The following is a 72,089-nucleotide window of genomic DNA, read 5'->3' as shown; positions in this document are numbered from 1 at the left end:
GTTTATGAATTTCTAGTTGACATCTTTATATAGATGTTATGTTGTTGATAATGCTAGATGGATATGAAATGAAACATGTTGAAACTCATGTTGTGATCTTAGTATTGTCTTGATTCTACTTAGACTTGATATAGCATATTTGAAAGGACTTCAAGGCTTAGAAAAAGAGTTGCAAAATAAAAGCCAGATTCTGCCCAGGGCATCGCCCGAGCTGCAGAAAAGAGCAGCCCGAGCGCAGCCCCGAGCTGCGCGTACTATTTTGAGAAAAACATGACGCGCTCGAGCGGTTCTTTTTAGCCGCTCGAGCGCGGCCCAATTTTATTAAAAAAAAAATTTAGGCTTTGGTTGTTTGATTAATTGCTTGGTTTTAATTCATGATCTTGGATTCTTATTTTGATTTTAGAGATTAAAGCCCGGGTTGTCACATACATGTTTAGCTAAACTTTCAAAAGTATAGTATGTACCGTATTTTGAGTATGACTGCCTGTATTTTTTAACCCTTGTTATTATACTGCTTATTCTTGCTGAGTCATTAGACTCACTACGCTTGCTTGTTTGCCAGGTGAGGATGAGATCGTTAGGACCGAGGGGCAGGACCTTTGAGACGAGGCACTCCGGTGGTGCAAGGCCCTACAACCGTTGCTATTTTCATGTTTCCGCACTAAGTTATGATTGTAATAAAGAGGTTTAAACATGTGTACTTTTGGTGATAGCCAGGATGTGTTTTCCCTGTGCTTGGAGTTTTTTTTTTTTTTTTATGATTCGAAGTTTGTTATCGCCATTATCATTACAACCGTGTGGGGTTGTTTTACTTCGGAGTTATGGTTATCTTTTATCGCGTTTATGGCGTTTTTGTTTTTACTTGTTGCTTGAGACAGGGTGGCTTGTCTATTTACAAACAAGTCATGGCAAAATTTTTTAAAAAAATTCGTACTTTCTTTTATTATTTAATTAAGTTTAGAGGTTAGGGTCGTCTCACCTTACAACCATTCTACTTGAAGGAAACCATCCCAAGCCCTTTTTCCTTGCCTCTACCACCTTCCAAACCATCAAACACACCTATAGACATGTCTTAGAACTTTCCACAAACACTTAGGCAGCCCTCAACCACACTCCAACTCCACATTTCGAAAATCACATGATCATGTGAATCAAACTCATGAACAATCAATCAAGCCCAATGAAAATCATTAAAATGCTTCAAACTCACTTCAATTTCAGCCCTTACACATGCAAACTTTTGAATTTAAGAGGCATACAACTTCTGGATTTTCGAAAATGTCAATATGCATTCAAAACAACACATGCCTCCTATCACAACTCATCATGCAACACTTTAGACTCCATGCTCAATCAAATTTCGAAAATCACCAAATACCATACTGAAATTCCAGCAAAAACCAAACCCTAAAATGTAGAAATTCATGTGCATTTCGAAATTAAAGAAAAGATTAGGTGCAAAAACATAATAGCTAGTTTGAATGCCCAAGAAAAGCCTACACTTGCCTAAACCCAAAATGCACAAGAGATGGGCTGAAAAGGAGCTGAAACCTTCGACCTACAGCTGCTAGGACCTCCAAGAGACGACCTCCGGCCGGAGTGGTGGTGGAGTGGTGTCGGCGGCGGCCGGAAATTGCACAAGAGTAGAGGCCGACGGCTTGCAAGAAATGGGGGAGAAAGAGAAATGAGAAGAGGCGGCTAATTGTTGAAATGTGTTAGGGTTTGAGTTTATTTTGTGTTATAAATTAAGTGTTAGGTGTATATGTATGTGTATGTATAGGTGTAAGTAATTAAAAGTAGGTGTGAGTGTTTCTTTAAAAGTACAACTTTGCCTACTAACTTACACTAATAAAATTCCTAAGTTTAAAAACCCCAAATTAAAATATTAAATTGGGTTTTACTAATCCGGATTAATGAAAATTCTAACTTTTGAAAAAGTTAAAGAATAAGCCCAATATTGCAATAATAAGAAAAATGATTTCTGATACCCGGAAACTTCTAACTTCTGAACTCTCATCTAATTTATTCCTACCTCCCTACTAAACTTTTAAAATAACAATCTTGGAATTTACCGCCGAAATCCACCATCGCCAAGCACCGGAACCGAAAGTCACTGTCTCAAAAATTTCAATAATAATAACTTAAAATATTTGAGCACTTAAACTTTAAAGGGAACTTAAGAAATTAAAAAAATCCAAGCAATTAAAATCATAAATATTGAAAATGAATTTATGCACAATCTTAGGAAATTAAAATCAACACTTTAAATATTTTGATGTCACTGCAATAAATGGAATATTAAAAAAAAAAGCAGAGCGATTAAAATAATTTAAACAACTAGACAAACGTTTAAAATTAATTTAAATAAATACACAAGCAGTATAAAAACCTTTAAAATGATTTGGATAGATAAAAAAATTTAACTAAATAAGCTAGGCATTTAAAATCATTTAAATGAATAAACTAAATAATTAATTAAAATCATTTAAATAAGCAAGCTTATACCTTTAAAATATTTAAAATAAATAAGTTGCACAACAAAATCATTTGAATAAATAAATGATATTCTATTAACACATAATTCAAATAAAGAATTTAAATCAATTAAACTTAAAAATAATAACCATAATATTTATTTAATTTAATATATGCGAATTAGTAGATTTGGATTTTAGGTACTACAGTTAATGCTTGAGCTTTTTGCTTGCTGATAATACTAATTTTATCCACTCTTTTTTGACTGACGGGAAATAGATAGCCGGATAAACTCTTCGTCAAACGTTCACCAGCAGGCTCCAACACAAATTACACAGCCTCAACAGATTCTACCTATGGGCAGTATCTCAGCAACCGTAGCACCATCTCAATTCCACTAATCCTATGCTCTCTTTGACGTAAACTTTCTGGCTGCTTCAGGTTTTGGGACAATTGTATTATTCAAGGTAATGTTCTCGATGAAAAACACCTTGTCCTCAGACAAGCTGCCCGGATGGTGATTGTTTGTGCTTAAAATGGAAATATTGTGATGGCTTCATTTCGTAATTTCACAATAATAGTGATTTAATTTTATTAAGTAACATCCAATTTTTGGTGTGCCTGCATGACTCAGAAGGCAGTAAGTATCCTTGTTCTTGAGAAGCCTAGAATCTCCTTCACTATTATTTTCCTTGGGTTTTTTTTTTCCTCATCTCTGACGGCACAAGACCACGACGAAGAAGAAATTGATAATCCCATATCTGGCACAACCAAAAGAACTCGCCATCGATCGGTGTTCTTCTTCACGATTTCTCGATATTTGTTTGTTTATATATTATTCATGCTTTGTTTAATGTAAGTGTATTTACTTGCATTTGATATGTGGCTTTAGATGCTGACTAGTCAGATTCATTAAGATTTTATCTTCTTGGTAATAAAACAAGGGTCTTTATTATGCTTTTAGTTGTTTGTAGAACATGGGTGCCTTTAGTCAATTTCTTTTTAGTGGGATTATGTGAACTTATTAGCGTCATTGAAGCTGTCAATTATATGTTTATTCTTGAAGCAATTATGTTAAATGATACTTGTAGTTGATGTCATTTGGCTTAGTAAAATGATATCAGAAAGATATGTTTACTGATGTGGCTGAGAAATAAATGAGGTAATTTTGAGGCAAGGAAATTGGCTGTAAGATGTTTTTCCATTTTCTCATTTTTTGTTTGTCCGTTTGTTTGCTGTGGAGAACATATGGATTCTAGTGGAAAGTTGAAGTGCTCTTGCTTTATATTTTTGTTTTAAGGTAAGGATATTATTGTTTTTCCTCTTAATATGAGTTCATAGAGGGATTTTTTTATTATTATTAATTTTTTTTGAAAATTCAATTTTGATTTCTCCCAAATTTTGGGTCATTTTACTTGGACCAAATTAAAACTAAAGGCCAGTGAATAACAACAAAGGAGCTGTGAAATAATGCAAGGATAAAAATCCGTTGTTCAGCAGACATAAAAGTTATTATTGGTCAATTTTTTAGAGGGATATCTCCAGTCATAATTTAAACTAAAAATGAAGAGAAGCTGTCACCTTTACTCATAATTTTGGATTTTCAGAGCAGTAGAGGTTTAAGTGCTGGAGAAATTGACTTGTCTTCGTGCACTATCGGATTCTTACTGTTTCAGTGTATTACTTGCTTGTGATAAGATCGTGTTTACTTTTGTAGTTTCCCTTACGGATATATTTTTTATTTTTATTATTTTTAAAAAAATCATTTTATATAAGGTATGCTTGTAACAGTGATGCATTGACCTTGAGTGTCATTCATGGCAATCAATTGCATATTTTGTTGTGCTTGTGTAGTAACTGTGTGGGGACCTCGGGTTGCTAATCTCATCTTAGGGCAACTAATGATTAATTAAACAATTAATCAAACAATTAAAGAATAATAAATCAAGAGCAGAATTTTTTTTTTTTTTTAAATCGGAGCCTCGCTCGATCGGGCAAAATCAGTCGATCGAGCGAGCAAGAAAATCATGATCTCGGGTCTGAACACAATTTGGTCTCGCTCGATCGGTGAATTCTTACCAATCGAGCGAGCAAGAAAATTTAAGTTTTCTGCCCAAGTAAAACAGGCCTCGCTCGATCGGTGAAATTCACCCGATCGAGCGAGCACCAATTCCAAAAAAATTCAGAGCATTCTTTGCTGTCAAAAACTGAAACCAAGTCATGTTTCATCAAAAAAATTTGAGTCTAAACATGTTATAAAATCTAAGAACATGCATACATTCATATATCAAGTTCCTAACATCAAATCATGCATTTATTACATCAAATGAATAGCTCAAAAGACATGAAACTACAAGCTATTCAACATAGCATAAACAAACTTCAAGTCTCAAGTTCTTTACTAAGTTTGATGCTATCTCAGCTTAAAACTCGAGTCCTCACGTACTAATCTTCTCTCGTGAGCTATCACGTCATCTCCGACAAGCTCTTGCCCCACTTGATGTCATGCACACATACAAAACAAGGCAACAGCCGGATAAACTCTGGTGAGAATATAATTCTCAGTATAATCGACATATAAAGCGTTAAATAAATCATATCAACTCAACAAGTAGAGTAAATAACGCATATATCGATTCAAGATATAAAAATCAAATCTCTCCATCCATTCTTCGAATTTCTATAGCGCGCTATCTCAAGAATTGATTCTTATCACTTCGTTTCCATCAAAATTCGTATACGATCTTGATATGGATATCCATCTATCGTCGTCTCATCAGACTAGAAAATAAGGTCCTATCCGACCTTGTCAAAGAATCAATTCATATCTTATCTCATTTCATAATCAAATAATGATCCACTACCTGTGATGGATCAACAAGAACAATAACAAGTTCTCAATCAAAAATAAAACATAATCAGTATGTGATTTGGCGGACTACTCAAGATTCATCAATCTTGAGTATCATAGTCCTGAATCTCAATGTCGTCTTATACCTGTCATTCTCGAGTTTGCGATGCTCCACGCCTGGATACATCTTCAAAAACCTCAATCACATCTTCTCAAGCTCATCATCTAATCTTCAATGAAAGGTATATTAAAAATCTGCTCAAGACTCAATTCAACATTCAAGGTAAAACAACTTCAACCTTGATCCATCTTTTCTTGTTTCGATTAGCTGATTTCTCGAGTCGTCTAACTTCACTATAAATCTGTAAATATGTGATCACAAACAAGAATAATCAGCCATGAACTCATAATGTTTTCCACTCAATCCACAAGACTCGAAATCAAATCAGTTCTTGAATTGATAATTTAACGGTATCAAACTTGGTAATTTCAATATATCAATCTTGCACCACCTAACCTTACACATATCAGCTTGCATAAATCATGTACTAGCATAATCAAATGTGTAGTAGGTTGAACACAAGTTGGAAATTCACAGAACCATACTCAAACATTATCAAATCATCAACACAATTCAATTCAAACTTCCTCAATTCATTCTTCAGTACAAAGTCAATTCATACTTCTCATATCAGCAGCTATAATCGCATGCTAACAAGTCCAATACATGCCGAAATACTCATAAGTTCATATAACAATAAATCATCTATCCGGTCTCGACAACGAAACACATAAAAGATTAATAACATGAAGCTATGCAAAAGTACTGATTACTGCCAAATTTCGTTCTTCAAAACATGCCGAGATAATAAAATCCTAACATAAAATCGAAGGCCTCTTTTCAAGGATTCCAAAACACTTTTTGGAATCAAAATCGGACGAGCGGATCAAAAGTTACGGCGATTTGAACAAATCAAATTCAGAAGGAAAAGAGGTTTCGGCTTCCTCTGCTCTCACTTTTCTGAATTCCATATGCCATCCACGTAACATGCTGATAATACATGTAATAATCGGGTATGTATTGTAGTATTTTCAATTTAATCCCTCAAGTATTCATTAATTGCAATTCAGTCCTCGTCCTTCTTTTGAATTCAATTTCAATCCAAAATAATTTAAGAATATTAGAATTAAAATAGAAACTCTAAATATTCCCAAATTAAATATACTCGGATTAAAATTAAATAAATTCGAATTAATCAAATAATCCCGGCCTTTTGCATTTCAGCCCTTCAAATCGAATATTTATTCTTTTAATTTAAGAATTCTCGGAATTTAATTCTCAAACTCCGTATATTCTCAAATTAAATATTTTCGGCTCGAAAATTAAATCTATAATTTCTTTCGCTTCTCAAATCAATATTAGCCCATAATATGGAATTTAATTCTCAAATCCCATAATTAATAATTTAATATTTTTGGGCCTTACAATTCCTCCCTTCTAAGAAATGATTTCGTCCTCGAAATCACATTCAATCGAACTATTCAATCTGATAGACTGAATAATTATCTGAAGTTATTAGCACTTCAATCATATAGCTCTGAACTTCGTATCTCATCCTTCATCTCTTTTCAGATTCTTTCTTCGAATCTGCATTCTATTCTCTTGTATTTGGTATCTATTCAGTTGTACTTTCAGTCATTGAAAAGAATAAATCTTTCAATCTAATCATCAATTCTGTCAAACACCTCATTCAATGAATTTCAGCTTTTTGTGTTGACTTGTTTCTTTCTCTATATTATTCCATGCTCTGCATAGAACATATATCAAGTCTACACTGTCATTCTATTCATTGCTTCAAGATCAGTATTCAACTTCATATTATGAATCTGTAAATTCAACTCTTCTCTTTCTCTATTCTGAATTGAATGATGTTTCAAGAATAACTAATTTTCCGCTTAACTAATCAGTTTCAGCTTCAAAAGTTATATCTATCATTCAATTACTAATTCTGTTTCTTCTTCTCTGCTTTCATTTCGTACAGATTCATCTTCAAAATCTTTGTGTGTCTCAAATCAAATCTAATCTGATGTCATATACTTCGGTAGTATCATTTCAACACAAAGAAATCGGATTTCTTTTCATCATATCATCATAGCATTATCTCAAAATCGACTCAATAGCTGTTACAGGAATTATAATCATCAAGTGGCAACACATCAAGTCAAGTAATATCGAATCAGGTATTAATGTTCTGAGAATATTCTCAACATCTGGAAAATCAACTCAGATAATCCATCAATCGAAGAATGGTATAATGCAATCACATATAACCAACTCTCAGAACATCAGTCAATCAATCGATGCCACATTCTGTCGAATAAATCTAAAGTTTTAATCCTGACAATAGATTTTAATCATTCCTGTACTTTCATCATATCTCTATCTTCTTCACAGATCTGAATAGATAGTTGTTATTCATATCTCATACAGTGTATTCTGCAAAATCGGATTAGTCTATTCGGACTATTCATTAATCAGAGTATAATATGTTGTATTCACATATTTCAAAGTACTCAGAGCTGTTGATAATCGATATCATGTCAGGTAAAATTCATTCTCGAAACTCGATTCATCTTCTCTGATTATTCTTCAATTCAAGAATAACATCTTGTACTTTCACATCCAAAAACAAATACTCAGAGCCTTCTGATCGTCTGTATTTCAATTCACTAGTAAACCTAATGTCTCAATTTGCAACAATAATTCTTGGCTTACTGTGACATCTCACACAATTCTGATCACGGTTCAGTGATTCATTCGTACATACAGATCATCTTATTCAGTAACTTCAATCAATATGATCATAAATACCACCTGTTTACCTCATATATACTGCTTCATCATGGTAGTTTCGCAAAATATTCTTTCAAATCATAATCTCGTAACAATTCTGAAGTTTCTAAACTTTCACTGAACTAATCTAGTCAATGATTTTCAATTTCATCAAAAACTCTCTATACGTTTAACTTCGAAAACGTACTAATTTTGTTACATCTGTTTGCTTTATCTTCTGATAAAACAATTATTGAACGAATATTGAATTCATTGTTGTGCAATTCGTCAAATTCTGATATTTATTTTCGAAAATATCAGGCACAATCATATAATCAGTCACAAACAAATTCATCCATTCTGATCTGAGACTTCAATTCATATCTCAATCTGGAATTCTTTACTGAATTCTCATCACTTCAGTTTATTTTCTGTGTTTCTTTCATCTTCTGAACAGTGCTGGCTTATTTCCAATCAAAAATCATTCTGATTGGGATATATTCGTCTGAATATGTAAATCAGAATACACAGAAATCTAATATCAATTTATCGAATGCCTATTTCAATCCTCATTTCTATCTCCAAATACCGACAATTCATATTATCTAACTCAAAAATCATGGATCATATTCAAATTCTTCTATCAGTTACGAGCCAACAATCTTAAAATACGCTGAAATATCATCAAAGGATCAATAATTCTCAAAATCAAAAGAAATAAATCAAGATTGAGAAAATCTCTCAATCAAGGTCATCCAAAAATCAAATCTTCTGGATAACAAACTCTGCAAAGTGAAAACAACTCACTTGCATTACATATCTCAGAATGAGTGAATCACTCAGGCTCTATGAACAAAACAAGGAGAGCCACTCGAAATAAAACATTTCAAGAATTATATGTCCAATTGATGTATTCGATTCAGCATAATCAAAGAAAAGACTCATCTGTAATTGATTTTCATATCATCATCTCAGAAGCAGCATTTATTTCATCAATTCATAAAGTCGCTATAAAATTCCAATTCACAACTTAAACTAAAGTCAAAAATCTTACTGAAACATATTTGTAATCTCTATTCATTGACATATCTATCAATGCTGATTTAGATCTTGAACATATCTAGTGCATCGAATATACTGATTTCGGAATATTTCTGTAATCAAACATCATATATCAAACCGAAATCACAGAATCTTAATTCGAGATTCTACATCATATCATCATATTCATATGCACATTATGTTCTGGCTGATCAAATTCAATCATTTCTTATCATCAATTTTCTAACAATCTGAAATAGGTTATTGCATCATCATCTATCATGCAACCTAACAGATATCTCAAATACGAACACAATCATATTCAGTGTCATTTCTTCGAAGCAAAATCATGTTCAGTCTCATTTCATCAATTCAGTAGGTCCAGTCTTCAGTTCAATTCACAAAATCTCTTTTCTGATACAAAGATCATCATATAATAAGCTTTCCGCTATCATATATCTCTTACACCAATAAAATAACAGGTTAACACAAAATAAATCTGTTACCTGCAATTTCATTCTCAGGTGCATTTTCATTCTAATACTCTGTATATTTCTGGAACCGTTCATCATTCAAATCATCTCAGAATCTGATTTACTTAGGAAATCGCCTAATACATCTGCCTGAACTATTTTTACATTGATCGTTAGGATATCTCCTCCCACAATGAGTGTAATAATCTCTAACATCCTCTGTATTCCGAACTAGACTAATCTGTCTCGGTTCGCTAGAGTTAGAGAATTAATTTCGTATCATTGACTTCATATCTGCTCTAGAATAGAAATTGTAGCTAAAGTTGTGATTATCTCACATACTCTTGCATGTCTACAATTTCATTCTCCTAACTCGTCATTCAACTTCAATTCTCTTAGACAGGGCTATGTCTTTCATAAAATATGTCAATCGTCAACAGTTAATCAAACATATTCTTCGAATTCCAGCCATTAAATAATTCACTCAATCTTGAGCTTTTCATTATTTACAATTCAAGGAATCGTAATAGGCTTGAAAAGTCTAATAAGGCATTCCTCAAAATTCAAAATATTCAGCTTCTAGAGGGTATATTTTTCTTTCATTTCTATCTGTTGTGGCAAAGAACTATAAACAAAATTCTGTTCTATGCACTTACCAACAATCAATATACCTCTATTCTGTCAGAATTTCTTCATCAAAATCTATCAATTGGTTGCTAGGTCTTGAAGTTGGTAGACATCAATCTGATATGTCGTTCATCTGTATCTTTCAGGTATCTGAACGACTGATCAAGTTCTTCAGGCCAACTTCTACCTGCAATAACATCTATTCATTCGCTGATATTTTGTTCTTGTTCAATCAGAGATACATCTTTCAGCTGAGCAATACTGTTCTGTTCAGTCTGACCATACCATTCTGTTTAGTCTGGGGTGCTTACATCACCCCAAAGAACACTGTTCTCTTTGATTCTGGGTGCTTACATCACCCAGGGAAAATCTTATAATAAATCAATAAGAAATTCAAAAATTTACAAATCAGTAAATAATCAGGCAGTTGAATTTCAAAAGTAGATCATGCTCCCATGCAATTCATCAAATCATCAAATCAAGTAATTCATAATCATGCAATACTATAAATGCATGTGACTCCATCTACACCGCCCAGCTTCTATCTCAGTCCAAGAAACTTAATCTCTGATACCACCTGTTGTGGAGAACTCGGGTTGCTAATCTCATCTTAGGGCAAGTAATGATTAATTAAACAATTAATCAAACAATTAAAGAATAATAAATCAAGAGCAGAATTTTTTTTTTTAAATCGGAGCCTCGCTCGATCGGGCAAAATCAGCCGATCGAGCGAGCAAGAAAATCATGCTCTCGGGTCTGAACACAATTTGGTCTCGATCGATCGGTGAATTCTTACCGATCGAGTGAGCAAGAAAATTTAATTTTTTTGCCCAAGTAAAACAGGCCTCGCTCGATCGGTGAAATTCACCCGATCGAGCGGGCACCAATTCCAGAAAAATTCAGAACATTCTTTGCTGTCAAAAACTGAAACCAAGTCATGTTTCATCAACAAAATTCGAGTCTAAACATGTTATAAAATCTAAGAACATGCATACATTCATATATCAAGTTCCTAACATCAAATCATGCATGTATTACATCAAATGAATAGCTCAAAAGACATGAAACTACAAGCTATTCAACATAGCATAAACAAACTTCAAGTCTCAAGTTCTTTACTAAGTTTGATGCTATCTCAGCTTAAAACCCGAGTCTTCACGTACTAATCTTCTCTCGTGAGCTATCACGTCATCTCCGACAAGCTCTTGCCCCACCTCATGTCATGCACACATACAAAACAAGACAACAGCCGGATAAACTCCGGTGAGAATATAATTCTCAGTATAATCGACATATAAAGCGTTAAATAAATCATATGAACTCAACAAGTAGAGTAAATAACGCATATATCGATTCAAGATATAAAAATCAAATCTCTCCATCCATTCTTCGAATTTCTATAGCGCGCTATCTCAAGAATTGATTCTTATCACTTCATTTCCATCAAGATTCGTATACGATCTTGATATGGATATCCATCTATCGTCGTCTCATCAGACTAGAAAATAAGGTCCTATCTGACCTTGGCAAAGAATCAATTCATATCTTATCTCATTTCATAATCAAATAATGATCCACTACCTGTGATGGATCAACAAGAACAATAACAAGTTCTCAATCAAAAATAAAACATAATCAGTATGTGATTTGGCGGACTACTCAAGATTCATCAATCTTGAGTATCATAGTCCTGAATCTCAATGTCATCTTATACCTGCCATTCTCGAGTTTGCGATGCTCCACACCTGGATACATCTTCAAGAACCTTAATCACATCTTCTCAAGCTCATCATCTAATCTTCAATGAAAGGTATATTAAAAATATGCTTAAGACTCAATTCAACATTCAAGGTAAAGCAACTTCAACCTTGATCCATCTTTTCTTGTTTCGATTAGCTGATTTCTCGAGTCGTCTAACTTCACTATAAATCTGTAAATACGTGATCACAAACAAGAATAATCAGCCATGAACTCATAATGTTTTCCACTCAATCCACAAGACTCGAAATCAAATCAGTTCTTGAATTGATAATTTAACGGTATCAAACTCGGTAATTTCAATATATCAATCTTGCACCACCTAACCTTACACATATCAGCTTGCATAAATCATGTACTAGCATAATCAAATGTGTAGTAGGTTGAACACAAGTTGGAAATTCACAGAACCATACTCAAACATTATCAAATCATCAACACAATTCACTTCAAACTTCCTCAATTCATTCTTCAGTTCAAAGTCGTAAATCTCGAATCGTCGCCTCTTATCAATACTGAAAATGAAGTATCCAGATGATACAACATCAGTAACATCTCAACTAACATCTCAGCATAAAAATCGGCTATCTAAACAGCTTAAAAACATCAATCGACGGCGTAGCGATTGAAAATCGATAAACGACGAAATATCAAATTCGAATCTAACTTCATTTCAACTTCCAATCATTTCATATCATTCATACTTCTCATATCAGCAGCTATAATCGTATGCTAACAAGTCCAATACATGCTGAAATACTCATAAGTTCATATAACAATAAATCATCTATCCGGTCTCGACAACGAAACACATAAAAGATTAATAACATGAAGCTATGCAAAAGTACTGATTACTGCCAAATTTCGTTCTTCAAAACATGCCGAGATAATAAAATCCTTACATCAAATCGAATAACTTTTTTATAGTGTTAATTGAGTTAGAATTCGATTATTTTATTTTGAATTGTGTTTTGGGTAGTATGATAAAGAAACTCGTGTATTAACTCTGCGAGTAGATTAGACTTGAAATTGTGTTTAGTTTGTTGTAAAGACATGGTTCTTCGTTTTCATGAATGAAATTGAAAGTTTTTGTTTAGTTATTCATTTTCAATTATTCGTTTAGTTTATTGAAGTTTTTGTTACATTTGCATCATATGAAGCTATTTATAATCAAATAATGTTGTAATGTCGGTAGTTTTTGATACCGTGCATTATGAGCTGTTGATATCTCTTTCCGCAGCGGGCATCAAGCGCTGTTGATGGTACTTTCCGTAGCGCCCATCTGAGCGTTGCAGATGGTACTTTCGGCAGCGTGCAGGTACGCGTTGCGGATGTTACGTTCTGCAGCGCGCAGGTGCCTGCTGCGGATGGTTCTTTCCACAGCGCGCATTGAGCGCCGTCAAAAACTTCTACTATCAACAGATTTGAAATGTGCAGCATGCGCTGCGCGCTGCGGAAAGCATTTTTGTTGTAGTGATAACACTATAGTATAACTAAAATAACACTAGCATTACACTATAAATATAACTAAAATTACACTAGGTTTAAACTATAGTATAACAAAATTTACACTACAATAACACTATATTATAACTAAAATAACACTAGAATTACACTATAGTATAACTAAAATTACACTATGTTTACACTATAGTGTAACTAAATTTACACTACAATAACACTATAGTATAACTAAAATAACACTAGAATTACACTATAGTATAACTAAAATTACACTAGGATTACACTATAGTATAACTAAATTTACACTACAATAACACTATAGTATAACTAAAATAACACTAGCATTACACTATAGTATAACTAAATTTACACTACAATAACACTATAGTATAACTAAAATAACACTAGCATTACACTAGATTATAACTAAAATTACACTAGGTTTACACTATAGTGTAACTAAATTTACACTACAATAACACTATAGTATAACTAAAATAACACTAGAATTACACTATAGTATAACTAAAATTACACTAGGTTTACACTATAGTATAACTAAATTTACACTACAATAACACTATAGTACAACTAAACTAACACTATCATTACACTATAGTATAACTAAAATTACACTAGGATTAACTATAGTTTAACTAAATTTACACTACAATAACACTATAGTATAACTAAAATAACACTAGCATTACACTATAGTATAACTAAAATTACACTAGGATTACACTATAGTATAACTAAATTTACACTACAATAACACTATAGTATAACTAAAAAAACACTAGCATTACACTACAGTATAACTAAAATTAAAATAGGATTACACTATATTATAACTAAATTTACACTACAATAACACTATATTATAACTAAAATAACACTAGCAATACACTATTGTATAACTAAAATTACACTAGGTTTACACTATAGTGTAACTAAATTTATACTACAATAACACTATAGTATAACTAAAATAACACTAGAATTACACAATAGTATAACTAAAATTGCACTAGCATTACACTATATTATAACTAAAATAACACTAGCATTACACTAGAGTATAACTAAAATTATAATAGGTTTACACTATAGTATAACTAAATTTACACTACAATAACACTATAGTATAACTAAAATAACAATAGAATTACACTATAGTATAACTAAAATTAAACTAGGTTTACACTATAGTGTAACTAAATTTACACTACAATAACATTATAGTATAACTAAAATAACACTAGCATTACAGTATAGTATAACTAAAATTATATTAGGTTTACACTATAGTATAACAAAATTTACACTACAATAACACTATAGTATAACTAAAATAACACTAGCATTACACTATAGTATACCTAAAATTACACTAGGTTTACACTATAGTATAACTAAATTTACACTACAATAACACTATAGTATAACTAAAATAACACTAGAATTACATTATAGTATAACTAAAATTACACTAGGTTTACACTATAGTGTAACTAAATTTACACTACAATAACACTATAGTGTAACTAAAATAACACTAGAATTAAACTATAGTATAACTAAAAATACACTAGGTTTACACTATAGTGTAACTAAATTTACACTATAATAACACTATAGTATAACTAAAATAACACTATAATTACACTATAGTGTAACTAAAATTACACTAGAATTACACTATAGTATAACTAAAATTACATTAGCATTACACTATAGTATAACAAAAATTACACTAGGTTTACCATATAGTATAACTAAATTTACACTAAAATAACACTATAGTATAAGTAAAATAACACTAGCATTACACTATAGTATAACTAAAATTACACTAGGTTTAAACTATAGTATAACAAAATTTACACTACAATAACACTGTAGTATAACTAAAATAATATTAGAATTACATTATAGTATAACTAAAATTACACTAGGTTTACACTATAGTGTAACTAAATTTACACTACAATAACACTATAGTATAACTAAAATAACACTAAAATTACACTATAGTATAACTAAAAGTACACTAGGATTATACTATAGTATAACTAAATTTACACTACAATAACACTATAGTATAACTAAAATAACACTAGCATTACACTATAGTATAACTAAAATTACACTAGGTTTACACTATAGTGTAACTAAATTTACACTACAATAACACTATAGTATAACTAAAATAACACTAGCATTACACTATAGTATAACTAAAATTACACTAGCTTTACACTATAGTGTAACTAAATTTACACTATAATAACACTATAGTTTAACTAAAATAACAGTAGAATTACACTATAGTATTACTAAAATTACACTAGGTTTACATTATAGTATAACTAATTTTACACTACAATAACACTATAGTATAACTAAAATAACACTAGCATTACACTATAGTATAACTAAAATTACACTAGGATTAACTATAGTATAACTAAATTTACACTACAATAACACTATAGTATAACTAAAATAACACTAGCATTACACTATAGTATAACTAAAATTACACTAGGATTACATTATAGTATAACTAAATTTACACTACAATAATACTATAGTATAACTAAAATAACAATAGCATTACACTAGAGTATAACTAAAATTACACTAGGATTACTATAGTATAACTAAAATAACACTAGCATTACACTATAGTATAACTAAAATTACACTAGGATTACCCTATAGTATAACTAAATTTACACTACAACAACAATATAGTATAACTAAAATAACACTAGTATTACACTATAGTATAACTAAAATTACACTAGGTTTACACTATAGTGTAACTAAATTTACACTACAATAACACTATATTATAACTAAAATAACACTAGAATTACAATATAGTATAACTAAAATTACACTAGGATTACACTATATTATAACTAAAATAACACTAGCCTTACACTATAGTATAACTAAAATTACACTAGGTTTACTGTAGTACCCCGTAACCGAAATTGGTAATTAAGAGATTAATTATGTTAATTAAACCAATTTGGTATCTGAAGGATCGGAAGCTCCGAAGGTGAGATCGGAAGCTCCGATCAGGATCGAAAACTCCGATCGATATTACGTCATGCATGACGTGTGGCAGGATCGGAAACTCTGATCGGGATCGGAAGCTCCGATCGCCCTATCCGAAGTCAACCAGTGAGATTTTGACATGTGGCAGATAAGGATGTTCGGAAGCTCCGATGGCAGGATCGGACGTTCCGAAAAAGGATCGAAAGTTCCGATCGAGGTTCGGAGGTTCCGATCGATGCCTATAAATATAAGGTCCGAGGCATTCATTTCTTGCCAATTCCGAGTTCCTTTCCTTCGCCCTCATGGCTCTATTTTAGGGCTTTGGGTACTCTTATTTTAGAGTTGGAGTAGGGAACATATTTTAGTATAGTCAGACAGTGTCTGACATAGTAGCGGAGCAGCGCTCATGTTGTAGAGCCGTGTTCGAGGCTGTGAATTCGCGGCAGGGGAGTGCCCTTGTTGCGGGATAGTCGCCATCAGTGGGCTGACGACGGACGCAGGTATAGCTATGGTCTCCTTTAATTATTTAGGAGTATGCAATAGCTTAGTTAAGGCTTTTAGCGCATATTGAATGATGCATGGGTATTTGCATTGTAGACTTGATGATAGGCTTGGAACCTAGAGTGGAACTACTAGGACTGCCTTAGAAAGGTACGTAAGTACTGACTGAGATTGCCAGCGGATATGCATGCTTATATGTTGCATTTATGTGTTTGCATGTTATTATTGTTATGCGGCATGTGCATATCATCTTGTGCCTGTACATCTGTATATCTTTCGAGATGAGCCAGTTAGGGTTGCTCAGCCCTGTTAGGACGTTTGATATCGAGTACCCTTAGGTACTGATACCTCAAGGACTCCTATTCGATGGGGCAGGTATAGGTGCAGGATTGAGCACTAGGAGCCTGGAGTAGCTAGCGACCTTGAAGACAGCAGGATTAGCTGTAGGTTTTATTTAAAGTAATTCGATTGGGTTGTATAAATCAAGTTTGATTAGCCGGTTGTATTCTGCCGGTCTACTTGTATTTAGTCTTCCGCAGCAATTTGATTTAATGCATGCTTAATTATGCTCTTAACTCTGATTAGGTAGTGGATCCGGGTCGGGTCGCTACATTTATGGTATCAGAGCACTGCATGCAAGGGACTTAGAAAATTGATAATAAGACTTCTTGATTATCTTTGTAGGTTTGATTGAGGCTAGCGAAAGAAGATTTGGTTCTTCATTTCCAAGGTTTGCGGCAGAAGTTTTTACTATAAGGAATGCAACAGTGATGAGAACACCAGTAGTAGCATATCGATAGATAGACTGACTACTGTGGACGGTTCATCATTTGATGCATTGGGATGTTGATCGAAGAACATATGGATTCCAGCCAGGGAAGACTGGAAGAGAAGATCGGTTATATCGCGTCAGATACCTCTGATGGCTTTTTGGAACGAATGGTGTTTAGTAATCCATTTGGTTCCAGTCCTTGAAGATTCTCCACTCGTAGTTGGAGAGATTTTCAGATAGACCTTCACCAGAGAATGCCTCGAGTGCCTAAAATATGACAGGTTTCGAGAGTGAGGTCTTTAACCTCGTGTAGAACATGGTTTTGCCGGTATGCTTGTATCGATGCTTTTGGTAGGCATACAGAATACTTCATGTTCAAAAGCATGATTTAGATACAAGAAGAACGTTGATGGTAGATCGTGAGCAGAAGAAGTCGACTGACATGCACTGACGCAGAGCATAGCTGGTTAGCTATCACGTGCCATTTCTTCGGAGTTCTTCGCTGGAGGACATGTAGAGAGACTTGGACGAAAGTATGCTTGTATCGATGCGTGTGTCGATTGGAAGCTTCATGCTCAAGGAGTGAAGACAAGTTCGATGATTTTAAATACTGTATTGATGTATTTGTAAACAGTATTTCAGTTGTAATGAATCATCAGAAATTGGTTGTATCAGTTCAAGTTATTGGATGTACATTTTGTTGTATTTTGAATATTGTATGTATTACATGGGATTGTAATAAAGGAAATTGTACATAACTTGAAGTAATGATACATGTTTTACTTATTCAAAGATTCGTGTTTGATTACAAGTAATGTTACTGAGTTTGGCTTGGAATTAGTTGACTAATCAACTAGGATAGCTCATGGATTTTGAGTAAGTCAACGGTAACGGATAGACATGGGGTTAGTCTAGGTGTCTTCCTAAGGCTGACCTAATTAGTCGTTTGACTGAGTTAGTTTCATTGATGAGGTAATTCATCTGGGAGCATGGAAATATCGATCTTTGTTTGGAATTTTGAGTTTTTGTTCTAAGTTGTTTCCTTAGGACAGTAGTCTGATTGACCTGCATAGGTTGAGACTTCGTGATGATGGGATTTCATTGGGATACCAAGTCGGGTATATGCCGAGAGTTGTGGACTAGGACCATGACTAGACATGATGGAGCGCGACCCTGTGCCAATGTTACTCTGGGAGTCTTTCGTACTTCGGAGAATGCCTGGAAGCCTTCGTGCTTCAGGATTTGACGGTGGGAAGGCTACTTAGTCTAGAGTTTTGGTAACAGTCATGACGGGGTATGACATTGGATTAGATGCCTAGTTAGGTGTCAGCGGTTTAGATATCGTCTGACTGTCGTCAGAGATATTGGTTTGCAGTTTTGTCACAAGGACCAGTCTTGGAGGGATTTTCCTTGACGAGTACGTACTCTGAACAGATAGTTTTAGTCTATTGGATACTGCTAGACTAGTGGATCTAGTCGGGGTTTGGATGCTCTTGTGATAGGGGCTATCCAGGAGTTTTGGTTTGTGAAATTCCTGAAACATTTGACTCGGAGATGAGTAAGTTTTCAGCATTAATGGTTTCCTTCAGTGATAGATTATATCCGACGCTAAGGATTGTACATGACTATTTGAGGCGTGAGGATAGCATGATTTATGCCAGTGTGTTTCAGGTGGGACACCGCAGCAAGTAACCTCAGTCTCGATTTGTTGCAGTCTTAGCAAAAGATATAGTTATCAGGAGCAAGTTTCGCGACAGTTGGTAGTGAGTCAGTATCGATGCAAGATTGGTACTGGAGACTACTAATAGCTATTGTCTAACTTTGTCAGAGATAGGTGAGTTGAATCAGCTGTGATTCTTTTGATTCCAAGTATTTGGGGATATGCGGACGTATGGCCGTGAGATCATGATTATTGATCGAGCCATGTGAGATTTCAAATGACCAAGACCTGGCGGATGGTTGCCATGATTTGGTTGGTACTGACAAGTTGTGTGATAGTCACAACTTATCGACGAGGTCGATTGGTTGAGCAGATCAGTAATTAAGATATCATGAACCGAGAGATACTTGAGACGATACTATAAGCCGTCGTGCTTATGAGTTTGGATCCTTTAAGTAAATGTCTCGGAACAGTAAGAAAATTATTTGCATTCAGGATTCTCGGGTGGTTGAGATTTTCGGAGTGCAGTCGTTTGGACTTTCAAGTTCGATAAATCACGGGAGGTGATTGCATGTTTTGACTTTGGTAAGTCATGGCTAGTTCGATAACTCGGGTAAAGTTATCAATGGTAAGAGAAGACGTAATTGATCTAAACATTGCTTGGTATTAGCAATGGTTGACCCAGTTTTGGAAATAGAATTGTTCCATGCTATTGGATTACAGTTTTGGGAACTATTAGCCGAATTCTTGTTTAGGCATTTCCAGCAGTTTTCTCGGAGGATTTTCGTTAAATTGTGATTTGACGAGTGTTGCGGAATTCAATGAGAATTAGCAGGCCGATATCAGTTGTTTGTTCGTGGGATGATACGACAGCTGAGACTGTGTTCAGAGTCTAGTGAGATTGTTGTCGGTGATTTCCCACTACGTTCTGATGTGCTATGCCATTGAGGTGTTGGGATCGACCGAGATCTATCGGGTAAATTCGTTGGTTTACCACATGTGTCATGGATTTTTGGTTCAGTTTAGCCAGATTAGTTGTCATTGATTAAGTTCGCGTACAACAATAGGTACCATCGTAGCATTGGGAGGACACCTGTTGAGGCGTTGTACGGGCGACTTGTCATACTCCATTCTTCTAGAAAGAAGTGGGGGAGACAGTATTTCTGAGAATGTCACTTTTTCGTAAGATTCTCAGATTTAGTCTTAAAGGCAAGTTGTCTTCCAGGTTTATCGGTCCGTTTGAGATCTTGGAGAACATTGGCGATTTTGCTTATCGACTAGCTTTGCCACCGCATCTTTCCAGTATTCACGACGTGTTCCACGTATCACTGTTGCGACGGTATGTGGCGGATGAGTCTCATATTCTGCAGCGGTCTGAGGTTCAAGTGAGCAAGGATTTGACCTATGCTGAGAAACCTATTCGTATCCTGGATTATAAGGATAAGGTTTTACGGAACAAAGTCATTCCTTTGGTTTTAGTTCAGTGGCAGCGCCGAGGCACTGAGGAAGCTACTTGGGAGCTTGAAGAAAGGATGCGTGAGGACCATCCTGAGTTGTTTTGATTTCAGTTTTGAGTTGTATTCGGTGGTAACGTTTGATTTGAATAAGTAATGTTTCTGTACCTCGTATTGCATTCGGTACTTAAGATCTATTTTCGAAGACGAAATATCTTAAGTGGGGGAGAATGTAGTACCCCGTAACCGAAATTAGTAATTAAGAGATTAATTATGTTAATTAAACCAATTTTGTATCTGAAGGATTGGAAGCTCCGAAGGTGAGATCGGAAGCTCCGATCAGGATCGGAAACTCCGATCGATATTACGTCATGCATGACGTGTGGCAGGATCGGAAACTCCGATCGGGATCGGAAGCTCCGATCGCCCTATCCGAAGTCAACCAGTGAGATTTTGACATGTGGCAGATAAGGATGTTCGGAAGCTCCGGACGTTCCGAACAAGGATCGGAAGTTCCGATCGAGGTTCGGAGGTTCCGATCTATGCCTATAAATATAAGGTCCGAGACATTCATTTCTTGCCAATTCCGAGTTCCTTTCCTTCGCCCTCGTGACTCTATTTTAGGGCTTTGGGTACTCTTATTTTAGAGTTGGAGTAGGGAACATATTTTAGTATAGTCAGACAGTGTCTGACATAGTAGCGGAGCAGCGCTCGTGTTGTAGAGCCGTGTTCGAGGCTGTGAATTCGCGGCAGGGGAGTGCCCTAGTTGCGGGATAGTCGCCATCAGTGGGCTGACGACAGACGCATGTATAGCTATGGTCTCCTTTAATTATTTAGGAGTATGCAATAGCTTAGTTAAGGCTTTTAGCGCTTATTGAATGATGCATGGGTATTTGCATTGTAGACTTGATGATAGGCTTGGAACCTAGAGTGGAACTACTAGGACTGCCTTAGAAAGGTACGTAAGTACTGACTGAGATTGCCAGCGGATATGCATGCTTATATGTTGCATTTATGTGTTTGCATGTTATTATTGTTATGCGGCATGTGCATATCATCTTGTGCCTGTACATCTGTATATCTTTCGAGATGAGCCAGTTAGGGTTGCTCAACCCTGTTAGGACATTTGATATCGAGTACCCTTAGGTACTGATACCTCGAGGACTCCGCGGTCCGCATCCGGGATTCAGGAATGAGTGGTCGCACACAGTGGTTAGCTACCCCGATGTGATGAGCTTATATCCCAGGCGCCAGTTTGAGCAGTTTGTATATAGTTATCCCAGATATGGATACCCGGTCATTTGCATGCATCATATTTGTATGTTTATCCGTGCTTTCGTATTGATCTTAGAGCTCACGTCCAGTATTTTCTGTGTATCTGGATACCCTATTCGATGGGGCAGGTATAGGTGCAGGATTGAGCACTAGGAGCCTGGAGTAGCCAGTGACCTTGAACACAGCAGGATTAGCTGTAGGTTTTATTTAAAGTAATTCGATTGGGTTGTATAAATCAAGTTTGATTAGTCGGTTGTATTCTGCCGGTCTACTTGTATTTAGTCTTCCGCAGCAATTTGATTTAATGCATGCTTAATTATGCTCTTAACTCTAATTAGGTAGTGGATCCGGGTCGGGTCGCTACATTTACACTATAGTATAACTAAATTTACACTACAATAACACTATAGTATAATTAAAATAACACTAGAATTACACTATAGTATAACTAAAATTACACTAGGTTTACTGTGAAGACCCGGTTCTTAATCACTCAAATCAAAATATTAACTCAATGCTCAAGAATTAAAGATAAAGGATCAAGCTCAAAAAAAAATTTTAATTTTTTTTAACAATATGGGCGCGGGTGCGCCCTAGACCGGCGCCCCCGCTCTCAAACTGGCAGAACTTTTGATCTGCCAGGGCGCGGGTGCGCTCGGGCCAGCGCGGGTGCGCTCAAACGGGCATAGAAAAATAATAGTTTTGCCCAGCTGCTGTCCAAGCTTCTTTGTTCCATCTCACTAGCTCTACCAAGTCCAACAATCATCATACAAGGTATAAGAGCCATCAACAAAACAATAACATAAACTCCAACATGTCATTGTAAAAAAAAACATAACAAGATCAAGTGTGATTACATGTTCAAGTAGCAAACACTCTAGACCAAAGATCAAGTCTATCAACTACAAGATCGTTGTTCTTGAACTAACAAAATTTGACAACAACTATACATCTACAACGGATAATCACTCTAATCTCTTAAGTCTCGATTCGTCAAGCTCGTCTTTGCCATGTTCCTGAACCACCTATTGTCATGCACACATACAAACACGACAACAGCCGGATAACTCCGGTGAGAAACAAAATTCCCAGTAAAAGCAACAAACATGCAAATCATGTTATATATCAAAATCATGATATAAATAAAATAAAATGCATGATTGAAAAATAGGTTTCTCTCAAGGAATTTCTCATTTCATTGGTTGGGATCCCAAGAAGAAGATATCATAACTGAACTACCGACACTCCCGATCGAGGTGGGGTTACTTATCTTGCTTCTATGGACTTTGAAGCCACCATACATGTAAATCAGACACTAGGCTATCTCAACCACCCAGGCCATACATATATAGTTCCTCAAATCGTTTAATCGAACACTTCAGTTCATTTCAAAATCAAGGAATAAGTCTCACAAGATGAATGCAACATATAACATCAATATAACATTTATTAACGTTATAGACTCATTCAACAATTCACATAAGAGCAAATAATCAAACACGTATGTGATTTAGGAAACTCGATACAAACCATCTCGAGTTTTAATCTCATTCAAGTAAAAGTCCACTTTTACCTTTAAAGTATGATGTTTTTAAAGTGTCTTCAAGATATCCAAATCTGAAAAAATAACATCACCTAGTTTAAAATTCTTCTCAAGCTTCAACCCAACTTCAAGGCAAAAAGGCTACAAACCTTGTTCTTTCTTCTACCGGTTTCGAAATCGGGATTCTCGAGTTGACGTCCCCTGTTTGTGAACTGAAATCACAGCATGTTTACCAAGGAAACATCAGCTCTATCTCATGTCAATACCAGCTCACATATAGGAGATCAAAACAGTTTCAAATCCAAAACCAACGGAGTAACGGTACAAATTCGGCAATCCAAAACTCAACTATATCAAGTCTAACAATCATATACATCATATATCAGCTGTATATCAATCAAAACCTAGCATATCAGTTGCTAAGAATTTCAAATTAAAGCTGTCAAATCATCACAATTGCATACAATCACCGTTTCTTAATCCGTCTTCGAATATGCGATATATATAACATCAATAACACAAACCATGATCCATTCTGAATTCTCCTAACATGATTTCGAAAATAGATGAAAAAAAAAAGATTCTTACATCAAATCAAAGCCCTTCTTGCAAGGATTCCAGAACACTTTTCGGAATCAAAATCGGATAACCGGAACTCAAAATATCGGAATTTGAATATGAAAAATAGACTTGAGGCTTCTTTGATCTTTCACTCTCGGTTCTTCTTCTGATTTTTCTGATGAAAATGGTAGCATACACGTGAGTAACTAAAATAATAACAAGTGTCCAACCAAATTTCAAGTATTTGCATTTTGGCCCCTCAATTCTTCAATAATTGCAATTTGGTCCTCAGCCTTTAATTTCATTCAATTTCAATCATAAATAATTTAAGAATATTATAATTTAAATCAAAACTCCAAATATTCCCAAATTAAATATTTTCGGATTAAAATTAAATATTTTCGGGCGTTACAATTCTCCCCCGCTAAGACACGATTTCTTCCTCGAAATCTCAAGTACTATCAGCACATAATATAAAACAGATAACAGAAAGACCAAAGAAGATACTCACATCATTGAAACATCTCTGGAAATCTTTGTCTCATGTCCGCTTCCGTCTCCCAGGTTGCTTCTTCAATACCATGATGACTCCACTGAAATTTCACAAGAGGAATAGTCTTCGTTCGAAGTTGCTTATCCTTATGATCAATAATCTGAATTGGCTTTTCAAAATAACTCAAGTTTTTGTCGAGTTCAGCCTCATCAGATTGAAGCATATGAGATTCATCAGCAATATATTTCCAAAGCATCGATACATGAAAGACATCATGTATTTTAGATAAAGACGGAGGAAGAGCTACTCGATAGGCAAGATTGCCTATTTTCTCAAGGATTTCATAAGGACCAATATAGCGTGGAGACAACTTCCCTCGTTTGCCAAATCGTACAGTGCCTCTGAACGGAAAAATCTTTAGAAATACCCGATCCCCCTGTTCAAAAGACAAAGGTCGACGTCGCACATTGACATACTTGGCTTGTCTGTCCTGAGCTGTCTTCATCCTTTTCTGAATAATCTTCACCTTTTCCGTTATATCTCGAATCATGTCAGGCCCAATATCAGGTACCTCTGAAATATCATCCCAGTAAATAGGAGATCGACACTTTTTACCGTATAAAGATTCAAACGGAGCCATTTCAATACTCGATTGATAACTGTTGTTGTACGAGAATTCACAAAGTAACAGTGAATCTTGCCAACTAGTGCCAAAATCAAGCACTACAGCTCTCAGCATATCCTCTAAAGTCTGAATGGTACGCTCAGACTGTCCGTCTGTCTGTGGATGATACGCTATGCTCAAGTGTAGCTGAGTACCTAAAGCATTCTGTAAGCTATGCCAGAAGTGTGATGTAAATCGAGGATCACGATCTGATACAATAGACTTCAGCACTCCATGCAATCTGACAACTTCTCGAACATAAATCTCTGCCATCTGGTCATGCCTATACGTCATGCGATAAGGAATGAAACATGCTGATTTCGTCAATCTATCAATAACCACCCAGATAGCATCGCAACCTCTAGAATATCGAGGCAACTTCGTCACGAAGTCCATGGAAATATGATCAAATTTCCATTCAGGGACTAATAAGCTATGCAACAAATCAGGCGGTTTCTTTATTTCAGCTTTCACCTGCTGGCAATTAAGTCATCGAGAAACAAAATCAGTGATATCTGACTTCATTTGTTTCCACCAGTATTGAGTCTTTAAATCGTTGTACATCTTCCTACCACCAGGATGAATGCTATAACGACTACAATGCGCCTCTTTCAGGAGTTGTTGTCGCACATCAGAAATATCAGGCACTACAAGGCGGTTGTTTACATATAAAAGCTCATCTCGAACCTGGTATTCGGATACATGGCCTGACAGGACTTTCTCAATTGAATTCTGCACATTCTGATCAAGTTTCTGAGCTTCTTTAATTCTCAAAAGTAACTTTGGTTCAACCTGAATTTGATAAAGTCGAAGAGGCTGACAATTCGTTTCAAATACTAATCTAGAAAGACAACATTTTTCAATTAAATTTGATACACAAATTGTCGATAGAGACAAAGAACATACCTTTCGACTCAGTGCATCAGCAGCTGCATTGGATTTTCCCGGGTAGTATTTAATCTCACAATCAAAATCTTTAAGCAAATCAAGCCATATGCGCTGCCTCATATTCAATTCTGACTGTGAAAACAAATATCTCAGACTTTTGTGATCAGAATAAATCTCAAACTGTTCCCCATACAGATAGTGTCGCCAAATCTTCAAAGCAAATACAATGGCGGCCAATTCAAGATCATGAATCGGGTATCTGGTCTCATGAGGCTTCAACTGTCTCGAGGCATAAGCAATCACATGCCCTCGCTGCATCAATACACATCCTAAGCCTCGATGAGATGCATCACAATAAACAGTGAAACCACCAGTACCTGAAGGAATTGTCAAGACTGGTGCACTGGTCAATCGTTCCTTTAACTCAAGAAAACTGGATTCACAAGCGTCAGACCAGATAAATGGAGCATTCGTCAGACCAAACGGCATAACTATAAACTCATAGTGGCCATACCTGGTTCTGAAAGCAGTTTTTGAAATTTCAAAATCTCTAACTCTCAGGTGATGGTAGCCAGATCTCAGATCGATCTTGGAATAAATATAAGAACCCTGCAACTGATCAAACAAATCATCAATACGAGGCAAAGGGTATTTATTCTTTACCGTTGCCTAGTTCAGTTGCCGGTAGTTGATACAAAGTCTCATGGAACCGTCTTTCTTTCTAAAAAATAATACTGGAGCTCCCCAAGGAGAAACACTAGGTCGAATGTATCCCTTGGCCAGTAAATCTTCCAATTGTTCTTTCAATTCTTTCAATTCTATTGGTGCCATTCGATAAGGTGCTTTAGAAATTGGTACAGTACCTGGCATCAGTTCTATGCTGAAATCTATCTCATGATACGGAGGTAATCCCGAAATTTCATCAGGGAAAACGTCAGCAAATTCACTAACCACTGGCAAATCAACCAAGTTAGGGCTAGTTTTCAGTACATTAATTGTATATACAAGATATCCCTCTGCTCCTTTCTGTAAAAGCCAAGTCATAGATAATACTGAAATCAAAGGAATCTTAGCACGAGAACCCTCACCATAGAATTTCCATTCTTCAACCATTTCAGGTCGGAACCTCACCACCTTCTGGAAACAGTCTACGGTAGCTCTGTACTTGGTTAGCATATCAATCCCGATAATGCAGTCAAAATCAGACAAACCAAGCACAATACAGTCTATCTCTATCCCATTACCATCATACTGTAGCAAACAATTTTTAACCATCTGCATAGATATAAAACCTCTCCCCAAAGGTGAAGAGACAGATACTACAACAGTTAATGATTCAACAGGCAAAGCATGTAATAATGCAAATCGTTCAGAGATAAATGTATGGGATGCACCTGTATCGATCAATACATATGCAGGATACCACAGAGAGAACAGTTACCTGCAATCACATCATCTGGTGCTCCCTGTGCCTGTTCCTCCATCAGTGCAAAGAAATGAGCCTATTGTCTCGAGGGTTGACTACCTGTCTGACTCCCTCCTAGCCTTGTCTGTTGCTGTGGATGTGATGGTTGAAAGGAATGAACAGAAGAGGCTTGCCTCTCAGGCTGAGTCACTGATTGTGATGACTCTGTACTTCGTGATCTTCCAGAACCTCTCTGAGGACACACCCTCGCAAAATGTCCAGGCTGATGGCATATGTGGCAACTCCCAGATACACCTCGGCACTGATCAGTCGGATGACTTCCACCACAACTGCTACAATACACTCCTGACTTTGGTTTTGAGCCACTGGAACTTGATGAACTGCTCCCTGACTTTTTAAACTGTTTCCCTCGAGCTTACAAATATCCCTTCTTACCACTGCTACTACCACCACTTTCAAATCGAGAAGGTTGTTGCGGAACCTGAGCCGGAGGTTGTGGCTGTCTCTGGGGCTAAGCGGCATACGAAGCTCCTTGATGCTTTATCAAACCAGCTTCCGCTCCTTTGGCACTATTCAAAGCATCAACAAAAGTATTCGGTTGCCCTATGTTCACCAAATTAAATATGTCTGGATTCAGTCCATTAATGAACTGATCAGCCAATGCCTCGTCACTATCAGCAACATGTGGATCAAAGCGTAGCAAGGTAGAAAACTTTGCAACATATTCTTCAATGTTTAAATTTCCCAGCTTCAGATTGGCAAATTCAGCACCCTTGTCTTTGCGGTAAGACACTGGGAAGAAGCGTTGGTAAAACTCAGTTTTGAAGACTTTCCAGGTGAGTACAGTTCCTCTACGCTCCAAAGCTCTCTTGGTTGTGACCCACCAACTCTTTGCAACCTCATGAAACTGGTGCCCTATCAGTCTGACTCTCCGTTCATCACCATAATCAAGGGAATCAAATAACATTTCTGAAAGAGTGGGTGCCCGGTGAGCCAACTTGTGGCTAAGGGCTTTGATGACTCTTTGTATAAACAATCTTTTGTTTAATATAATTTACACTTTTATTAATGGCAATGACTTTGTCTTTCTTCATATTGTGATATTGTGATATACTATTGTTGTTTTGATAAAGACCTTGAATATACTATAGTGTATGTAAGATGTGGTAGAACATGGAGATGTCTATCATGAAACACATCTTATAGTCACTGTATATTCTAAACTGTTCCTAGTCGATTGAGCCGTCTGATAATAAGGATAAGGATCGCTCGAGCTTGAGACTAGCATTTGCGATGCAGAGTACCACGTTTCATTGGTAGGGAACATAGAGATGTTCAAAGCATGCAAATGGATATTCATATGATGAATGATCGAACTACTCTATCCGGACTTTCCAAGTGGTTATCACTTATCGAGTGGATATAGTCCGCGGTTTTGGTTGTACACCATTAGTCCTTACTACTTGAGACATCATTGAGACTCTATATGCTAGTACTGTGCTTTGACTCGTTTACCGACTCTATTGGGGTCATCAGGTGTCGGGATTGGGTACAGTTACAACACATATAGGAGTCGATGCTTTGTTGTCAAGGATTCACCACATACTTGCGAGTGTGGATATCCTATGCGATCTGAGGAGATATTAGTGTGACGAATCTCTGGCCAGAGTACATGATGTGATTTAAGAAATGGTTTCTTAGTAGCACATGCGATGTCACTATTTGATCTTCAAGATGTATTGCATAGTTATCGAATCTCGAGCGACTCTCGATATACCAATGGTTGTTGATTCGATCGGGATATATGGATGAAGGGACCGTACTGTACGCTAACCAAAATCTACTGGTTCTTGTAGGCACTATCAATGATACCTAGGGAATCATGGGGCGATGTTGCTAGGTGCTCATACCATGATTCGATGGGCAAGTCGGAAATTGTTGTTCCGAGTCACAAGGAGTTGTGAGCCCACGGCTAGCTGTATCCCTGAACCATTGAGGGTCACACAGTGTAATGGATTTTTAATCCCCGTTGAGATAGTTAAATTTAAAGAGTTAAATTTAATGAACGAAGAAGTTGGACTTCTTATTTAAGAGTAGAGGAGTAAGATTTCCTAAAATAACATAGGGATGGCCATTTTTGGAAATCACTGAATTCGGATTCAGAAAAATTTATCTTGACTTTAGAAGGTGCAGAAATGGTTTCTGTGCACATTGGTGAAATCGGTTTATCAATCGGAGTCACGATGAATTTTATATTAATTTCTGAACATGCGGGCTTTGCTTGTCGGGCTTGAACTTATGACTAATGGGCCCTAAGTTGTTAGTGGCCTACATTATAAATAAGTTATTGCAGTACAGAAATTACACACAACAAGGTCACAATTTTCGAAAACCTAAGTATTTTTCTAACAAGAGTGGCCGCCCCCCTCCCTGTCTACTCGAGAAAAATCCAGCCTGTGATTTTGAATTACAGTCTGGTTTAACTGATCAAATTCGTTAATCTCTTCGTAGAAACTTCTGATAGATTTTCTAGTGCAATCTATCAGACGGATTAAATATCTATTCGTGGACCTGATTGAAGAACAGTTCGTCCATCAGTTCCAGGGATATACAACAAGAGCAGAGAAATCTGTTGGTGTCCAAAATCTCGATTCGAGATTAAAGGTAAAAATTTATAATCGTTATTTAATTTTTACACACACACAATTTAATCGTAAGGTTGATACCTATTATGGAATCGTTCCATACAAAAATTTTAAACTTCCGCTGCACCGGGTATCAATCATAATTGATCTGAACGTCGCGTTCTCCAACAGTGGTATCAGAGCCAGGTTGCTCAGATCAAGCGATTAAATTAATCGATTGTACAAAAATTTTTTAGGCCTCGGTTTTTGAAACAAAATAAATATTTTTAAAAATAAAAATATTTTTCGGGCAAAAACCCGGGCAGCGATTGGATCGCTGCCCGGGGAAGGGCAGCGATCGTCGCTGCACAGGGCGGCGCACGGCGCTGCCCAGGGCGGCGCTCGGCGCTGCCCTAGGGGCAGCCGGGCTGCCCGGCCCGAGCCCTACGGGGCGCGGGCAGCCCAGGAATGTCCCGGGCGGCCCGCGGAAAAATTAATTTTTAATTTTTAAATTAAATTTTAATAGGTTAAAATTCTATTTTTGGTCCGATCGAAAATCGTTTTTGATTGGTCCACGAGGCGTCGGATCGAATTGTTCGAGTCCGAAAATTTTAAAATTGATTTTTGGATAAATTTGAATTTTTGGAAAATTTTAATATTTTATCCTTTAATTGAATTTTGAAATTAATTATTTTTGGTACAATTGATGATAAGATATGATCTTATGGATATATTGAGTAAAATATGATTTTATGTATAAAATTGGATTTTATAGATAAAATATGATTTTATTTGATAAAAAGATAAAATATGATTTTGTATGTAAAATAAGATTTTATGTATGAAATATGATTTTATCCTTTTAAATTTAAATTGTCATTGCATGTTATCCAATAAATTAATTTTGAATTAAATGTTATTGGATAAGGATGATCGATTGCCATGACCAATTTTGTAGGTGTATGTTAGGAATTTACATTTGTTTTTATTGTTGTTGGTTTTATTAATGGGCCTGGTTTATGGCCCAATATGAATTTTCATATGTAATAAAAGTGGGCTTGGTTTATGGCCCGTTCCCACCCCTTAAAAATGTATCCCCTACTTGTCATTGTTATTTATTATAAATACATTAGATTTAGTGGGAGATCAAGATTTGAAGATGGAGGTGGGCCCAGCAGACAATAAAGATAGAAGAAATGTAAATTGGAAGCAAATGTAATAGGATTGCATTGCATACTGCATATTACCTAGGATTGGACTAAGACTCGTGATTGGCAACCACGGGTCGATTAGAAATGGAATCGATCATCCTATATAATATGTGATATTATAGTTGTATGCATATTTTAGACATAATTGTGTGAATCCGACAAGCATACAAAATTTTAAAAATGATGAGACAAATTTTTATAATTAAAAATCCCTCATTTTAAATATGATTTAAAATTGATATCAAGATAAATAAAGGAAATTTAAATTTGTTTAAATGTTCCTACCTTCCATCAACGATCAATGTATGAGATGCTACCCGCAGATACGGTTCGGCTCATATTATTGGGGGGGCCCGTTCGTCGAAAAGCTGTACATTGGATCGACACATGTTGTAAGTTGGGTGGAACTCCCATGGGATCGGCTCATATTATTGGGTGATCCACATGGCGACCGTCCATCACAACTTAATATTGATGGGTCATCTTGACATGTCACAATAATCGGCGTCATATTATTGGGCCTTTATTGGACATGAGGTAAAAACGTGGAGGTTGCTTTGGAAGCAATTGGGCTCTACCTTTTGAAAATTATGGTTGGCTGATATTATTCGGGACTATAAGTTTGTCAATTGGACTCCATGTTCTCACTAAGGAAAACAGTTTCCAGTTTTCACTAGAGGGTAGTGAAATCGTTAAAATAGTGGGAGTGAGATTCATAAAATAAATTTCGCCTATTTTATGTCTTAGTAAATTGCTTAAACAATCACTGATATTTGTCTGTTTCTTTTCAGTATTTCATACGATGAATTCGCGTAATCCACTTTTCTCGATCCTCGAACAAAATAAGTTGACTGGCGCAAACTATACAGAATGGTTCCGTAAGTTGAAGATTGTCTTGACTTCGGAGAAGATGCTCTACGTGTTAGAAAAATCTCCTCCGAAAGAAGCACCAGCTGACGTAAGTCTGGAGGAGTTAGCCAAGTTTGATACATGGTGGGACCATGATATCAAGACCAAATGCTATATGCAAGCCTCGATGTCTGATGAACTCCAGAGGCGATTTGAGGACACCGTGAATGCTGCTGACATTCACGTTCAACTCAAGGAACTTTTTGAGGCTCAATCGAGGGCTGAAAGGTTTGCTACTGTAAAGGAGCTAATGACGTGTCGCATGCGTGAAGGGACTTCGGTCCGTGATCATGGGGTACGAGTGATTTGGCTCATACAGAAGTTGGTAACCCTTGATTTGGTGTTGGAACATGAACTCAACGTGGACTTACTACTTCTGTCTCTTCCTTCTTCGTTTGACGGATTTGTGGTAAATTTCAATATGAACAAGATAGAGGCCTCCCTTGAAGAGATGGTCAATATGCTTGTGACATATGAATCCACATTAAAGAAGGATAAACCGGCTTTCTTGGTGGGCTCCTCTTCTTCTGCTAAGAAGGGGCCAAGTACAAAGGGTAAGAAACGTTCTGCCCCACCCAAGAAAATCGAACCCGAGAAGAAGTACAAGACAAAGGCTTCAAACATGGAAAAATCCAAGGATGTTTGCCATTACTGCAAGAAGCCCGGTCATTGGAAGCGTAACTGCAAGGAATATCTAGAGCAGTTGCGAACTGCAAAGGGTATGTTCTATATTGAAATAAATGTTTCACTTAATATTACTTCTTGGGTATTGGATACCGGATGTGGATCTCACATTTGCAATGATTTGCAGGTGATGACAAGAAGTCGCAGGCTTAGGATGGGTGAGACCCAGCTAAGGCTCGGAAATGGTTCCAGAGTTGAAGCAAAAGCCGTAGGAGATGTTTATTTAATTTTGCAGAATGGTTTTAAGTTACTTTTAAGAGATTTTTTATTTGTTCCGGATTTGATTAAAAACATTATTTCTGTTTCTATGCTTGATAGAGATGGTTATTCTTGCAATTTTGTGAATGAGATTTGCAATATTTACAAGAATGAATGTTTAATTGGAAATGGACAACTTGAAAACGATCTATACAACTTAAAACTAAAAGACGTTCCAATAAATTATGTTGATAAACCGGCAACAACAAACAAAAGGAAAATCGATAGCCAAAACCCGGCAAACCTTTGGCATGCTAGGCTAGGTCATATTTTCTCAAGGAGGATGAACAAGCTAGTGGGAGAGGGCATGTTTGATATGTCTGATATTAACTCTCTACCTACTTGTGAATCCTGCCTAAAAGGAAAAATGACTAAATCTCCTTTTAAGGGGAAACCTGAACGTAGTCAAAATCTGTTGGATTTGATCCATACAGATGTTTGTGGTCCATTTAGAGTTGGGACTCAATATGGCCACACCTACTTCATTACCTTTACTGATGATTATTCAAGGTATGGGTATTTATATTTAATGAAATATAAGTCTGAAGCATTTGAAAAGTTCAAAGAATTCAAGGCTGAAGTAGAAAACAAGCTAGGTAAAAGTATTAAAGCACTTCGATCGGATCGAGGTGGAGAATACTTGAGTACCGAGTTTTTGGACTATCTAAAAGAGAATGGGATTCTCTCTCAGTGGACTCCTCCTATGACACCACAGCTTAATGGTGTATCGGAGCGTCGTAATCGAACTTTGTTGGACGTGGTTTGATCCATGATGAGCTTCACTGAGCTTCCACCTTCGTTTTGGGGCTATGCGCTTGAAACGGCGGTATTGTTGTTGAACAACGTCCACACTAAAGCAGTGGACAAAACACCATACGAGTTATGGAATGGCAAAGCTCCTAAGTATTCGTACTTGAGGATTTGGGGATGTCCTGCTTACGTGAAGCGGACAGTGGGAGATAAGTTGGATAGTCGATCCAGCTTATGTTATTTTGTAGGGTATTCGAAGAATTCAATCGGATATTATTTCTATTATCCTGCTGAAACAAAGGTTTGTTTCAAGGAATGCCACCTTCTTGGAGAAGGAGTTCTTATTGGATAAGAAAGGCGAGATGATGGAACTCGAAGAAATTCGAGAAGAACCCGAAATACAAAATAACGATCCTACACCTCAGGAACCATTGCTAGACACGCCTGTACCTAGAAGATCCGAGAGGACTTCTAGACCTCCTATTCGATATGGTCTTCTTCTTGAAGGGGATCAAGATGAACCCGATGTTGGATGTGATCCAAGAAACTTCAAGGAAGCAATTTCTGATGCGGATTCAAATTTATGGCTTGAAGCTATGCAGTCGGAAATAGATTCGATGCATACAAACCAAGTTTGGTCTTTAGTAGATCCTCCCGATGGAATTGTTCCAATAGGGTGTAAATGGATCTACAAGAGAAAGCTTGGGCCTGATGGTAAGGTATTGACCTACAAGGCGCGATTGGTGGCAAAAGGTTATACTCAAAGACAAGGATTTGACTATGATGAAACCTTTTCACCAGTTGCAATGTTCAAGTCCATAAGAATCCTTATTGCCATAGCTGCATGGTATGACTATGAGATATGGCAAATGGATGTGAAGACTGCTTTTCTTAATGGAGACATTAAGGAAGAAATCTATATGAAGCAGCCTGAGGGGTTTATATCCATGGGAAGCGAGCATAAGGTATGCAAGCTTCAGAGATCAATTTATGGTCTAAAACAAGCATCAAGAAGTTGGAACCAGAAATTTGATGAAACAATAAAGGAATTTGGTTTCATCAAGAACCCGGAGGAACCATGCGTGTACAAGAAAGTAGTTAAGGATGTTGTGACATTCTTAGTACTTTATGTTGATGACATCTTACTCATTGGGAATGATGTAGGGATGTTGCAGTCAACAAAGATATGGTTATCAGGTAGATTCTCGATGAAGGATTTGGGTGAGGCATCCTATATTCTTGGGATACAGATCTATAGAGATAGATCTAAGAGAATGATAGGACTCACTCAATCAACCTACATCGACACCATATTGAAACGGTTTTCAATGGATGGGTCCAAGAGAGGACATCTACCCATGTGTCATGGAGTTTCTCTATCCAAGTCTATGTGTCCCAAGACTGATGAAGAGATAGAGAAAATGACACATGTACCATATGCGTCAGCCATAGGTAGTATCATGTATGGGATGATATCTACCAGACCGGATGTAGCATTTGCTCTGAGTGTCACGAGCAGATATCAAGCTAATCCCGGTCAAATGCATTGGAAAGCCGTGAAGGACATTCTTAAGTACTTACGAAGGACTAAGAATATGTTCATGGTATATGGAGGAAGAGAACTAAAATTGGAAGGCTATACCGACTCTAGCTTCCAAAGTGACGTGGATGACTCGAAGTCAACCTCTGGATTTGTGTTCATGCTCAATGGCGGTGCTGTCTCTTGGAAGAGTTCCAAGCAGGACACCACAGCGGATTCCACCACTGAAGCAGAATACATTGCAGCATCAGCTGCTGCTAAAGAGGCTGTTTGGATGAGGAATTTCGTCCAAGAGTTGGGCGTCATTCCTGAAGTTGTTGGTCCAGTCCCGGTGTACTGTGACAACACGGGTGCCGTTGCTCAGGCAAAGGAACAAGGTCTCATCAAAGATCCAAACACGTACTGAGGAAATACCACATCATCCGGGAGATTGTGGAAAGAGGAGACATCACTGTCGAAAGAGTGGCCTCTGCAGACAATATCGTTGATCCACTTACTAAGCCCTTGCCAGGACCATTATTTGACAAACATCGCGAAGCAATGGGTCTACGTAGTATGACTAGTTGGCTTTAGGGCAAGTGGGAGATTGAAAGAGTGGGTGCCCGGTGAGCCAACTTGTGGCTAAGGGCTTTGATGACTCTTTGTATAAACAATCTTTTGTTTAATATAATTTACACTTTTATTAATGGCAATGACTTTGTCTTTCTTCATATTGTGATATACTATTGTTGTTTTGATAAAGACCTTGAATATACTATAGTGTATGTAAGATGTGGTAGAACATGGAGATGTCTATCATGAAACACATCTTATAGTCACTGTATATTCTAAACTGTTCCTAGTCGATTGAGCCGTTCGATAATAAGGATAAGGATCGCTCGAGCTTGAGACTAGCATTTGCGATGCAGAGTACCACGTTTCATTGGTAGGGAACATAGAGATGTTCAAAGCATGCAAATGGATATTCATATGATGAATGATCGAACTACCCTATCCGGACTTTCCAAGTGGTTATCACTTATCGAGTGGATATAGTCCGCGGTTTTGGTTGTACACCATTAGTCCTTAATACTTGAGACATCATTGAGACTCTATATGCTAGTACTGTGCTTTGACTCGTTTACCGACTCTATTGGGGTCATCAGGTGTCGGGATTGGGTACAGTTACAACACATATAGGAGTCGATGCTTTGTTGTCAAGGATTCACCACATACTTGCGAGTGTGGATATCCTATGCGATCTGAGGAGATATTAGTGTGACGAATCTCTGGCCAGAGTACATGATGTGATTTAAGAAATGGTTTCTTAGTAGCACATGCGATGTCACTATTTGATCTTCAAGATGTATTGCATAGTTATCGAATCTCGAGCGACTCTCGATATACCAATGGTTGTTGATTCGATCGGGATATATGGATGAAGGGACCGTACTGTACGCTAACCAAAATCTACTGGTTCTTGTAGGCACTATCAGTGATACCTAGGGAATCATGGGGCGATGTTGCTAGGCGCTCATACCATGATTCGATCGGCAAGTCGGAAATTGTTGTTTCGAGTCACAAGGAGTTGTGAGCCCACGGCTAGCTGTATCCCTGAACCATTGAGGGTCACACAGTGTAATGGATTTTTAATCCCCGTTGAGATAGTTAAATTTAAAGAGTTAAATTTAATGAACGAAGAAGTTGGACTTCTTATTTAAGAGTAGAGGAGTAAGATTTCCTAAAATGACATAGGGATGGCCATTTTTGGAAATCACTGAATTCGGATTCAGAAAAATTTATCTTGACTTTAAAAGGTGCAGAAATGGTTTCTGTGCACATTGATGAAATCGGTTTATCAATCGGAGTCACGATGAATTTTATATTAATTTCTGAACATGCGGGCTTTGCTTGTCGGGCTTGAACTTATGACTAATGGGCCCTAAGTTGTTAGTGGCCTACATTATAAATAAGTTATTGCAGTACAGAAATTACACACAACAAGGTCACAATTTTCGAAAACCTAAGTATTTTTCTAACAAGAGTGGCCGCCCCCCTCCCTGTCTACTCGAGAAAAATCCAGCCTGTGATTTTGAATTACAGTCTGGTTTAACGGATCAAATTCGTTAATCTCTTCGTAGAAACTTCTGATAGATTTTCTAGTGCAATCTATCAGAGGGATTAAATATCTATTCGTGGACCTAATTGAAGAACAGTTCGTCCATCAGTTCCAGGGATATACAACAAGAGCAGAGAAATCTGTTGGTGTCCAAAATCTCGATTCGAGATTAAAGGTAAAAATTTATAATCGTTATTTAATTTTTACACACACACAATTTAATCGTAAGGTTGATACCTATTATGGAATCATTCCATACAAAAATTTTAAACTTCCGCTGCACCGGGTATCAATCATAATTGATCTGAACGCCGCGTTCTCCAACAATTTCCATATCATCTAGCCAACTTTCACACTCCACAGCATTCTCAGTACCCTTTAGTGTTGGCGGCTTGTAGGATTGAAATTTTTTAAGCAATGTTTCCATTGGAGTGGCAGTCATATCTGTCATGTCCCTAGAGGTACTTCCTTGTTCAGTGCTAGGAATTTCTGTAGCTTGTGGCACTGTCGGTGCTACAACTGTCTGTTCTGGCAGAGGAGTAGGAACTGGTGGTCTAAGAGGTGGTCTTCCTGGTCATCGAGACATATCTGATTATCAAAATGGTTAGGATACCATAATAATCAAATCTATCTCAGTCCTCCTCTGATCATCTTACCTCTGATCAAGACTCGGTTCTGATTCAATCTTAAATAAATAATCAAAGTACAAATACAAAACATGCTTCCAATCAATTCAGATAGTCAGGTAAGCATGTCATAATGCAACAAAACACATGCTTCTAATCATTTCAGATATTCTATTAAGCATGCATCTTCAATAATCGTACACATACTTTCAAATAAAAAAACATATTCATGTAATCAAATACTTGAAAGTAATATATGCGAGCACTTAAAACATGTAAGTCAAGAATATAAATAAATCATATCATGATAACATAACCAAGAAAGGAAGAAGACTCAATCTACCCCACTCGGTATCTATCTCAGTCCAGAATTTTTTCGCTCTGATACCACCTGTTGTGACAACCCGGTTTTTAATCTCTAAAATCAAAATATTAACTCAATGCTCAAGAATTAAAGATAAAGGATCAAGCTCAAAAAAAAATTATTTTTTTAACAATATGGGCGCGGGAGCGCCCTAGACCGGCGCCCCCACGCTCAAACTGGCGCGGGTGCGCTCAAACGGGCAGAGAAAAATAATAGTTTTGCCCAGCTGCTGTCCAAGCTTCTTTATTCCATCTCACCAGATCTACCAAGTCCAACAATCATCATACAAGGTATAAGAGCCATCAACAAAACAATAACATAAACTTCAAAATGTCATTGAAAAAGAAAACACAGCAAGATCAAGTGTGATTACATGTTCAAGTAGCAAACACTCTAGACCAAAGATCAAGTCTATCAACTACAAGATCGTTGTTCTTGAACTAACAAAAGTTGATAGCAACTATACATCTACACCGGATCATCACTCTAATCTCTTAAGTCTCGATTCATCTAGCCCGTCTTTGCCTTGTTCCTGAACCACCTATTGTCATGCACACATACAAACACGACAACAGCCGGATAACTCCGGTGAGAAACATAATTCCCAGTAAAAGCAACAAACATGCAAATCAAGTTATATATCAAACTCATGATATAAATAAAATAAAATGCATGATTTAGAAACATGTTTCTCTCAAGGAATTTCTCATTTCATCGATTGGGATCCCGAGAAGAAGATATCGTAACTGAACTACCGACACTCTCGATCGAGGTGGGGTTACTTATCTTGCTTCTCTAGACTTTGAAGCCACCATACATGTAAATCAGATGCTAGGCTATCTCAACCACCCAGGCCATACATATATAGTTCCTCAAATCGTCAAATCGAACACTTCAGTTCATTTCAAAATCAAGAAATAAGTCTCACAAGATGAATGCAACATATAACATCAATATAGCATTCATTAACATTATAGACTCATTCAACAATTCACATAAGAGAAAATAATCAAACATGTATGTGATTTAGGGAACTCGATACAAACCATCTCGAGTTTTAATCCCATTCAAGTAAAAGTCCACTTTTACCTTTCAAGTATGATGTTTTTAAAGTGTCTTCAAGCTATCCAAATCTGAACAAATAACAACATCACCTAGTTTAAAATTCTGCTCAAGCTTCAACCCAACTTCAAGGCAAAAAGGCTACAAACCTTGTTCTTTCTTCTACCGGTTTCGAAATCGGGATTCTCGAGTTGACGTCCCCTATTTGTGAACTGAAATCACAGCATTTTTACCAAGGAAACATCAGCTCTAACTCATGTCAATAGCAGCTCACATATAAGAGATCAAAACAGTTTCAAATCCAAAACCAACGGAGTAACGGTACAAATTCGGCAATCCGAAACTCAACTATATCAAGTCTAACAATAATTTACATCATATATCAAATGTATATCAATCAAAACCAAGCATATCAGGTGCTAAGCATTTCGAATTAAAGCTGTCAAATCATCACAATTGCATACCTATAATGTAATGCTAGTGTTATTTTACTTATATTATAGTGTTATTGTAGTGTAAATTTAGTTATACTATAGTGTAAACCTAGTGTAATCTTAGTTATACTATAGTGTAATGCTAGTGTTATTTTAGTTATACTATAGTGTTATTGTAGTGTAAATTTAGTTATACTATAGTGTAAACCTAGTGTAATTTTAGTTATACTATAGTTTATATCAAACTTCGTTCAAATCTATCATTTCAAAATCAATTCAAAATCATCAATAGATCTTCAATCAAAATCACTTTAGCCTCAACTTTTTCTTCTTTGGTTCGAATTCAAGTTCTTGAGTCGTTAGCCTTCAAACTAGTCTGAAATTGAAGAATAAAAATACTAAAACGTCAACAACATCTCAAAGAACGTCTCAGCTCAATCATCGGCTATCAAAACGGTCTCAAAACATGAATCGATAGCGTAGCGACTGAAAATTGATAACCGACAAAATATCGAAATCAATATCAATCTCATATACTTCAAATTAACACGTGGCAGCAATCTAACATCATATATCCTCATATCAGCAGCTATAATCATCAACTATAATATGGAATTCATGATTATATACAAATAAGATAAACTCTTTAATCCGGTTTCGAATATATCGCGCATATAAACCTCAAGAACATACATAGAGCATAAAATTTGATCTCTGCAACATTTCAATCTTCAAACCATGCCAAAATAAATAAAAATTTACACTAGATCTAAGCCCTTGTCGCAAGGATTCCAAAACAATTTTCGGAATCAAAATCGGACAATCAGATCAAAAGTTACGGGGTTTTGAAATCGGAAATTCAAAAGAAATAGGAAGGTTTCGGCTTCTCTGCTTCAAACTTTCTGAAAACATTTACATATCACACGTATAAAGTGATGACTAAGCAAGTAATTTAGATAGCTTCAAGCCAAATTTCATTTTAGTCCCTCAATTCTTCAATATTTGCGATTCGGTCCTCGGCCCTTATTTTAATTCAATTTCAATCCTAAATAATTTAAGAATATTAGAATTTAAATCGAAACTCTAAATATTCCCAAATTAAATATACTCGGATTAAAATTAAATAAGTTCGAATTAATTCAAATAATCCCGGGCCTTAGAAGAATACTCCCTATTTACTATAAGGAGTCAAAGCTATACCTGCGTCCGTCGTCATCGCGCTAATGACGACTGCCCCAGAACTTGGGCACCTCTCCGCAGCAACCTCGGAGTGCCTTGCCAACCTTCGAACCAAGCCTAGGAAGGCTGGAAACACCCCAAAACCCCTAGAATGCACTAAATACTGAGAGAGAAGACTTGATTTTGGTCTGAAAATGTGGCTCTCGGAACCCCTATTTATAGACGAAGAACGTTGCATCCGTTCTTGGAATGTTGCGTCTGTTCTCCACCTGTCTTGCCACACATTGATCTAATTTCATGCAAACCGCACATCTATCTCTGACATGGAACGTTGCATCCATTGGTAGTTTGTTGCCTCCATTCTGCATTGGACGCAACGTTCTGCTTCGGATGCAACGTTCTCATTTGGCTGATTTTGGACTGTCTGAGACCCCCGGGACCTTTTTTACCATTTTTGGATGTTCCGGATCTGATTTTACACTTATTTTTACCAAATAATGAATCCTTAAACATTTTTTGCCACTTTTAAAATTATATGAAATTTTTTTAACATGTTTAAATCACTTAATCTTGTAAAATGGAACCGGGCTACTACACTCCCCATGGCGAAACACTCGCCCAAATGTAGCATTTATCAAGAAGATCTTGAAGTTGCTTCTAAAGCTCTCTCATCTCAGTAGGTGCTAAACGATACAGAGCTCTGGAAATCGGTGATGTCCCTGGCATTAACTCAATGCCAAACTCGATCTCTCTCACTGGTGGTAAGCCTGGAATCTCCTCCGGAAACACATCAAGAAATTCACGGACTACGAGTATCTCCTGGATGTCTGGTTCCTCCAAGGATGCATCGATGGCATAGATAAGGTAGCCTTCCCCGCCAGACTCCAAAGCACGCCGGGATTTCAGAGCAGAAACCACTGACATTGGAGGTCACGCTCCCTCACCATAGAAATACCATGCCTCGCCATCCTCAGGACAAAACTGAACAAACCGCTGATAGCAATCCACTATAGCTCTATAGGTAGTCAGAAGATCAATCCCAATAATACAGTCGAAATCTTCCATGGCTAAAACCATCAGGTTAGAACTAAGCTGATGCCCCTCAAAATCCAAAGAGCAACCAGCCACTAGACGCTTAGCTAAAACCTCGCTACCCATCGGAGTAGAAACCACTAACAACGCGTCTAAGGAATAAACGGCAATCTATACTTATTATCAAAACGTGCTGAGATGAATGAGTGTGACGCACCCGTATCAGTCAAAATATACGCAGGAAAACCACATAAACTACATGTTCCTGCAATCATTCGGTCACTGTCTGCCTCCGCCTGCTCCAGGTTTAGTGCAAAGACCTGCCCCTGAACACGTGGCCGAAAGGAAGAATGACCTCAAGAAGAAGTCTATCGCGGCAATGGCTGCGACTGCTGGCACTGCTGATGAGAAGGTTGCTACTGATACTACTGCTGCGGCTGCTGTACAGATGCCTGGGAAACTCTGGAACCACTAGCCGCTCCGATCAACATATGGCAGTCCCTCTTCATGTGTCCCTCCTGACCACACTGGAAACATGCGCTGGCTGAATAGGGCATGGTCCTACAGGATGTCTCCGCTTGCACTGACGACACCGGCTCATCCTTTGGCTACTGAAATGTTGCACTCCGTCAGATCTGGAAGAAGAAGAAGAAGTACCACCTTTCTTCTTGAAAGACTGGGATCTCGGACCCAAAGAACTAGTCAGTCTAGATGAAAAGGAAGGAATCATAGGCCGGTTCCTCCGAAGACTGTCCTCTGCCTGGTGACAACGGTCCACCAAACCCTCATAGGTCATGTCACTCCCGACATCTACCATATGATGAATCTCAGGGTACAGACCCTCGATAGACATCGTCCCCTGTCGCAGTCCAAGCAACTCACTAGCTTTCGCTTGAAAAAGGGCTGGAGGAAAATACAATCTCTGGAAAGCGGTACGAAACTCAGCCCAAGTAGTTGCTCCCCTCGCTGCTATACAAGGTGCGGAAGTAGATCTCCACCACTTCCTCTCTCGTCCCTCTAGCAAGAAACCAAGAGTCTCCATCTTTTCCGCATCTGTGAAACGGAACTCTCTGAAGCAATGCTCCATCCTCTCTAGCCACTCCTCGGTAGCCTCTGGGTCTTGCCTCCTACTAATGTCTTAGGGCTCACTTGCATAAATCTATGCATGTTGACTCTCCTCCGATCCTCACGGTGCCCACGACGATGTCGACGACCGTCTCCTCCATCCCAACGACCATCACCTCCACCATCGTGTCTCTCGTCGTAATCTGCCATATGTCAATTAATTAATAGATAATGTATTAATCCGCTTTGCTAATTCCCAGTTGCAATGCGCTCTGATATCAATAAATGTAGCGACCCTACCCGGATCCACTACCTAATCAGAGTTAATTAGGGCAAGCAATAAATACTTAAAGCGTAAAAATCGAATAATTTAAAATACAACAAATCTAATCGGAAGAATACAACCGACGATAACAAAAGTGTATAAATACTCTTATACAACCAAATCGAAAGTCTTAGGGTCACAAGCCCTACCGCTAAACTCTCACTATAGTGACCCTGCATTGAATCACCTACTAACTGGCAAATAATAGCATGCATTAAGCTTAATTAAAGCAATAATACTAATCAGAGAAAAACGTGCAGAAACATAACCCATAATTTACATATCAGCTTTGTAAAAAAAATTTCAATATTTTTTATCAGTAGTGATACAAACAAATTGAAACAAATAGTAAGTAAACATTATACAGCTAAATCGAATCTTGTTGTATAAATAACTCTTCAAGGCTCCTGCTCCCTAGTCCTGCATCGAACTACCGGCTCCGTCCATCCCGCGACCTGCCCCATGGAATAGGGTGTTCAAGATAACAACTAGGACGTGAGCTCTAACGCCCAGTACATAAACATGAGTAAACATATGTATATAATGCATGCAGCCGTGATGACTGGTAAAGGGTCATTTGATAAGTCATGCTCAGTACATGCGCCACATGAGTGCTGCCACCGCACGGATCAACCTCTGTGTGCAACCACACTCGTCTAGTACACTAGAGTATTCAGACATACATGTCCCCTCCATCGCAGTAATCTCAGTGATAGACTAACAAGTATAGAGCTGAGAGGCACTATAATCAGGTATAAAAAGGTATAGGCTCAACGTGCATATGCACATGACATATGAATATGAAAAGTGGTAAATCATATATCATGCCATATAGTAATGCCAAACAAATGCAACACATAAACATGTATACTCGCTGGCAATCTCAGTCAATGTGTACGTACCTCTAGGCTAGTTCAAGTCTAGTAGGATCCTAGGTTCCAAGCCTATATTCAAAAGTTCACCGTATCACTACACAAGTTTTATAAGCCTTAACTAAGCTAATAAGTACTCCCAAAACTTAAATAGATTCCCGGACCATACCTTTGTCCGTAGTAAGCCCTTTGAAGTTGCTAGTCCCAGATTACTATAACCACACTTTGGTTATTCCATAACTTCTATTATAACCGATAGGGCTCTCAAGTGTATAACTCACACTATATAACTGAAGAAGAAAACTCGGAATTTGTAATTCAAAATGAATCCGAATGAGCCCTATTTATAGGAAAATTTCCGGTCAGGTTCGGACCCTCCGAACTCGGGTTCAGATCGTTCGATCCAGCTCAACGCCTGCATGCAGAACACGTCGAGTTCGGACCGTTCGATCACCACTTCGGGCCGTCCGAAGTGTTCTAATTCCGACACTTGTCAAAATCCATGGCTGAGTAATCCTGCTTGCATGGAATAAGGGAGTTCGGGCCGTCCGATCTTGGTTCGGACCGTCTGAACATGCCTTAACTCCGAAGTCAACTTGCCCTTCTTCGGAGCCCCCGACTTGCTAAGTTCGGATCGTCCGAAGTTCTTTTCGGACCGTCCGAACTGGCCAAAACTATTGAAGCCCAATTCTTAATTCTGAAGTTTGATTAAACCCCGAATTTGGTTAATTACGAACCCTTAATCATGTTTATCATATTATTATCTTAAAATGGATTCTAGGTTACTACATTCTCCTCACCTTTAGATATTTCGTCCGCAAAATAAAATTTAAAAACAAATCAAGATAACAATATGAAACATCAAACCATGTTTTATTACAACAACTATAATTACATCTATACATGGTAATCAAAAGTACAAAGCAAATAACTCAGGATATTCTGCTCGCATACGGCTCTCGGTTTCCCAAGTTGCTTCCTCTATGCCTCGGCGCTGCCACTGTACCATCACAAGTGGTATAGTCTTGTTTCGAAGAACTTTCTCCTTCCTGTCTAGGATACGGAGTGGTCGTTCAACATACGATAGATCTGACTCTAGCTGAACATCAGTAGGCTGGAGAATATAAGATTCATCAGCTATGTACTGTTGAATTAATGACACATAAAAAACATCATGTATACTGGAAAGATAAGGCGGTAAAGCTAAACGATATGCAACATCTCCGATCTTTTTCAGTACCTGGAAAGACCCAATATATTGAGGTGATAACTTGCCTTTCAGACCAAACCTCATCACCTTCCTGAAAGGTGACACTCGTAAGAACACATTTTCACCAGGCTCGAATTGAAGTAGCCTGCGGTGAATATTAGCATAACTGGCTTGCCGATCAAGAGCAGCTTTAATTCTCCTTTTGATCAAATCTACCTTATCAACAATCTGCTGTACCAACTCGGGACCTTCAACTTGTCGCTCTCCTACTTCATCCCAGAATAATGGAGTATGACATCGGCGACCATACAGTGCCTCAAAAGGTGCCATAACAATACTGCGATGATAATATGTGAGGAATTATCCCCATTGAATAAAACACTGTCGATAAAGTTAGTAACACGAGCTTGAAATGCAAGTTATGAACATATAATATCATGCAATAACTATAAAATAAATTACAATGAAATGAAATAAATATTAACAATTTTTAAACAATGAAACCGTGGAGCATGCTAATTTACATATTGTTATTATTTGTTTATTTGTTACATACAAAGAACACTTTTATGAAAACAAAATTCATCGTTTTTTTTCTTTCTTTGACTCTAATGCATTCAGAATCTATTGATGATTTTTTTCAATCTGCAGCTTTAAATAGTTTGAAACCGAATTGTTGGCTTCTGGGGTAATTCCTACATATTCTCCTAAACATTATATAGTTAAGAGAAGATTGACTAAGAATCAAGAAGCAACTAATTACTATACAACATATGAGATCCATCATAACCTGCAAAAAAAAATATACCTGGGGATGGAGAATTTTCGGGAAAATATATATTGCTTCTGGGTTACTTCCTACCATTAATGCTCAATTAATATAATTTAGAATATTAAATAAAAAACAAGAAACAATTTATTATTCTAAAATATATGGCATATATCCTTATTTGTACAAATAGACCTTGAGATGGAGAATTTTTGTGCATAATGAAAACAAAATTCACCGTTTTTTTTTCTTCTTTGACTCTAATGCATTCTGAATCCGTTGACGACGTTTTTCAATCTGCAGCTTTAAATAGTTTCAAACCGAATTGCTGGCTTCTGGGGTAATTCCTGCATATGCTCCTAAAAATTATATAGTTGAGAAGATTGACTAAAAAGCAAGAAGCAGCTAATTATTATACAACATATGAGATCCATCATAACCTGCAAAAAAAATACCTGGGGATGGAGAACTTTCGGGAAAATATATATTGCTTATGAGTTACTTCCGACCAATGCTCAATTAATATAATTTAGATAATTGAATAAAAAACAAGAAACAATTTATTGTTCTAAAATATATGACATACATCCTAACTTGTACAAATAGACCTTGAGATAAAGAATTTATGTGCATATCATTGAGAGGCATAGCACTACTGCCATTGAAAAACATTATGCATGTGTGAAAAAATGTACAAACTTATTGTATCAGATAACAACATGAGAAATAAAGACAAATCATATTAACTTCGTCAATCATTTGTGTGATTGACAGTTATATTTTTTGCAAGTTATTAGTATATTAACTTCGTCTATCGAGCTGATGTGTCTTCTAAAAAATACGGAGACTGCTTTACATTCAAAAGTTACAGAATTATCTAAATTGATGCTCAATAAATTAAATAGATGTGTTCCCACAATATGCCTTTGTTTTCGCTGTTTTTGGATGTTTCAAGTCTATGACTTTTCTTCCAGAAGATGCAACTTATATTCATTGAACATCTGCTTCTTCTTCTTCTCTTTTTTTTTTAACATTTGCAAACACATTAATTAGTTTTCAATTTTATTTGTATTTTTCCTCTAGCTTATGTTATAAGCTTTATGTTTTCTGTGACAATTATCCAACTAAAACACATTGTGGCAGCTCAGGGATTTCATAGTACCGTTCAAATTTTGGCCACCCTGCTAATACACATATGCCAAGGCATCACAAACATGTCTCATTGCTAGATTCAAATAATTTTGAAATCATATTAATTTGGATTAATGAGACTGATTCAAATAATTTTTTAAAGTGTATTCGTTAGGATTAGGAATCATTATTCTATTCTATAACATAACATTACTGTCGTTGAACAACATTTTTGTGTAAAAAAATATAAAAACATAAGAATAAAGACAAAGAAAATAAAGATGAAATCATCTACAAACATGCATAAGCATATTAAATAATTTTGAATTTAAATTGTAGTAGAAAAATCTCAAGACGATTGAATTTAAATGCTACAATGAATAATGAAGCAAATTCCGAAGACGAAGGGCCGACATATTTTTTCCCAAGCTCTTAATTTATATAATTATATATGTATGTGCTACACATACAACCCCAATTTTAAAAATTGATCGTATATCTTTAAACTGCATTTGTTCAACTCAAGTATGTGAAACATTAAAAATGAGAAATTCACACCAGAGACCATGAGAAGTCATTTACATCCAAAACAAATGTTAACAAATTAAACACAAAACATATAGATAAGATAACAATCCTAAATCCTAAAGGTAACTGATGCTACAATGAAAAATGAATCAAAATCCCAAGACGACGTGCAAACAATTTTTTTGGAACAAAAGCGCTATCTCCAAACCTTTTGGAAGAGAAAATTGATTCTTTTCGGCCCAATAAAATCTAGAATTTTTGAACTTTTCAAGGGATGAGATGAGAAATTGGTCGAATTTTGGCCCAAGCGGATTGAATACATCTTTTTCCATAGGAGATTCACGTGTTCTTTTTCTCTTTCTCGATTCCATGACCTTATTAATATATTGGTGTCTTTCATCTAGAGAATATTTTATGTATTTGTGCTTCAATGAATATAACCTATTGCTGGCAGCATTATCTGTTGATAAGCAATAGACACATGTTCAGTTGTGATTCACTTGTCTATGCACCATTTTTTTTAATAAATATGTTAATGTTATATGTCATACATCCATACCTTCCATGAAGTGTTGTGGTCAAAATTTGTAGAAACACTTGAATTCTTCTCACTGTAAATGAGCCTGTTGGACCAAAAAATGAGTGTAGGTGCATATGTATACGGTAAACTGATCGTGCCTAAAAAATCTGACTTTGCCTAAAAAATCTGATTGCAGTAGAGGAAATAAGTGCATCAAGGACCAAACCTTCCAGATGGTACGGAGGGCTTTCTGCCCATTGGCAAAATGGCAAAGTAAATCAGAAGTCTGCAAGCTGCATATAATATACAAAAATCAGGTAGAAGCAAGAGAAAATAACTATAGCAGTTCGAGAAACTTAGCAATAAATCTGTAAAATCCTGAAATATATTTTTAGTTATCCTGCCAAGAGTTTGTAAAGTTGTATGTATGCATCACTGTAATCATTATTTTTATTTTATTTTTCCTTTATCCCTTATTGATTGTGGTCATTTAAGTCATTAAATTGTGGATTGTCATAATTTATAGCGTTTAACGTGTATAATTATTTGACCATTGTTTCATTTTGATTTTGCACACGAAATCCATTCAGTAAAGGCCACAAAAATGTAATATTATATTGATTTGCTAATCTTTAGTCATGTTTTTAAAAACCCTCTCACTCACATTCAAAACATAACAAAGTAAAATTGTTTATTTAATTCTTTACATTTCATATAATAAATATAAATTACGTAAATCAAGTCATTATTTTTTATTTGTGGAGTCAATCGAGTTTAGTAAAAACATTTCCGATAATTTGTATCTTCGCAAATAAGATGTAGCATGAAGACACTAATAGTCATTTTTATAGTATGTACAGAGTTATCTATTTCTTTTTACTAACTTTTTTTTGGGTTAAAATTCAAGATTTAAATTGAAATTATGAGGTACTTGTATGATTCTAACTCTAATTATCTTGATTAACATACTAAATTATTATAAATGTACAATGCATGTATTTATTTCAAACCAAAGCACTTTTTTTTTTTAGAATTTATTGGGGGTTGGTGTTATGATTAGGTTTTATATTTTAAACCTTTTTCTAATATAGCTTTCTTTTATTAGTATATTAATTAAATAACAAAATTGATTCTCAATAACAAATATGATGGTATTCTCTATAGATATACTCTCTTAAACACACATTAATTTTATATTATATTATAGATGTTAAATGTTGCTAAAAAAATTTAAATAAATTTATATATACATTTGTCATTATAATGGCCATAGTAATTAAAAATGTTGCTAAAAAAATTTAAATAAATTTATATATACATTTGTCATTATAATGGCCATAGTAATTAATATATTTATTTTGTCGGGCCTGCCATTTGTATTACTCAAGAAACTGCCCACTCACACATACACATAAATATATATTTACTTTGCCATAATAACCACAATAATTAATATATAATATATTTACTTTGGCCATAATAGCCACAATAATTAGTATACATATTTACTTTTATACCGTCATACATATGCATTAGGATTATACATATTTCTTTTATATCCCCATATATATGTATTAGGATTACATAGATAGAAGAATAAAAGAGCAAAGTAGTCAATTTACAATAGTAAAACTTTGCCCTTTTATTCACTCTTTTAAATAGGTTTATTTATTATTTATTATAAATGTATAATGCATGTATTTATTTCAAACCAAAGCACTTTTTTTTTAGAATTTATTGGGGGTTGGTGTTATGATTAGGTCTTATATTTTAAACCTTTTTCTAATATAGCTTTCTTTTATTAATATATTAATTAAATAACAAAATTGATTCTCAATAACAAATATGATGATATTCTCTATAGAAATACTCTCTTAAACACAAATTAATTTTATATTATATTATAAATGTTAAATGTTGCTAAAAAAATTTAAATAAATTTATATATACATTTGTCATTATAATGGCCAAAGTAATTAAAAATGTTGCTAAAAAATTTAAATAAATTTATATATACATTTGTCATTATAATGGTCATAGTAATTAATATATTTATTTTGTCGGGTCTGCCATTTATATTACTCAAGAAACCGCCCACTCACACGTACACATAAATTTATATTTACTTTGCTATAATAACCACAATAATTAACCACAATAATTAATATATAATATATTTACTTTGGCCATAATTAGGGGTTTGCAACCAGTCAAAACCGAACCGACCGAACCGAAATTAACAAAACCAAACCGACCGATTTTTTTTTCGAAAAACCAAACCGACCGATCTTTGGCAAGAAAATCGAATTAAGCGAACCGATTATACATCGGTTATTTCGGTTACCGACCGAAATAACCCATATTTTCAAAAAAAAAATTAAAAAACTTCAAAAATTTGAAGCAACCCCCAAATTCATTCTCGACAAATTAGCTTCGACTTTTCCACAATTAAGAGTGTGCCACAAATCAAGCACTACAAATCAATAATGTCACTGGGTAAATCACGTTACAGTTGGTTCGAAGATGAGAAGATTTACCTCTTTTTTTAAAAACAAAAATCGATTTACCTATTTTCAAAAAACAAAAACCCATTTACCTCTGACCTTTTTAATCCACTGGTTCAAAGAGGAAGAAGTTGGATGAATACTTTGACCATGACCGAGCTAGTGTTTAGATTCAATTCGGTGGAGCCAGAATCCGGGGTACTGGTCAGGACTTCGTTGAATCGCTGTATTGGAACAAACCGGAGTTGGAAGTGGCCGGTCCTTGGGAAGACGGTGGTGGTGTGACGACCAGGACCGGGTCGTGTGTGTGTTTGTGAAAGACCAAGGGGCTGGAGTCCTGGTATGCTGACAGAATGGGAGAGAAGACGACGGCATGCTGTTGGGGTTGGGCTAGGGTGAGTTATCTTTTTTGGTTTTTGAAATATTGTTTACAAAGCCCACTAGCTCAATATAAATAATCTTCATGCAAAGATAAAATGAGGCCCAATAATATTTTTTCATGAAAACTATTATGTTAAATCGTTTTAATCGGTTTAACCGATGTTTTAAAATTGCAAACCGAAACCGAATCGACAAAACCGAATTAACCAAAATTTTTGAAAAAAAAAACCGATCGACTGATCAAACCGAACCGAATTTCTGATTTAATTTGGTTCGGTCGGTTATTTCGGTTAAACCGATATTTTGCTCACCACAAGCCATAATAGCCACAATAATTAGTATACATATTTACTTTTATACCCTCATACATATGCATTAGGATTATACATATTTACTTTTATATCGCCATACATATGTATTAGGATTACATAGATAGAATAGAATAATAAAAGGGCAAAGTAGTCAATTTACAATCGTAAAATTTTGCTCTTTTATTCACTCTTTTAAATAGGTAATAGAAATAGATGTACTTTTGTTGAAATTTAATTCCTAACCTTGTTTTTTTTTTAAAAAAATAAAATAAAATAAAATATTCGTCCTTTGCTTGCTTTAATTTTCAAGTATATTCGAACATGCATAATTAAAGATAAAAGAAAACACGGAAGAATTCTCCTGATTTCATAAACATTATTACGCACAAACTGCAAACTAAGCAAGTTTTTATTTTATTTTTTAAAAAAAAAAAAAAAGAATGAAAAGAGCTGCTACGGTACGAAGAAATCAAAATGAAACTACAAATATATTAAGCTGGATGCTTAGCCTTGCCACAAAAGATGACATTGTCCGGAGGGGCATTTTCGGTGAAGGGGCTGAGCTCCTGATTCCACACTTTAACGTAGAGTTGTTGCCCTAAATATTGACGGGGCCAGTTGGCAGACCTCAGATTCCATATCCCCTTGTTATCAAACGACACAAATATTGCACTCCAAGAATATGGATACACCTGCATCCATGTACAACTTACGTCGTCAATCTCCAGTATACCAGAATATCAAATTACAAACAAGTCCCTGCTGTGGGAAGATTTCTAAAATGTTTCTGTAAATTTCATTAAAGCTGGTTGAAGTATTGTTGGAAAATGTGTTGGAAAGTGGTGAATGAGATAAATTCTCATTGTCCCACATTGGTAAAATAAGGGAAAGGATGACAATATATAATGCTCAAGTTTGAACAATGGGTTGGGGTCCCAAGGGATACCCATGTTTGTTAAAGGGAGCGGACCTAGTCTAGGCTAGGTTCGAACCATTAGCCACACGCGCGCCGCCGCCGGCACGGTCACGGGCTTGGGCTTGGCTTGGCACATGTTTAAATTTTTAGACAAATAAATTAAATATTTATTTTGCATGTCAGAACAGTGTGTCCCTTCATCCAAATCAGTGCATCTTTCCTTGTGAACGGACGTGACTTTTGGGCTTGAACCAGTGCATCTCTTCAGACTGAAACATTGCAACTTTTCGGCCATGCATGCATCGAAGGGGTGCAACCGTCCGTGGCAGCCGTCCAACATCTATAAATAGATGGCCCCTGCATTCAATCCAACTCGCTCATTCAGATTTCCTTTCTTCTCTCTTGCATACTCATATCGAGTCTGAGTTTTCTTAAAGCACTTCTGTTCGAAGTTCTTTGAGTCTGCAGTGCTGCTACTCAAAGTTGGGAAGCGTTCTATCTTGGGAGACACTTTGCACAATCCTGTTAGCACCTAGGCGGGGCAAAATTTGTCTTAAAGAAAAAGAGTTCAACTCTTGGCTCGCTTTTGATCGTATGGTGGAAATTGTGCTTACAAGTTTAAGACAAATTTTTTATCATGGCTGCTGTTCCAACTCCTCCTGTTACGCCGCCCCTACCACCACCCCCTGTTACGCCGCCACCGGCTGTTGTCACGGCCCCTGCTGCTTCTAATGCACATGCCGAGAGACCTGAGAAGTTCTCCGGTTCTGACTTCAAAACATGGCAGCAGAAGATGTTGCTTTACCTCACAACACTTCATCTTGCAAGGTTTTTGAAGGAAACTGTTGCTGTTCCGGCACCGGATGCTGACACACAAACAAGGTCTGCCTTTGATGCATGGTGTCACAGCGACTTCTTGTGCCGAAATTACATACTGAATGGGTTGGACAATACGCTGTATAGTGTATATTCTGCAACCAAGACTGCTAAGGAACTGTGGGAATCCTTAGAGAAAAAGTACAAGACAGAGGATGCTGGTACGAAGAAGTTCGTATTCGGTAAGTTTCTCGAGTTTAAAATGGTTGATGCCAAGACGGTGATTAGCCAAGTGCAAGAATTCCAAATCATCCTACATGATATAATGGCTGAAGGGATGATGATCAGCGAGTCCTTCCAAGTGGCTGCATTAATCGAGAAATTGCCACCTTTATGGAAGGATTTCAAGAATTACTTGAAGCACAAACGCAAGGAAATGGGGCTCGAAGACTTGATTGTCAGACTGCGAATTGAAGAAGACAATCGTAAAGCGGAGATCAAAGCTGGTAAGATGCCGATGGAAGCAAAGGCAAACTTGGTAGAGCCGAATACTATGAAGAAAAGGAAGAAGTTTGGGAAAGATGCGATGCAAGGGAAAAATAAGAAGTGGACAGGAACATGCTGGAACTTTGGAAAGTCGAACCACAAAGCCAAGGATTGTCGCTTACCGAAGAAGGACAATCAATACCGGGCAAATGTGGTCCTACACAAATCTGTGCCTATTGATTTGTCCGAGATAGATTTGTCAGCAGTAGTCTTTGAGGCTAACATGGTTGATCATCCCAAAGAATGGTTTATCGACACCGGAGCTACACGACATGTCTGTGCTGACAAGGATCTATTCTCGAAGTATACTTCTATAAGTGGACGAGAGCTCTATATGGGTAACAATGCGACTTCTAAGATCGTTGGATTAGGCAAAGTGGTGATCAAGATGACTTCGGGAAAAGAGCTTACTCTCATCGATGTCCTCCATGTTCCGGACATAAGAAAGAATCTTGTATCGGGGTCTAGACTGGTCAAGGCCGGATTTAGAATAGTGTTTGAAGCCGGCAAAGTTGTAATCATGAAAAATGGACAGTTCCTAGGAAAAGGATATATAGAAAAGGGACTGTTCAAAATGAATGTAATGACTGTACTTTGTGATCTTGAAAGTAATAAAGTTAATGCTTTGAATTACTTGATTGAATGTTCTAATTTATGGCATACTAGATTAGGACATGTTAACTTCAACACTTTGCGAAAACTTGGAAAACTAAATCTTATTCCAAGGACTAAGATTGATTCAAACTATAAATGTGAAGTATGTGTTGAAGCAAAATTAACTAAAGTACCTTTTCACACAGTGGAAAGAAGTACAATACCTCTAGAACTAATTCACACCGATGTTTGTGATTTAAAGTTTGTACAAACTAGAGGTGGGAAAAAGTACTTTATTACATTCATAGATGATTGCACAAGATTCTGCTATGTGTTTCTTTTAAGAAGCAAAGATGAAGCTCTTGAAGCATTTAAGACCTATAAGACTGAAGTCTAAAATCAATTAGGCAAACAAATCAAGAAAATTCGTAGGGATAGAGGAGGTGAATATGTTGCTCCGTTTGAAGAATTTTGCAATGAATCTGGCATTATTCATCAAACAACTGCTCCTTATTCACCACAATCTAATGGCATTGCGGAAAGGAAAAACCGTACTCTGAAAGAAATGATGAATGTCATGCTAATAAGTTCTGGACTTCCCCAAAACTTGTGGGGGGAAGCAATACTTTTGGCAAATCATATACTTAACAAAATTCCACATAAAAAGAAGGATGAAACTCCTTACGAATTGTGGAAAGGACATAAGCCCTCATACAAATACTTGAAAGTGTGGGGGTGTTTGGCGAAAGTAGAAATACCAAAGCCAAAACAAGTGAAGATTGGACCTAAGACTGTAGATTGCATCTTCATTGGATATGAAAACAACAGTAGTGCATATAGATTCCTAGTGCACAAGTCAGTGATTCCTGATATACATGAAAATACAATTATTGAATCAAGGAATGCTGCATTTTTTGAGAACATCTTTCCTTCTAAGGAAGAGAAAGAAACGAGTTCTATTAAACGAGCTCATGAATCTACAAATGAGGAAACTCATGAAAACGAAGAACCAAGGCGTAGTAAGAGAGCTAAGATAGCTAAAACTTTTGGTCCTGATTTTCTAAGTTATGCTATAGAAAATGATCCAAGGACTTTAAGTGAAGCGCTTTCCAGTCCTGATGCTCCACTTTGGAAAGAGGCCATAAAAAGCGAAATAGATTCCATCATGCAAAATCATACTTGGGAGTTAGTAGATCTCCCACCGGGAAGCAAACATTTAGGATGCAAATGGATCCTAAAAAGAAAATACAAAGCTGATGGATCTGTTGAAAAATACAAAGCAAGGTTAGTGGCCAAAGGATTTAGACAAAAAGAAGGGTTGGATTTCTTCGACACATATTCACCTGTTACAAGAATAACATCTATTCGAGTACTTATAGCAATTGCTGCTTTAAATAATCTCGAAATACATCAAATGGATGTTAAAACGGCCTTTTTAAATGGTGAGTTAGAGGAAGAAATATATATGGCACAACCTGAAGGATTCATTGCTCCCGGTCAAGAAAGAAAAGTGTGTCGACTCATTAAATCGTTGTATGGGCTAAAACAAGCTCCTAAACAATGGCATGAAAAATTTGACAAAACAATGATGTCAAATGGATTCAAGATTAATGAGTGTGATAAATGTGTTTATATAAAAGGCACACATGACTCATATGTAATTGTTTGTCTATATGTAAACGACATGCTCATAATGGGTAATAATCATGATATAATCATGAAAACTAAGAAAATGTTGACAAAACATTTTGATATGAAAGATATGGGAGAAGCAGACGTTATCTTAGGAATTAAGATTGTAAAAGTGCCTGAAGGAATTGTCCTAACACCATCTCATTATATTGAGAAAGTACTTAGGAAATTCAACGCATATGACGTCACACCGTTAAGATCACCAGTGGATTTAAGTTTACATTTATCCAAAAATCGAGGTGAACCCGTATCTCAACAGCAATATGCAAGGATAATTGGGAGTCTAATGTATATTACAAATTGTACTCGTCCTGATATTGCATACTCAATAAATAAATTGAGTAGATTTACAAGTAATCCTAGTCATGATCATTGGAAAGCATTAGAAAGAGTGTTTAAATACTTAAAGTACTCAATGGACTATGGATTACATTATAGCACATATCCTTCCGTACTAGAAGGATACTGTGATGCAAATTGGATATCCGACACAAAAGACTCTAAGTCCACAAGTGGATATGTGTTCACCATCGGTGGAGGAGCTGTGTCATGGAAATCCTCTAAACAAACGTGTATAGCTCGTTCAACTATGGAATCGGAATTCATAGCTCTAGACAAAGCGGGAGAAGAAGCGAAATGGCTTCGTAATTTCCTAGAGGATATTCCGTGTTGGATGAAACCAGTGCCAGCAATTATGATACATTGCGATAGTCAAGCGGCTATTGGTAGGGCACAAAGTAGTATGTATAATGGTAAGTCAAGACACATACGTCAAAGACATAATACCATTAGGCAGTTGATCTCAAATGGAGTTATCGCAGTTGATTATGTAAAATCAAAAGATAACTTAGCCGATCCGTTGACAAAAGGTTTAGGACGAGATCAAGTTAACTGCTTATCAAGAGGAATGGGATTAAAACCTACAAAATTAAAGAATATTCATAGCAGAAACCCAACCTTGTAGATTGGAGATCCCAAGATCTTGGTTCAATGGGACAATCAAGTTATGAACGTTCACGTGCACTCAGAACTTTGTTCTATTCTCATTCCTAGGATAAAAGTGCAACCTGTGCAAGTAGTGAGGTTAAGTTTTAACAAAACTTTTAATGATTCCTATATTTCTTTATGAAATAGGGTATGACAGGATACTCATATACTAGGAGGTCACCTATTTAAGTGTGAAGACGGGCCGCTTCAACGAAACACTTAAGAATCCAAGATGTTGTCCAGGGCCAAAACGGACAAAACCATGAGAACAAATAAAGTGTGAGAAAAATTATTGTGTGAATACTGTTGTCTTGGTTTACATCAACGGATGAATAGTTCAAGACATCACGTTCACTAGGCAGCCTAGCAAATCCGATAGTATTTCACTAAGGAAGGTTCAAAGCCGCAAGCTACCTCTCCCCATGCAATAATTTTTCGTAAGAAACTCTGTTTTAGCATCTGCATACATATTCGCATAAATCACATTCATGTGGGGGATTGTTGGAAAATATGTTGGAAAGTGGTGAATGAGTTAAATGCTCATTGTCCCACATTGGTAAAATAAGGGAAAGGATGAAAATATATAATGCCCAAGTTTGAACAATGGGTTGAGGTCCCAAGGGATACCCATGTTTGTTAAAGGGAGCGAACCTAGTCTAAGCTAGGTTCGAACCATTAGCCACACGCGTGCGCGCGCCGCCGCCGCCGCCGTCCGTCTGACCGGCCGACCGGCTCGGCACGGTCACGGTCACGGGCTTGGGCTTGGGCTTGGGCTTGGCTTGGCACATGTTTAAATTTTTAGACAAATAAATTAAATATTTATTTTGCATGTCAGAACAGTGCATGCCGAAACAGTGTGTCCCTTCATCCGAATCAGTGCATCTTTCCTTGTGAACGGACGTGACTTTTGGGCTCGAACCAGTGCATCTCTTCAGACCGAACCATTGCAACTTTTCGGCCATGCATGCATCGAAGGGATGCAACCGTCCGAGGCAGCCGTCCAACATCTATAAATAGATGGCCCCTGCATTCAATCCAACTCGCTCATTCAGATTTCCTTTCTTCTCTCTTGCATACTCATATCGAGTCTGAGTTTTCTTAAAGCACTTCTGTTCGAAGTTCTTTGAGTCTGCAGTGCTGCTACTCAAAGTTGGGAAGCGTTCTATCTTGGGAGACACTTTGCACAATCCCGTTAGCACCTAGGCGAGGCAAAATTTGTCTTAAAGAAAAAGAGTTCAACTCTTGGCTCGCTTTTAATCGTGTGGTGGAAATTGTGCTTACAAGTATACCAATATATCATTTTATTTTATTATTAAATGCAGCATAACATGTGAATTTTTGCGTAGACTTTGTTAAAGTTAAACATCGATCATTTACTAACTAACTAACTAACTCTGAAGTAGTCGTGAAACTTTTTTTAATTCCCAAACTACCCTCTTCCCATTCAATTATATATAACACATTTTTCTTTTACATTTAATTTTTTTCGTTATCATTTCAATTTTAAAATCAATATAAACTTTCATTTAATTTTTGTTTAAAAAAACACACACAATTGTTTCTATAGCATTTATTCGCAACACGTACATGCTTTCCCGTAATATTAATTAATTAGGTGGTGACAACTTCATTAATTAATTACCTGAACAGTGCTTCTAGAGGTGGCGTCATAAATATTTTAGAAGCGTGGCCTCAATGTAGGATTCCACTGGCCACTACCAAACCTAGAATTATGAGAAATTAACATATTATTTGTTAGTTTGATTTATATATATATAATTATGATCAATAAAGGATAATTACAGCTAATTAAAATTATTTGTTAGTTTGATTTATATATATATTGAATGAAATTTAATGATATTTTAAAGGAAACACCGAGCGGAAAAGTCCCATGGAAAACGCTATCGTAAGGATTGATTAGTCGGCGGATAGTTGAGGCGAATAAGACGCAGCCAAGGACGGATCTTCGTTGATTTGATGAGTTTAAAATGGGATATAATGGACTTCTATACCAACTTGGGTTAATCATTTTCGTAAAGTGGGAACGAATATGAAGTAGTTGTTATAGGAGCCCATTGTGCAGTCGCGCATGCGCGGACCAGGGCCCGGGGCATGACAAGAAGTACCATATCTAAGTGCTTTTGGTGCACTATATGTATATTGAAAATTGTATTAGACCTGATATATCTTTTGCTGTAAATTTATTGGCAAGATTCAGCTCATATCCAACAAAGAGGCACTGTAACAAAATTAAACATATATTCCGTTATATACGAAGAACGACAGATTTGAGACTTTTATACTCAAAAGATACCAATCAAAGTATAATTTGTTATGCTGATGCTCGATACTTATCTGATCCACATAAGACACGTTTCCAAACCGGATATGTATTTACTCGTGGAAGCACTGCAATTTCTTGGCGTTCACAGAAACAAACACTCGTAACAACTTCATCAAATCACACCGAAATTATTGCATTACATGAAGCAAGCCGTGAATGTGTGTGACTAATTAAATCAATGACCCAACATATCCAAACCTCGTGTGGATTATCAGTAGACAAGAAGCCTATGACTCTATACGAAGATAATGCTGCATATGTTGCTCAAATGAAAGAATGATACATCAAAAGTGACAGAACCAAACATATCCCCCTAAGTTTTTTTGCCTTCACCCAAGAGCTTGAAAAGAATAAAGATATTGATATTCGTTACATTCAATCAAGTGAAAACTCGTCGGATCTCTTCACAAAGGCACTTCCTACGACAATATTAAGAAAACATATATACAACATTGGGATGCGCAATCTACGAAATATGTAAAAAATCGTTCGTGTTAACATGAGGAAGAGTTTACGTGGATGCACTCTTTTTTCCTTACTATGGTTTTTATCCCAATAGGTTTTTTTTAATAAGATTTTTAACGAGGCAGTATAAAAACACGTAGTGAAGATAGTCATTATATCACGATCATCATCATAAGGGAGAGTAATGTTGAAAATAAGAGTTGTAAATTTTGAATATTAGTGTGTGATAATGTAAGTGATTATGTATTTTATTTTGCACTAATCTCAAATGAGGATCTATAAATAATTCTCTCTATTTTTTTTATGAAAAACACAATTGAGAGAAGAAATTTTATAAAGTGTGGGGTTTGATATATTTTGAATTTCTGACATTTTATCTTTTTACCATAAATTTTTATTTTTTACAACAAAAATATGTTTAAAAATAAAAATAAATAAATAATAGATAATAGATATTAATAAGATCGAAACCAAGGAGTAGATATATATATATAACTAGCTTATTATTAATTCGTTCGAGTACGGAAATGGAGTTGCTCACCATTGTTTTGGCATTATTGTCTGCTCTCACCTTATTTCATGGCTACCGAATACTATCCACCAGGGTTAAAAGGTTTCCTCCGGGGCCAACGCCGCTTCCCATCATCGGGAATCTCCACCTTCTCGGAGACCAGCCGCACCAATCCCTGGCCAAATTGGCCAAAACTCACGGCCCCTTGATGTGCCTCCGCCTCGGCTTCATCAACACGGTGGTCGTTTCCTCCGCCGCCATGGCTAAACAAGTTTTGCAGAAGCAGGACCTTGCCTTTTCTAGCAGGTGGCCTCCGAACGCCGTCCATGCCTGCGACCAACCCAAGTACTCGGTGGTGTGGCTGCCGGTGGCGTCGAGGTGGCGCAGCCTCCGTAAAGTTCTGAACTCGAACATCTTCTCGGGAAACCGCCTGGATGCGAATCAGCACGTGAGGAGGCGAAAGGTGCAGGAACTAATTGCCTACTGCGCGAAAGGTAGTGAGAGTGGTGAGGCGGTAGATGTGGGGCTTGCCGCCTTCAGAACATCGCTGAATCTTTTATCCAACATCATTTTCTCCAGGGACTTGACGGACCCCTTTTCGGATTCCGGCAAGGAATTCAAGGATCTGGTGTGGAACATCATGGCCGAAGCTGGTAAGCCCAATCTGGTGGATTACTTCCCTTTGTTGGAGAAAATGGACCCTCAAGGCATACGTCGCCGTATGACTAATCACTTTGGGAAGATGATCCAGAATTTTCACGGTTTGATCACAGAAAGATTGGAAAAAGGTAAATCCGAAGAAACCGATGATGTTATCGATGTCCTTCTCGCCATCAGTAAAGAAAACCCAGAAGAAATGGACACAACTCACATGGAACGCATGTGCGTGGTAATTAATTTTTTAATTTCTATAATTCCACCAAATATATATAAATATTTATTAAGGAATTAATTCGTACGTGAATATATTTTATTTATTTTTTTAAAAAAAAATAAATAAATAAACCAGGACCTGTTCCTAGCTGGAACTGACACAACTTCCAACACACTAGAGTGGGCAATGGCGGAGGCGATTCGTAACCCAGAAATCATGAAAAAAGCAAAATCGGAGCTGGAGGAAATCGTGGGAAAAGGAAAAATAATCGGCGAAGAGGACGTCCAGAAGCTGCCTTATCTGAGAAGCATGGTGAAAGAGACGCTGCGAATCCATCCACCGGTGCCGTTCCTGATTCCACGCAAGGTGGAGGAAGACGTGGAAGTAGGTGGATACAGTGTGCCCAAAAACTGTCAGGTTTTGGTGAACGCGTGGGCCATTGGGAGGGACGAGGATACGTGGAAGAACCCCCTGGAATTCAATCCGGAGAGGTTCCTGCAGGATTCGGAGATGGATGTGCGTGGAATGGATTTTGAGCTGATTCCATTTGGGGCAGGTAGAAGGATCTGCCCTGGATTGCCGCTGGCTATAAGAATGGTGCCTGTGATGCTGGGTTCCCTTCTCAATTCCTTCCATTGGAAACTACTCCAACAAGAACTGGACATGGACGAGAAATTCGGAATCACTTTGCGCAAGGCTCTGCCACTTCGAGCCCTCCCCATTCCCCTATAATTAATTACAATATCCTTCCGAACCTACTGTTTCGGTATAATTTATTTCAACTACGTCCGATTCCACTCATAAATAAAATAAAATAAAATGGGAAATTTATTATTATATTGATTTTTGTCTCTTATATAATCTTAAATTTTTTTATCCCATTTAATTTTGTCGGAGAAAACCCAAGTTTATTGGATGGAATTTAACACCTCCAAATTTTGGATCCGATCATTTTATAAACTAGTAATAGACACGTATGGAAATATATATGAAGTAAAATAAATGAGAATGAAAAAATAAAAATAAAATTTATTATAATAAGATTATGAATTTAATTTGAACGTCATATCATTTACGAATGACAAATAATATAAATATTATTTTTTTCATCCTAACAACTTTGACATCCGATGCATTTTTTTGTGTTATCACATGTCTTCTTCTTTGAGTAAACGCTGAAAGTTTCTCATCATCTTCGATATCAATGAGTTCAGTCATTGCTTGTTTTGGTGGTTGCACATCTTTTATCTTTTTTGTAGATTTTGGTGAATTTTTCTGTTTTCCCTCTTCTCTTCGGTGTCCTTTGTTTTATCTGCGTTTCAGCTTCGAAGATTTTTTGCAACGGCTTTTGGTATACTTCCTCCACAATAGAGAGAAACTTTTTATTTTTAAGAAGTTCTTTATCTATCTTGAAAACAAATGTATGTTCTTCCTTGATTGGGTGGTTAAAAGTATTTGTGATTTGTGCTTCTCCTTCATCTTGTTATCATATATTTTTAATGTGTTTTATATCATGTAACTCGTAAATATAAAAACTTGAGAATTGTAATTTGCAATCATGTTCACCTTGTTGAGCAACTCAATGTACGCATTTATTCACTGAGCAACCTTTATACTCTAAAGCCGTATCTTCAAATAATGTAATCCTTGCCCATGTGTCGTCTTTCACCGTCATTGTTAATCGGAAAATATAGAGTTTCAATTGGCATCAAAGTGTAAGTAGACATTTCAATATAAATACAATAATTGAATAGGATTACCTCGTTACAATTTAATTTTATCATCAATTCCACAACTAAGAAAATGATTACCTTGGCATGATTTGAGCAGCATGTGTTTTTCAATCGATACAACTGACTACCTCCGTTGTCTTTACGATTGCTTTGAAACAATTGAAACATGTTTCAGACCATGGCTTTGCTTTTAATCTCATCACACATAGATGTAAAACAGTAATAATGTTCCTATGAAAATAATTAATTTTCTAACATTAATGTGCATGATATTAACATGTTTATGTGAACGTACATAAATCATATAATCTATTTATAAGTAATATATATTATTTAAATATATTTCAGGAAACCGACATTGTTTTTGTACCTTTTTCAAAGAAGGATTGTCATCCAACAATTTCCATAATTTGATCTCATCGCATTTCCTGAATTTGTTTTCTATTTACAATGAATTCAAACTTTCAGCGCCGAATATTTGTTTGAATGATAATGGAATGAAAATTTTATACACACCTTAAGTTGATAATTTTCGTTTGAGCACAAGTTAGATTTCAGATTTAGATAAAGATGAATTTAAAATTGTATTGAAATTTATTTATTATCACAATTTAAAATTAATTATTGTTTTTAAAACCATGATTCTACTCATTTTAATTTATATAGTAAAAATAGAGCTATCAGTTGGAAGCTTTGACTGATGATTGGTTTGTTCGTTAAATGGTATTGTTTTTAGTAATAAGGGTTAACCTTTTAAATTCAATATGATATTTATAAACCAAAAACACAATCACAAAGAGTTTTTTTTGCTCCATAATTTACCTCATACTAATAAAGATCATTACTACAATGCATACATTTAATATAACTGAGACATGAAATTTAGACGACGATGCAAGTGATTATTTTTTAAAAAATATTAGCTTAATCTAATACCTTGGGACGTTGAATTTGTTTGCATACAATCGATATGTGAGAAATTATCCCCAGTGAATAAAACACTGTCTACAAAGTTAGTAACACGAGCTTGAAATGCAAGTTATGAACATATAATATCATGCAATAACTATAAAATAAATTAAAATGAAATGAAATAAATATTAACAATTTTCAAACAATGAAACCGTGGAGCATGCTAATTTACATATTGTTATTATTTGTTTATTTGTTACATAAAAAGAACACTTTTATGAAAACAAAATTCACCGTTTTTTTTTTCTTTCTTTGACTCTAATGCATTCTGAATCTATTGACGATGTTTTTCAATCTGCAGCTTTGAATAGTTTGAAACCGAATTGTTGGCTTCTGGGGTAATTCCTGCATATGCTCCTAAACATTATATAGTTGAGAGAAGATTGACTAAGAAGCAAGAAACAACTAATTACTATACAACATATGAGATCCATCATAACCTGCAAAAAAAATATACCTAAGGATGGAAAATTTTCGGGAAAATATATATTTCTTCTGGGTTACTTCCTACCATTAATGCTCAATTAATATAATTTAGAATATTAAATAAAAAACAAGAAACCATTTATTATTCTAAAATATATGACATATATCCTTATTTGTACAAATAAACCTTGAGATGGAGAATTTCTGTGCATAATGAAAACAAAATTCACCATTTTTTTAATTCTTTGACTCTAATTCATTCTGAATCTGTTGACAACGTTTTTCAATCTGCAGCTTTGAATAGTTTGAAACCGAATTACTGGCTTCTGGGGTAGTTCCTGCATATGCTCCTAAAATTATATAGTTGAGAAGATTGACTAAAAAGCAAGAAGAAGCTAATTATTATACAACATATGAGATTCATCATAACCTGCAAAAAAAATACCTGGGGATGGAGAACTTTCGGGAAAATATATATTTCTTAGGAGTTACTTCTAACCAATGCTCAATTAATATAATTTAGATAACTGAATAAAAAACAAGAAACAATTTATTATTCTAAAATATATGACATACATCCTAACTTGTACAAATAGACCTTGAGATGGAGAATTTCTATGCATATCATCGAGAGGCATTGCACTACTGCCATTGAACAACATTATGCATGTGTGAAAAAATGTACAAACTTATTGTATCAGATAAAAACATGAGAAATAAAGACAAATCATATTAACTTCGTCAATCATTTGTGTGATTGACAGTTATATTTTTTGCAAGTTATTAGTATATTAACTTCGTCTATTGAGCTGATGTGTTTTTTAAAAAATACGGAGACTGCTTTCCATTCAAAAGTTACAGAATCATCTAAATTGATGCTCAATAAATTAAATAGATGTGTTCCCACAATCCGCCTTTGTTTTCGTTGTTTTTGGATGTTCCAAGTCTAGGACTTTTCTTCCAGAAGATGCAACTTATATTCATTGAACATCTGCTTCTTTTTCTTCTTCTTTTTTTTTTAACATTTGCAAACACATTAATTAGTTTTCAATTTTCTTTGTATTTTTCCTCTAGCTTATGTTATAAGCTTTATGTTTTCTGTGACAATTATCCAACTAAAACACATTGTGGCGGCTCACGGATTTCATTGTACCGTTCAAATTTTGGCCACCCTGCTAATACACATATGCCAAGGCATCATAAACATGTCTCATTGCTAGATTCAAATAATTTGAAATCATATTAATTTGGATTAATGAGACTGATTCAAATAATTTTCTAAAGTGTATTCGTTAGGATTAGGAATCATTATTCTATTTTATAACATAACATTACTGTCATTGAACAACATTTTGTGTGAAAAAAATATAACAACATGGGAATAAAGACAAAGCAAATAAAGATGAAATCATCTACAAACATGCATAAGCATATTAAATACTTTTGAATTTAAATTATAGAAGAAAAATCTCAAGACGATTGAATTTAAATACTATAATGAATAATGAAGAAAATTCCGAAGACGAAGGGCCGACATATTTTTTCCCAAGCACTTAATTTATATAATTATATATGTATGTGCTACACATACAACCCCAATTTTTAAAATTGATCGTATATCTTTAAACTGCATTTGTTCAACTCAAGTATGTGAAACATTAAAAATGAGAAATTCACACCAGAGACCATGAGAAGTCATTTACATCCAAAACAAATGTTAACAAATTAAACACAAAACATATAGATAAGATAACAATCCTAAATCCTGAAGGTAACTGATGCTAAAATGAAAAATGAATCAAAATCCCAAGACGACGTGCAAACAATTTTTTTGGAGCAAAAGCGCTAAATCCAAACCTTTTGGAAGAGAAAATTGATGCTTTTCGACCAAATAAAATCTAGAATTTTTGAACTTTTCAAGGGATGAGATGAGAAAGTGGTCGAATTTTGGCCCAAGCGGATTGAATACATCTTTTTCCATAGCAGATTCACGTGTTCTTTTTCTCTTTCTCGATTCCATGACCTTATTAATATATTGGTGTCTTTCATCTAGAGAATAGTTTATGTATTTGTGCTTCAATGAATATAACCTATTGCTGTTAGCATTATCTGTTGATAAGCAAAAGACACATGTTCAGTTGTGATTCACTTGTCTATGCACCATTTTTTTTTTTAATAAATATGTTAATGTTATATGTCATACATCCATACCTTTCCATGAAGTGTTGTGGTCAAAATTTGTAGAAACACTTGAATTCTTCTCACTGTAAATGAGCCTGTTGGACCAAAAAATGAGTGTAGGTGCATATGTATACGGTAAAATGATCGTGCCTAAAAAATCTGAATTTTCCTAAAAAATCTGATTGCAGTAGAGGAAATAAGTGCATCAAGGACCAAACCTTCCAGATGGTACGGAGGGCTTTCTGCCCATTGGCAAAATGGAAAAATAAATGAGAAGTCTGCAAGCTTCCAATCATATACAAAAATCAGGTAGAAGCAAGAGAAAATAACTATAGCAGTTCGAGAAACTTAGCAATTCTGTGAAATTCAGGAATATATTTTTAGTTATCCTGCCAAGAGTTTGTAAAGTTGTATGTATGCATCACTGTAATCATTATTTTTATTTTATTTTTCCTTTATCCCTTATTGATTGTGGTCATTTAAGTCATTAAATTGTGGATTGTCATAATTTATAGCATTTAACGTGTATAATTATTTGACCATTGTTTCATTTTGATTTTGCACACGAAATCCATTCAGTAAAGGCCACAAAAATGTAATATTATATTGATTTGTTGTTAATCTTTAGTCATGTTTTTAAAAACCCTCTCGCTCACATTCAAAACATAACAAAGTAAAATTGTTTATTTAATTCTTTACATTTCATATAATAAATATAAATTGCGTAAATCAAGTCATTATTTTTATTTGTGGAGTCAATCGAGTTTAGTAAAAAAACATTTCCGATAATTTGTATCTTCACAATAAGATGTAGCATTAAGACACTAATAGTCATTTTTATAGTATGTACAGAGTCATCTATTTCTTTTTACTAACTTTTTTTTGGGTTAAAATTCAAGATTTAAATTGAAATTATGAGGTACTTGTATGATTCTAACTCTAATTATCTTTATTAACATACTAAATTATTATAAATGTACAATGCATGTATTTATTTCAAACCAAAGCACTTTTTTTTTTTAGAATTTATTGGGGGTTGGTGTTATGATTAGGTTTTATATTTTAAACCTTTTTTCTAATATAGCTTTCTTTTATTAGTATATTAATTAAATAACAAAATTGATTCTCAATAACAAATATGATGATATTCTCTATAGATATACTCTCTTAAACACAAATTAATTTTATATTATATTATAGATGTTAAATGTTGCTAAAAATTTTTTAAAAAATTTATATATACATTTTTCTTTATAATGGCCATAGTAATTAAAAATGTTGCTAAAAATTTTTTTATAAATTTATATATACATTTTTCATTATAATGGCCATAATAATTAATATATTTATTTTGCCGGGCCTGCCATTTGTATTACTCAAAAAACCGCCCACTCACACGTACACATAAATATATATTTACTTTGCCATAATAACCACAATAATTAATATATAATATATTTACTTTGGCAATAATAGCCACAATAATTAGTATACATATTTACTTTTATACCGTCATACATATGCATTAGGATTATACATATTTCTTTTATATCCCCATATATATGTATTAGGATTACATAGATAGGAGAATAAAAGAGAAAAATAGTCAATTTACAAGCGTAAAACTTTGTCCTTTTATTCATTCTTTTAAATAGGTTTATTTATTATTTATTATAAATGTATAATGCATGTATTTATTTCAAACCAAAGCACTTTTTTTTTGAGAATTTATTGGGGGTTGGTGTTATGATTAGGTGTTATATTTTAAACCTTTTTCTAATATAGCTTTCTTTTATTAGTATATTAATTAAATAATAAAATTGATTCTCAATAACAAATATGATGATATTCTCTATAGATATACTCTCTTAAACACAAATTAATTTTTTATTATATTATAAATGTTAAATGTTGCTAAAAAAATTTAAATAAATTTATATATACATTTTTCATTATAATGGCCATAGTAATTAAAAATGTTGCTAAAAAAAATTTAAATAAATTTATATATACATTTGTCATTATAATGGCCATAGTAATTAATATATTTATTTTGTCGGGTCTGCCATTTATATTACTCAAGAAACCGCCCACTCACACGTACACATAAATATATATTTACTTTGCCATAATAACCACAATAATTAATATATAATATATTTACTTTGGACATAATTAGAGGTGTGCAATCAGTCAAAACCGAACCGACCGAACCGAAATTTAAAAAACCAAACCGATCGAATTTTTTTTCGAAAAACCGAACTGACCTATCTTTGGCAAGAAAACCGAATTAACCGAACCGATTATACATCGGTTATTTCGATTACCGACCGAAATAACCGATATTTTCAAAAAAAATTAAAAAACTTCGAAAATTTGAAGCAATCCCCAAATTCATTCTCGACAAATTAGCTTCGACTTTCTCACAATTAAGAGTGTGCCACAAATCAAGCACTACAAATCAATAATGTCACTGGGTAAATCACGTTACAGTTGGTTCGAAGATGAAAAGATTTACCTCTTTTTTAAAAACAAAAATCGATTTACCTATTTTCAAAAAACAAAAATCCATTTACCTCTGACCTTTTTAATCCACTGGTTCAAAGAGGAAGAAGTTGGATGAATACTTTGACCATGACCGAGCTAGTGTTTAGATTCAATTCAGTGGAGCCAGAATCCGGGGTACTGGTCAGGACTTCGTTGAATCGCTGTATTGGAACAAACCGGAGTTGGAAGTGGCCGGTCCTTGGGAAGACGGTGGTGGTGTGACGACCAGGACCGGGTCGTGTGTGTGTTTGTGAAAGACCAAGGGGCTGGAGTCCTGGTACGCAGACAGAATGGGAGAGAAGGCGACGGCATGCTGTTGGGGTTGGGCTAGGGTGAGTTATCTTTTTTGGTTTTTGAAATATTGTTTACAAAGCCCACTAGCTCAATATAAATAATCTTCATGCAAAGATAAAATAAGGCCCAATAATATTTTTTTATGAAAACTATTATGTTAAATCGTTTTAATCGGTTTAACCGATGTTTTAAAATTGAAAATCAAAACCAAACCGACTAAACCGAATTAACCAAAATTTTTGAAAAAAAAACCGATCGACCGATCAAACCGAACCGAATTTCTGATTTAATTCGGTTTGGTCGGTTATTTCGGTTAAACCGATATTTTGCTCACCCCTAGCCATAATAGCCACAATAATTAGTATACATATTTACTTTTATACCCTCATACATGTGAAGACCCGGTTCTTAAGTATCGATTGGGACATCACTCTAATCACTCAAGTCTCGATTCATCAAGCCCGTCTTTGCCCTGTTCCTGAACCACCTTTGTCATGCACACATACAAACACGACAATAATCGGATACCTCCGGTGAGAAACATATTTCCTAGTAAAAGCAACAATCATTCAAATCAAAATTGTATATCAAACTCATGATATAGAATAAAATACAATGCATGATTTGAAATAGGCTTATCTCAAGAAATCTCTCATTTCGTCGGTTGGGATCCCAAGAAGAAGATATCGTAACTGAACCACCAAAAATCCCGATCGAGGCGGGGCTACTTATCTTGATTCTCTAGACTTTGAAGCCACTATACATGTAAATCAGAAGCTAGGCTAACTCAACCACCCAGGCCATACATATATAGTTCCTCAAATCGTCTAATCGAACGCTTCCGTTCATTTCAAAATCAAGGAATATGTCTCACTAGATGAATGCAACATATAACATCCATATAGTATTCATTAACATCATATATTCATTCAACAATTCACATAAAAACAAATAATCAAACACATATGTGATTTAGGGAACTCAATACAAACCATCTCGAGTTTTAATCTCATTCAAGTAAAAGTCCACTTTTACATTTCAAGTATAATGTTTAAGGTGTCTTCTAGCTGTCCAAATCTGTACAATTACCAAACATAAGACTTGTATCAAAATCTGCATTCAAAACCCAACAAACTCCATTGTAGAATAACTTCAAACCTTGCTCTTTCTTCTACCAGTTTGAAGTTGACGTTATCGAGCTTGATGGCATCCAAACACAATCTGAAATGAATTGTTGAAAGTCTACAAATATCAGCTAACAACTCAACAATTCATATCTCAACACAAGAGAACCAAAACAACCTCAATCATAATTTCGGCGGCGTAATGGCTAACTTCGGCAATCCGAAACTCAACTATAACAATTTTAACAATCATAAACATCATCTATCATCTATATATCAATCAAAACCCAGCATATCAGTAGGTATATAACTCAATTCACATGCTGGAACTCATAAAAATACAATCCATAGCCGTTCGTCGATTCGATTTTGAAAATAAACGATACAACGCTTCAAAAACTCATACCCAACCAAACGTACTGATCTCTGCCATTTCTGGATTCTCATAACATAATGAAAGACGTAAAGACTTACATAAAATTGAAGGCCTCGTCACAAGGATTCCAAAACACTTTTCGGAATCGAATTCGGGTAACCGAAACAAAAGATACGGCAATTGGAAGATAAAGAAGAGACTTGAGGTTCTTTGTTCTCACTCTCGGTTCTTCCTCTGATTTTTCTGATGAAAATTGATGTCATACACGTGAATACATATCAGAATAACAAGTGTCCAACAAATTTTCCAATATTTGCACTTTGCCCCTCAAGTCTTCAATAATTGCAAGTTAGTCCTCAGCTTTTAATTTCATTCAACAATCCTAAATAATTTAAGAATATTAGAATTTAAATCAATACTCCAAATATTCCCAAATTAAATATTCTCGGATTAAAATTAAATAATTCCGG

The 72,089-nt window shown here is 35.8% G+C and overlaps 2 protein-coding genes across 2 annotated transcripts; both read left to right on the top strand.

Annotated features, from left to right (window-relative positions):
- The first annotated feature begins 53,771 nt into the window (after positions 1-53,771).
- LOC140890188 (uncharacterized) lies at positions 53,772-57,746 on the top strand. Its single transcript, XM_073297946.1, has 3 exons — positions 53,772-55,104; positions 55,843-56,275; positions 57,221-57,746. Exons 1-3 carry the CDS (start codon positions 53,772-53,774, stop codon positions 57,744-57,746), a joined length of 2,292 nt encoding a protein of 763 aa, XP_073154047.1.
- A 3,353-nt stretch (positions 57,747-61,099) lies between these two features.
- On the top strand, positions 61,100-62,783 carry LOC140891644 (geraniol 8-hydroxylase-like). Its single transcript, XM_073300238.1, has 2 exons — positions 61,100-61,981; positions 62,102-62,783. Exons 1-2 carry the CDS (start codon positions 61,109-61,111, stop codon positions 62,696-62,698), a joined length of 1,470 nt encoding a protein of 489 aa, XP_073156339.1. The 5' UTR covers positions 61,100-61,108; the 3' UTR covers positions 62,699-62,783.
- The last annotated feature ends 9,306 nt before the right edge of the window (positions 62,784-72,089 follow it).

The sequence above is a fragment of the Henckelia pumila genome, chromosome 3 (assembly GCF_033568475.1).
Source record: "Henckelia pumila isolate YLH828 chromosome 3, ASM3356847v2, whole genome shotgun sequence".
NCBI classification, from domain to species: Eukaryota; Viridiplantae; Streptophyta; class Magnoliopsida; order Lamiales; family Gesneriaceae; genus Henckelia; species Henckelia pumila.
The sequence above is the reverse complement of the archived record's forward strand: the minus strand, read 5'-3'. Positions and strand labels throughout refer to the sequence as shown.

Coding starts and splice junctions, on each gene's coding strand:
- LOC140890188 (XM_073297946.1), top strand. CDS start 53,772: ATGGCTGCTGTTCCAACTCCTCCTGTTACGCCGCCCCTACCACCACCC. Junction 55,105..55,842: donor TGTACTTTGTGATCTTGAAA/GTAATAAAGTTA, acceptor TGGCGAAAGTAG/AAATACCAAAGCCAAAACAA. Junction 56,276..57,220: donor ATGCAAAATCATACTTGGGA/GTTAGTAGATCT, acceptor ATTACATTATAG/CACATATCCTTCCGTACTAG.
- LOC140891644 (XM_073300238.1), top strand. CDS start 61,109: ATGGAGTTGCTCACCATTGTTTTGGCATTATTGTCTGCTCTCACCTTA. Junction 61,982..62,101: donor ACATGGAACGCATGTGCGTG/GTAATTAATTTT, acceptor TAAATAAACCAG/GACCTGTTCCTAGCTGGAAC.